The sequence below is a fragment of the Kogia breviceps genome, chromosome 2 (genome assembly GCF_026419965.1).
Source record: "Kogia breviceps isolate mKogBre1 chromosome 2, mKogBre1 haplotype 1, whole genome shotgun sequence".
In the NCBI taxonomy this organism is placed as follows: Eukaryota; Metazoa; Chordata; class Mammalia; order Artiodactyla; family Physeteridae; genus Kogia; species Kogia breviceps.
In genome coordinates, this window is record NC_081311.1 from 109905629 (window position 1) to 109977717 (window position 72089).

At 39.1% G+C, this 72089-nt stretch overlaps 1 protein-coding gene across 1 annotated transcript; it reads left to right on the forward strand.

Annotated features, from left to right (window-relative positions):
• The first annotated feature begins 6562 nt into the window (after nt 1–6562).
• HNMT (histamine N-methyltransferase) lies at nt 6563–43014 on the forward strand. Its single transcript, XM_059052339.2, has 6 exons — nt 6563–7201; nt 14335–14387; nt 30409–30516; nt 31563–31693; nt 34736–34829; nt 42293–43014. Exons 1-6 carry the CDS (start codon nt 7065–7067, stop codon nt 42646–42648), a joined length of 879 nt encoding a protein of 292 aa, XP_058908322.1. The 5' UTR covers nt 6563–7064; the 3' UTR covers nt 42649–43014.
• The last annotated feature ends 29075 nt before the right edge of the window (nt 43015–72089 follow it).

Consider the following 72089-nt stretch of genomic DNA (forward strand, 5'->3'; position numbering starts at 1 on the left):
TTAGAGAGGCCTGTCTCACACCAGAGAGAGTACTATGTGTTAGACACTATGCCGAACACTTTTACACAGTATTTCATTTAATCCTCACAAAAATATTATGAGGTAGATGTGATTATTTCTATTTCACAGACAAGAAAATAAGGCTCAGGGAACATAAATAACCTACCTAACATCATAATAGTTAGTGGCAGACCTAGGAGCTATGCTTATAACCAAGCATGACCCTATGGGGTCTGCCTGGGACAGACCCCCTCCCTCATATCCTCTGCTGTAGCTCCTCTCTGAAGTGCCCAAATAATAGTATCTCAGGCATATTTCCTGAGGTTTTCAGATGCTAAAAACCACCACCCAATGAAAGAAATTAACTACTTGATGATCACAAGCATGAAGTCCCCAGACCTACTGGTGCCTAAAGATTAATCATGTTAACTGCCCTGTTACCTCACCGTCAACCAATCAGAGAGCTGTGCACGAGCTGCTCACAAACCCTGAGACCCACCCCCCCTTTCCTCACCTGGCCTTTAAAAGTGCTTTGCTGAAACCCTTCAGGGAGTTCGGGGTCTTTAGTGCCCAAGCCACCCGTCTCCTTGCATGGCCCTGTAATAAAGCTTTCTCTGCTCCAAACTCTGACGTTTTGGTATTGTTTGGCCTCACTGTGCATAGGGCACACAAATTTGCATTTGGTAACATTCTAGACATTCTAGATGACAGTGAGGGTACAACCAATTAATTAAGAGATGCTGGAAGATGGTACCACCTCTTCCAGAGTTTGATTGGTCAAACTCTTCAGGAAGTGCATGCTAGAGATTGGAAAAGGAGGCCTCTGCTGCATTACCACAACTCAGGCAGTTTACCAGAAGGCTCTCCACAGTTGCTTTGCAAATAATCACAGGGATAAAAAGCAATTAATCACAGGGCTAAAAGCAGTGGGGTGCTGCTAATGGTTTAACAATCTGCCCTCCAGGAAAAAAAAGTCTTGATTCCTTTCTTTTGCCAATTTCCATGGTGTAAATATTCCCGCTATGGGTGATGTTAAGCTTCTAATGTGATATCAACCAGCTCATGAGATTCCTGAAACTCTAACAATCAGCTCCATCACACCAATGGCTAAAGGTATAAAAGGTATGAGGGTAGTTTTAGTTGACTTGGTTCTATTAAACACATATATTTCCAGATTAAGTTGGGATTTTAAAAGGATAAGCTGATGAATTTCTATTCTTCAAAAAACATCATCAAAAAATGAACAGCACATCACAGACTGGGAGAAGATATTTTATACATACACATACATTTACACATATATAACAGGATATCTAAAATATAAAAATTAATCTTACATAAATCAGTAAGAAAAGAGGAAAATGATACAGTTTTTAAAAAGGACAAAAGATTTTAACAGGCCCTTCATAAAACACTACATAACTTTTATGGTCCAAAAGTATTGGAAAAAATCATTACTCAAATGCAAACCACAAAGAGATACTGCTATATAACCCCAGAAGAGTTAAATCAAAGGTGACTGGCAATACCAGAATTGGTGAGGATATGGAGAAACTAATGTCCTTATATTTTGCTGGTGATTGTGGACATTTGCAAAGCATTTTTGCGATGCCTTCTACAGTTAAACATTTGCTTATCCTATGACATTTTACTTACGGTAACAAAAATAAGTGCCTATATCCACCGAAAGATATGTACAAAAATGTTTCTAGCAGCTTTATTCATAATAGCCCCAAACTGGAATAGCCCAAATATCCATTAAGAGAAAAGTGGTTTAAAAATTATGAAATATTTATAAAATATAATGTCTAGCAATAAAAAAGAATGAACTGCTGATGCCTCCCCCCAAAAAAATATGGGTGAATCTCAAAAATATGATGAGGAGCAAAAGTAGTCAGACACAAAAGAATGTATTCTGTGTGGAGCTTTCACATGAAGTTCAAGAACAGGAAAAACTAATCTATGGGGATAAAAGTCAGAACGGTGGCTCTCTGGAGTGGCGGGCAGGCAGTATTATTGACTACAGACATAAGTTAATCTTCTAGGATGTATACACGTGCAAGGTTTCCTCAACCTGTACATTTGAGACTTACGTATTTTATTGTATGTAAATTATGCTTTGATTTTTTTAATAAAAGTAATTTTGGGACCTCTTGGGCATGTGTAACCTTTCATTCTCTGCATCATTTACAGGCAAGGTCCCAGGTGGAAGGATGTTTTAGCCCAGCACATTCTTGTGCACATGCCCCTGTACCAAATGCCAGAGAAGTTTATTTACCATGATCACTCTCTTTATAAAAGTTTCTCTTACATGAACCCTTAACCTTCACCAGATCCCTAATTCAACATGAGACCTACTCCTTAGGGTCACTGAGTCAGTAACCGAGATGATCTGCATCACAGACTCAGGCAAAGGTTGTTTGATGAATTGTATTATTTTATGTTTTTCTTTTCTTTCTTTCTTCCTTCCTTCCTTCCTTTTTTCTTTCTTTCTTTCTTTTTTTGACAACTGTCCAGTTTCTGATAATTTACCAGGTTCTAAATACTTACCAACTTCTATCTTTGCAAGGGATTCTAGACTTTTGCAGGTGACTTTTTAAATTTTTGGCTTATTAAATAGGAACTAAGTTCTTAGACTATTTCCTCCTTGTCTTGTCTCATAATCACCCTTAAACATTTCATATAAGCTTTACATCTCTAGAATATCACTGTTTTCTACAGCTTTTAACATTATTCGTCTACCCATCCACCCCTCTCCCTCTTAACTATTGATTTTCCAAATATTTCTTCTGCATTATTTTGTTTGGTTTGTTTCCTCTCTGGGTATTTTGGGCCTTTTTTTTCTGTTATAAGTTAATTAAAACAAAACCATTATAAACTGCATGTCAATAACGTGCAAATGAAACAACTATGCCATTAAAAACACGACATATGGCATATCATCACCTATGTGAGCTTAAGCAATTTACATTGATAAAATATAGCCAATGACATTTCATATAAAGTCAAGGGGCTGCCTATCCAGAGACTATCTTTAGGTTATCAATTATCTACAGTCTTTGGATACAGTAGCTCTCCTATGTATGAATCTATCTATTTTCAGTTTCACAAGCTCACAGTAATTTTTTATTTTAAAAGATGAAGACTAATCAGAACTTCAAGGAACATTAAAGATCATCTAGTCTACCTTCTTCCCCCATAATTACATATAACATGGATGCAGGGGAAGGAAGCTTAGAGCACTTACGTTGTTTATCCAATGTTGTTTGGTTAGTAAGAAGCTAAGCTTGTATAGCACTCAGGTCTCTTGCTTCTTGGCTTGTTTCTACACTCATGAGAAACTTAGCCAATTATCCTGTTGAAACTAAGATTCCTGATATCTATTATATTTGCCTGAAATTGCCAGTCTAATTGAGCTCTAAAATCTTATGTACTATGATTTCAAACCTCCCTTCAAGACTACTGTGGTCACCTACTTGCTAAATTTCAAACAAACCAACACACCAAGTGAGCCAATCAATTTGTATAAAAACATCTTCTCTTTTCTTGTTGAGAGAAAATAAAATGAACTCTTCTATTTGATTATGAAAATTTAACAATATTACCATTGTCATATACATATATGCTATGCTATGGGGCATATTACTAAGGATAAGCCAGTCCAATAAGAACTGTATTCAGAAGACTATATACCAGGATGAATGAGAGAGCAAAAAAATCCTATGTACAATAAAAATGGGTCCTTAGAATTCTGCTAATGTATATTTTTTTCTTTGGTTCATTTGTTTGTTTTTTTGGAATAGCACATAAGCCTAATAAGAATAAAGCAATGGAATAACAATATAAGAGCAATAAGAATAAACAAGGGAAACCCTTTGCTTTTTGACCTAGCACAGATAGCATTATATTAATAGATGATTGGATCAATACAGAACTACTCCACTTTTGCTTTGTTCTAGTCTTCTCTACCATGGAAATAATCCTTATGTTGGAAAGCTACAAAGTGGTGAGAGGTAATAGGATGTAATTTTTAAAAAACGGTCCATGGAGTTCAACCACATGAATTTGGATCCAGACTCTTCACTCATGAGTTATATGATCTTGAACAACTTATTTGCTCTGAGTCTTGCTTGATGATATCAATAGTTTCATCCCCAGAGGGTTAGGAGTATTAAAGGAGATAATTCATGGAAGGCACTTTGACACAGTAACAGCCTAATAAGTGGTAGGTAACAGGGAACAGAAGCCCCAAGTAGGTAAGAGAATATCTAAGAATTCTAAACTTGACAATCTTTCAAGGCCTAGAAGAATCGTACCCCAATGTACTATAATAATTTATAAAAGCAATAATGATGCTATGTCCAGTAACCTTTAAGAAGTCATGGCAAATGATAGATGTGCTGGACTGTTTGCCCCAATTTTCAAAAAAGAGGGGAAAACTTCGTCATTCCAACCAGCCGCTAGATGTTTTAATCTCCAGGGACATTCCAGACGCATTATGGATTATGAAATGGATATTCTAAATGCAATTTTAAAAGGTAGTTGTGATTGCTAAAACCAACATTTAGTCAAGTGCAAGTCATGCTGAAAGTGTGACTCCTAATGCAGGAAAGTGGGTGAAAAGAAAAATAAGATAATCTCAGTATCATGGAAGCAACAAGAATGGAGAGGAAATCCTTACAAGTCACACATGAAGAGCAGATTGTTGAGAAAGACGTGCGAACAACTGAGGCAGGTGAGGGCCTCAGGTGAAGACTGAGTTTTAGTTAAAGGTAGTTTTTAGTAGGAAGATAGAGGTTAAGGTTATTTCTTCTCAGCAGAATGGCCCACAGTAGACCCTTACTAAATATTTGTTCAGTAGATGAATACATGAATGAATGATTTGGATTAAGTTCTAAAGAGAAGGGTGGAAAATGGTAATATAAGAATTAAAAGCTGGGATTCCCTGGTGGCATAGTGGTTGGAAATCTGGCTGACAATGCAGGGGACACGGGTTCAAGACCTGGTCTGGGAAGATCCCACATGCTGTGGAGCAACTAGGCCCGTGAGCCACAACTATTGAGCCTGCGCGTCTGGAGCCTGTGCTCTGCAACAAGAGAGGCCACGATAGTGAGAGGCCCGCACACCGCGATGAAGAGTGGCCCCTGCTCGCCACAGCTAGAGAAAGCCCCTCGCACAGAAACGAAGAACCAACACAGACAAAAATAAATAAATAAATAATAAAAATAAAGGAATTCCTTTAAAAAAAAGAATTGGGCTTCCCTGGTGGCGCAGTGGTTGAGAGTCTGCCTGCCGATGCAGGGCACACGGGTTCGTGCCCCGGTCCGGGAAGATCCCACGTGCCGCGGAGCAGCTGGGCCCGTGAGTCATGGCCGCTGAGCTTGCGCGTCCGGAGTCTGTGCTCCGCAATGGGAGAGGCCACAACAGTGAGAGGCCCAAGGACCGCAAAAAAAGAAAAGAAAAAAAAAGAGAGAATTAAAAGCTGTGAGAGTCAGTATGAAGAAGGTAAGGCTCTTTGCATAGAGATGGGAGTTAAGTAGCACATGTATAGAGGCCTAGGGGTCGACCAACCAGGGCCATTGGGCCAAATCCAGGCCAGCACTTGATTCTGTACAGCCCACGAGCTAAGAATAACTTTTACATTTTTAAGTGATTGAAAAAAATCCAAAGAAGAGTAATGTTTTGTGACATGTGAAAATAATATAGAATTCAATTTTCAGTGTCCATACATAAAACCACTGTTTTGTTGTTTTACTGTTGCAGAAGGAGCCACTTATTAAGCAGTAATAATGTGCTAAGCACTTTATAAATGGTATTTATATAATTCTCACTACAACCTGTGAGATATAATTCCCTGTTCCCATTTTACTGATGAGCAAACTGAAATTTATGTTTCAGCCAAGTTCACACAGTTTATTAGTGGCAGAGTCAGAAACTATCAGTACATCCACAGTAATCTGCCTTCCCAGAGTTTCCATTTCCTCCTAGGATGAAAGCACTGGCTCTAAGAGTAGTGAGACCATGAGATGTTTATTAAAGAGGGTTGAGGAGTGTGCTGAATGCTTAAAGGGCAGCTTTGGACCTGAATCAGAGGAAGAGAATGGTTTAGGCGGACACATTTCTAAGAGAGGTATATGAATTTAATTCTCATAACTCCTTCATGATTTGGATACTATTATTAACATCCCATGTTGGATAAGGGGTGGATTTCTTAAAGACCATTTCCCAGGTAAAAGGCCCAGCATGTGGATACTCAAACGCTTTGGCTCTTATGATGGGTGACACCACTGGGCCTCCAAAGGCTCATCCAATCCTACATTTCTAGGAATCCACGTTCAGAAGAACTTAAGGAAGGCTTCCTATGGATTGAAGGATTCCAGCGTTCTGAATTCTTCCCTGAGACTTCTTTCTCTGCCCCCTCCTCCTCTCCCCCATCTTCACCTCCCAACTAGGCTTCTCAGACCTTTCAGTTAATAGCTGTGTTCCTGAATCACAACAAATCAATCAGCATATGAAGAAATGCAGCAGAGTTTAAAGTTCAAGTGTTTAGGGATGTGAAGGCATGAAACTCTCCTAACAGAAAGCCTGGAGGCAGATGACAATCTTTTGTCAAAGATTCAGCAGCTGTGGATCTCTGGAAGCGGTTTGTAACCTCGGAGCTACCCTGTTTATTTCTGCCTTTGCCGCCTTTGGCCCTGAAAGCAGCCACTCTCCCACCGGGAACTTACTGGCTAGCCCCTGCTGCCAAAACAGGAAGTGATTTGAATGTCGTCTGTCTTTAGGACTTTCTGAACTTCAAGAGTTTTAAAACAAGTTTCAGCAGTGGATTTACTGCTTTGCTTTACTACTCATTTCTTCTAAAACGCCCCTGGTGGGGTTAAAGTCTCAGGGGCAAAGTCCTGTAGTCACTTAGTAACGAGCTTTGCAAACCCAGCCTCTGCAGCACGTTAAATTCAAAGCAGGGCTTTTTTGTGTGGTGGTTTTTTGTTGTTGTTTTGAAGAGAAGGAAGGAAAGAGGGAAGTTAGACCTCCCTTCCCTCCTTGTCTTTCTCAGAAAACCAAACATGGCATCTTCCATGAAGAGCTTGTTTTCTGACCACAGCAGATATAATGAATCTTTCCGGAGGTTTCTCGACAATTCCACGGAGCATCAGTGCATGCAACAATTCATGGACGAGAAGCTGCCGGGCATAATAGCAAGGTAACAAAAAAAAAAAAAAGGGCCGTTTTTGTCCCAGGGACAAGCCTCGGTCTCGTTCTGTGCAGTGATAGATGGGTCAAGGCCATCCCGGGAGGCTGGGCGCAGGGAGACGAACGAGGTACTGACGCCGCCTCGCTCGACCCTCCGCGCCGCCCTGTGCCCCTTCTCCTGCCGCGTTTCAGTTAGACGCTCCCTTGAAACGTTCAAAGGCTCTGATTTGTGCTGGATTTCCAGCTGCTCGGGAGATAAGCATTAACCATCTGAAGGCACAAATCCACATTCCTTTGGGAAAAGATAAGATCCCAATCTTTGAGCTCAGATTTTTCAGCCCTCCTCCAAATTTTACCTTCCCCCCCCCCAAAAAAAAATCCCCAACGGAGTCTAGTATTTTTGCATTAGAATCAAATAATTACCAAATACTATTTATCCCTGAGGATTCAGTGGGTGCGTCTCAATTCTCTTCATACCCATTTAAATTCATTTTCCTTATCCATTATTATAGTCACCACTCTCCAAAATAATAATAATAATAATTGTCTTTTACTTCCAACTTAATATTAGCAATGTGGCCCTAAATTAAAAGCATTTTCCCATTATCAGTGAAACTCACTAGTGCCTATCCTTCTCACAGTCTCTTTTTTTTTTTTTTGGTGATTAATGTGTTCAATTTGTGCCAGAGCTGATAAGCATTATGAGAGTAACAGATTTCACATGGCAATGATAATCAAATCACCTATCTGAGGGTGGATTGCTGGAACTTACTCTGCGCTTCAGGAAATAATGATGGAAAACTGGGAAAAATGGCTGGGGATCCAATTTGCAACTGGAAAGGAAAGTTTCCTATCAGCAAAGGAAACTGATATTTTTGTCTTTTGCTGGATTTTTCTATTGTAGGCCTGTAATTCTTTCACAAGGACAGTTAACTCCAACTGACCAGAGAAGGCATTGTTGGATGTATATGGAATTTTATTTCCCTTTCTATCTTCTATTTTTCATGGTTCAGTTTTTAAATGTGTTTTTTAAAATTGAGTATCATATATTAATAAGTAGTAAGTACTAGGATAACAATACAAAAATCAAAGCAGACAGCAAATACAATTTCTTATCTAGGAACTAATTGTAGTTTACTTCTTTGAGTCTTTTTGTTCATTTCTAAAATTAAAGGTAATCAGTTAATTTCTGAGTTCTTTTGCAATACTAAGCATCTGTGTTCATGTCTGTGGCTTATGCAGATCCTTGGTTTACTTCAGCCATCCGTTTGGTTTGAAGACATACTATGGATGCTGAGAGTAACAACAACAAAAATAGTGGTTCCTTGCCTTACCCACTTCCATTCCTGATTCGGGCTCTCCGGAGACAACCACTTTCAACACTCTGAAATCACTTAGTTGTTGCTTATGGAATTTTCTTTCCTAATTCTAAATAACATGTTATTCTCTTTCTTAATTTTGATGTATTAAAGTAGCTAAATAAACATGCACATCCCTCTCCCGATCATGTCAATACAACATATATATATATATATATATATATAGTGGGTATATATAATATATACGTGTATGTATATATATGAATATATACATATATATGTCTACATTTTGGTTAATTTGTTTATATCATATCATTTTGCCTGTGTAAATATTTTTCCTAATTGAACAATGCATTTATACTATCATTACTGCTATCCTTATATTTCCTTTCATGTACAGCCTTTTGTTTTTCCTAGAGTTAACTATTATCTTGATTTTAGTTTATTTACTTAGCTTCCTATGTACCTATCACTACTTATACCCCAAGCAGAAGTATTAAACTCCTTTCAATATATTCCAACAGATCAAGTAACCTGCTGATTTTTCCCCATGGGAACATCTTTTCTGGAGTTCTCTGTTCTTTTTTTCCAGTCTGGGTTGATTTGCTTTTGGCCTGCTATACAAGTATTGATGAGGAATTTATTTCATCTTCTAGAAATTCCCTCCTCTCTCCAGTACTGAATTTCCAGCTTCTGGATCTCATGCTGTTTTTTTCTTGGTTTCTTTAGTCTTTTTTTTTTTTCTTTTTTCTTCCCTGCTAATCCTTTAAGAGCTTTCTAAGAAACAGTGCATGGGAGGTAAATTTTTTGAGACTTTATGTGTTTAAAAATGCTTTCACTCCTTGCTCATTTTTGTTAGATAGTTAGATACTTTGGGTATAAAACTCTACAATGAAAATGATTTTATATCAGAAATTTAAAGATATTTTTCCATGGTCTTGTAGTTACTGTTGAGAAATCTAATGCCATTCAAATTCTTCATCTTTGGTTTGTGACCTTTTTGTTGTTTTTTGTTTTTTAGGATCTTCTCTTATATCTAGTATTCTGAAATTTTAAGATGATGAGTTATGGTGTGGGTCTTTCTCACCCATTTTTGTGAGTAGTCCCTGGGCCATTTCAATTAAGATTCAGATCCTTCCGTTTAGGGAAGACTTGGTATTATTTAATCATTCCTGCCCTCTGTTTTTTTTTTTTTTTTCTTTCTTTCTTTCTGGAACTTCTATTCATCAAACAGAAGACTTTCTCAGTTGAGTCTCTAATTTTCTTATATTTCCAGTTTTCACAATTTTATCTTTCAGCCCTCTATTGTTTGCTACTGTATTTTTAATTTCCAAGAATGTTCCTTTTTTTATAGCATCCTGTTCATCTTTCATAGATATAATACCATCTTTTATCAATTATAAAATTTTCCTCTGCTCTCTGCATGTTTCTTCTGAATTCTCCTTTTCTGTCTCTTTTGGTCTCTCTCATGTTAGGGGAGCTCCCCAACTACTGATGAGTCTTGGTTGTCCATCCAATCAAATAATGAAGCACTAAAAATTAGTTCAGGTCCTCTTTGTGTATGTACAGGAACAGTCTGTTGAGCAGTTGGCTCACTGCAGTAATTCGATGTAGATTTTGCACTTGATGGGAGATTCTCAGATGCCAATATAGATAAGTTTATTTAGTGAAATGGATTATTTTTTCACGGAGGAATTACTCAATCCCCTATCTGGAGGTGGTAAGCAGGGTGAGGATGGTTATAGCATACAGATGTAAATAGTAAAGTCTGTTGTTGTCACATATAATGCACTTAGATCCTTGCCTGGAAAATAGCAAGTTTTCAATAATTCTTAGTTATGAAATAGGATGATAATAGTATCTAACTCATAGAGGAGTTGTAAGAATTCAAATAGTTAATTCACTACAGATGACCAACAGGCACATAAAAAGATGCCCAACATTGCTAATTCTTAGAGAAATGCAAATCAAAACTACAATGAGGTACCACCTCACACTGGTCAGAATGACCATCATTAAAAAGTCTACAAATAACAAATGCTGGAGAAGGTGTGGAGAAAAGGGAACCCTCCTACACTGTTGGTGGAAATGTAAGTTGGTGCAGCCACTATGGAAAACAATATGGAGGTTTCTCAGAACACTAAAAATAGAATTACCATATGATCCAGCAGTCCCACTCCTGGGCATATATTCAGGCAAAACTATAATTCAAAAATATACATGCACCCCTATGTTCATAGCAGCACTATTCACAATAGCCAAGACATGGAAACAACCTAAATGTCCATCAACAAATGAATGGATAAAGAAGATGTGGTACATATACACAATGGAATACTACTCAGCCATGCCATTTGTGGGACTTCCCTGGTGGCGCAGTGGTTAAGAATCTGCCTGCCAATGCAGGGGACATGGGTGTGATCCCTGGTCCAGAAGATCCCACAAGCCACGGAGCAACCACGCCTGTGTGCCACAACTATTGAGCCTGTGCTCTAGAGCCCGCAAGCCACAACTGCTGAAGCCTACACACTCTAGGGCCCACGTGCCACAACTACCGAGCCCGCGTGCTGCGGCTACTGAACCTTGTGCTCCTAGAGCCCATGCTCAGCAACAAGAGAAGCCACTGAAGTGAGAAGCTGTGCACTGCAACAAACAGTAGTTAGAGAAAACATGCATGTAGCAACGGAGACCCAATGCAGCCAAAAAACAAAAAGAGAAAAGAAAAAAAGAAATAATGCCATTTGCAGCAACATGGATGCATCTAGAGATTATCACACTAAGTGAAATAAATCAGAAAGAGAAAGACAAATGCCATATGATATCACTTATATGTGGAATCTACAATGTGACACAAATGAACCTACCTAGGAAACAGAAACAGAATCACGGACACAGAGAACAGACTAGTAGTGGTTGCCAAGGAGGAGGGGGTTGGGGAGGGATGGAGTGGGAGGTTGGGTTAGCAGATGTGAGCTTTTTTTTTTTTAATAAATTTACTTATTTATCTATTTATTTATTTTTGGCTGCCGTGGGTCTTCGTTGCTGTGTGCAGGCTTTCTCTAGTTGAGGCAAGCAGGGGCTACTCTTCATTGCGGTGGCCTCTCCCGCTGTGGAGCACAGGCTCTAGGTATGCAGGCTCAGCAGTTGTGGCAGGAGGGCTCAGTACTTGTGGCTCGTGGGCTCTAGAGTGCAGGCTCAGTAGTTGTGGTTCACGGGCCCAGCCACTCTGCCACACGTGGGATCCTCCCAGACCAGGGATCAAACCTGTGTCCTCTGCATTGGCAGGCGGACCCCCAACCAATGCGCCACCAGGGAAGTCCCAGATGTGAGCTTTTATATACAGAGTGAATAAACAACAAGGTCCTACTGTATAGTACAGAGAACTATGTTCAATATCCTATGATAAACCATAATGGAAAAGAATATTAAAAAATAATGTCTATATATGTATAATTGAGTTACTTTGCTGTACAGCAGTAATTAACACAACATTGTAAATCAACTACACTTCAATAAAAATTTTTTTTAAAAAAAGAGTGAAGTCATATAAATCACTTAACTGTGCCTGGAATAATAATAATAAGTTGAGTGCTTGTCATGTGCAGACACATTTCTAAAAGATTCACATCAATTATATCATTTAATCCTCACAACTCCTCCATAAGGCAGATACTATAATTATAACCCTATAAGGTAGGTGGTATTATTATCCTATTTCTGAGAATCAACAATAAAGGCACAGAGAAGTTAAATAACTTGCTCAAGGTTACATATTAGTAAGCTAGGATTTCCACCTAGGTGCTCTGCTCCATAACCTCACTATGCTAGCTAATGATAGAAGCATTTTTAAGAATTAACCAAGAGGGCTTCCCTTCCCTGGTGGCGCAGTGGTTGAGAATCCGCCTGCCGATGCAGGGGACACGGGTTCGTGCCCCGGTCCGGGAAGATCCCACGTCCCGCGGAGCGGCTGGGCCCATGAGCCATGGCAGCTGAGCCTGCGCGTCCGGAGCCTGTGCTCCACAACGGGAGAGGCCACAACAGTGAGAGGCCCACGTACCGCAAAAAATACCAAAAAACAAACAAACAAAAAGAATTAACCAAGAGCACAGACAGGGATGGGTGTATTAGGACTCATGATTATGAATTGGAAGGTAATTAGAACTGAGAAAGGCAACTCATTCATAGGTGTCCTTGACTCTGTGTTTCCCAGTGTCCTTAAGAACTCCACTTCAATCTGTCTTCTTCCTATTACTCTGGGCAGGCTCTTCACTTTAGCCAAAAACTAGGCTTGTTTACCATCCTGAAGCACAAACAAACAAGCACCATTCTTTCAGTTCACATTTCCTCTCTAGCAGTCTCCCTTTCTCGTTCTCTTTCATCCTTTTTCAAAGATCTCTAGATTGTCTTCTTCTTTATTGAGTTCACTTTTAATCCTACTGCCATCTGACTCCTGCCCTCAACCACCTTTGAAAGCTGCTATTATCAAAGATATTCATAATGCCAAATTCAATGGACAGTTGTCCTTTTTTTTATGTTTTAGTAGTACAGTCTGCCATGTACAATGGCCTTTTCCTTCTCTAATTCTCTTAATCATCTCTCTGAGCTTTACTGCTTTCCTCTCTGTCTTCTTTGTGTGTTCCCCATTATCCCATGCTTTTTTTTTTTTTTTTTTGCGGTACGCGGGCCTCTCACTGCTGTGGCCTCTCCCGTTGCGGAGCACAGGCTCCAGACGCGCAGGCTCAGCGGCCATGGCTCACGGGCCCAGCCGCTCTGCGGCATGTGGTATCTTCCCGGACCGGGGCACGAACCCATGTTCCCTGCATCGGCAGGCGGACTCTCAACCACTGCGCCACCAGGGAAGCCCTCTCCTATGACTTTTAAAAGTTAGTATCTTGTCATAGTCCCACTGCTCTTCTCTTTACAATACCCTTGGGTGATAGAATCTATTCTCCTAGTTTCGACCATTACTATATGATAATTCTCCGGAATACATCATCAATCCTGATCTCTCTCCTACCCAGCTTCAATCTTGCATATCCAAATGTCTGCTGAATTCAGATTTATCAAAAACCAAAAAAACCCAAAAAACACAAAAAACTGACAAAACATAAACTTGCCATAAAATCATATTGTCCAGCTTCCTTTTCGATACCACACTTCACCCAGTCATCCAAATTCTCAATGTGGCAGTCACTGTGTACCTCGTCCTTTTTCTGACCCCTTATTATTATTATTTTTTTACATCAGTTTAAAGAAAGTCCTACTGTTGTATCCCAGTCCATCAATTCCACTCTATTTCTGTATAGAGCCATAATACTGGGCTTTATTGTCTCACATTTCAACTTGAGAGCAAAGTGGTCTTTTCATTTTTATGTATCAGCGCTTAGGATAGGCACATAATAAATGTTTAATAAACATTTGTTTATTGAAAGGAAGTTAGCAAGAAGAAGGAAAGAAGGCAAATATCAGAGATAGTATGAATCACCTTAGCCTTTCTCCCATCTACAATGAATGGCTTATTATATTACCAGACCCAAAGGCCCACTTTTTCTGTTTTTGTTCTCCAATCTTCAAACAAATGCTATTTCCTACCTCTGAGATGTTTATAGTGCTGTTTCTAAAAGTCTCCCAGTTCAAGATTGGTAATAAGTGGAACCTTCACTTGAAGACAGCAGTATAACCACTGAAATGATCGAGGCCTTTCTTGTTGGCCTAGTTTTTGTTCACTGTAATTTTAGTCTGTTCTCTTCAACTAGACTTGATAATCAGATTTTACAAACCACCTGGCACATTTTTCTTAAACTACGTTAATTTTTTTTTTCAGGATTGGAGACACAAAATCTGAAATTAAGATTCTAAGCATTGGTGGAGGTGCAGGTATGAATAACACATTTTAAAATTTGTATTTCGCTCCAAACATCATGCTGTCTGACAGCAATATTGTTCATTCTTTAGGAAAGCCATTTTCCTTTGCTTTTGGCAGAGATTAGTTTATTAAAACTAGTAAGAGACATACCACTTCAACTAAGATTAATGTCTGCATAGATTTATAGGGTTTAGGACATCGGCCTTCATTATTATCTGTTATATGGATACATGTGGCTTTCTTATTTTTTTTATATAAATGGAAAAAATATAGGATAACTTTGAGGATAACTTTGATCCAAAATGATTTAACTGTTCACAGAAAAGGGAAATTTCATAAGACATTCCTTAAGCTTGTGCCACTTAAAGCAAGGTCCATAGACTGGTTAATGGTTTGCAAACTATTATTCGTGCATGAGAAGATAACTGTACACTGGAATGTAAATCAATGCACAGCTCCTTTCATTGAGAAAGCATTGCTGTGGGGAAAAATATGCTTAATGACATAGTTAATTTACACTCTTGTGATCCCACTATTTTGAGTTGCACTGGCCTAAACCATTCCCTTCCTCTGGCTCAGTTCTAAAGCTGCCCTCTAAGAATTCAGCACACTCCCAACTCCCTTTCGTAAGCAGTTCATGTTCTCATTACTTAGAGCCAGTGCTTTTATCCTAGGGGAAATGGGAAGTCTGGAAAGACAGGTTAATGTGGGTGTAGTTTCTGACTCTGCCACTAATGAACTGTGTGAACTTGGCTGAAACATAAGCTTCAGTTTGCTCATCAGTAAAATGGGAACAGTGAATTATGTCTCATAGGTTTGTAGTGAGGTTTATAAAGTGCTTCTATAAGGTGGAGGTAGGTCCTTTCTGCAAAAAATAAAACAAGAAAATTCATCTCCAGACTTTGCCTCATATCAAACTCCTGAGTAGTGTTTGCTTTACTTTTAAGTTGCTAGTCATCTGGAGGTCCAAGTTAACATGAGAATAATATATATATTATATATATTATATAATATATATGATATATTAATACTATAATAATATAGTCATATATTATATATCCATATATAATAATATATAGTCATATATAATATTTAAACATATTAATCATATGTTTATATCCTTATTATTGTTTTCATTTGAAATAACCATGGAGTGATGGTTAGTATAGGTTACAACTTGGTAACAAGTGGACACTACATTACCACTTGTCACATAATGCCAAATGGTAATCTCTTGAGTCTTCTAAGTGTAAGTGTTCTAATCCTACATGAATGAGTTGAATTGTGCCCATCTTAACACAGAGATAACCAAGAGCCCTCTAATGGAATAGGACAGCTAGTTTTTGATGTCATCATTTGCTCATTTTTCATAAAACACACTGTAATATAATGTAATAAGCACTGGCTCTTAAAATAATTTTACATTATTATCATCTTTCACCAAGAAAACAGAAACCAACAAGGACAGGTAATGAAAGATACTGTCATGAATGATCTAATACAGTGTGTTTAACCTAAAATACTCTATTATTGCTTGTGATATTTTATGTCCTAAGGTTTATAAGAGTGATGAATTGCCCAAAGAGTGTCCTATTAATTCATTTAACCAAGACAGTCATTTCCAGTGTGTTTTGCAAATGAATTTCAGGCAACCACAGGCAATGAGACTATCATTTGGTAGTGTCACTTGTGCTTGGACAAGAAAAGTAATTAAAAACAATCTCTACCGTGGCCAAGTTAATTGACCTTTTAATATAAAGTTAATTGAATTTCTAATGTAAATTTATCAAGATGCTTATAAGCTATCTAGAGAAAGGAACATTTGCCCCACACAGTGATTCCTTACATAAAGGTGCACATAGGGGCTAATATAGAGAACTTTTCCAAACAGAGGGAGCAGCACTTGGGGTTCTTCTGACTGAGCCCTAACACTGTATTAATAACAAGCTCTGCCTTGGGAAGAATATGGGTGCCCTTTAAGCTCATTCTTCATAAGAAACTGATCAGAAACATAAGAACTGCAAGAGAAATTCAAGCTGTAAATACTTAGTCTTCACTGCTCAAGTAAGTTACATGAAATCAAAAGCAAGGCACTTAAAACCCCTAGGTCTAGAGGTCCTTGGCATGAAAAAGTAGTGTTTTGGGGGAAAGGACACCTCACTCAGTTAGTCTGAGTGCTTATATACCAACTGGGAGATGCTTATCTAATAATCTGTATTGCCTAACTGCAAGGGCTGCGTGCGCAGAAGAAACACATATTATTATATCGTGAGGAACTTCCTGTACTTGCCTTAGAGAAATGGGTTCACCGCATGTTTCACAATCTACAGTGTGCCTGAGACTTTTGCATTATCCTGTGGCTTAGGTATCCTTCCATGTCAGTGTCTGAACTCCAGTCCCTGGCAAGTGAGGCCACTGGTCCCGTCTGACACCTTGTGCTCGGCTCCCATAATGCATCTTACAGGGTTCTACTCTGGTCTTAGCTTATGGGCCTCTCTGGTTTCACTTCCTAGATGTTTTCTTTCGGATGTCCATATACCTACAGATCCTACTCTGCACATCTTTGGTGCAAATACTCTCTCTGTATTTGTAATGGTGATACCATCATGATGAAAAAACACATCAAAAGCAAACAAACTAAAAACTTCCCTAAATCAAGTCGCTGCATTTATATCACTTAATGTTCATATTCTTTGGGGGCCTGTTTGATTTTCTTCTCAGAAGCATGAGCAGGGGCTGCTATGTACCCTATCTATCTTCTGTCTCTTCTATAGAGGTTGGTATTTGGGTGGAGAGGGATTTCATAATTTAAGAGAGAATGTAAGGTTTTAGAAAAAGGTGTTTGGCAATTCAGATCAGAAGCCAAGCAATTATTAGGGCTCTGAGCAGTTAAAAAGAAAGGAAATTGATGGAAAGCTTTTCCATGTCTTCTGTAAGTAATCTACTACATCAGTGAAATACAATTGATAAGCAGCATTGTTATTCATAGATTATATATTTAATGTTAGGAGAATGTTTGAAATAAATATTATGTGTATCCACAAAAGAAAGAGAGGAAATCAGGAAAAAAACAAATCATGTACAGAAATATAGACCATATAGTTTTTACAAAGGCCAAATAGAGAAGTGTAAAGCTGTATGTGTACATGCATAGGTTTGTATGCGTTCATGAAACAAAGTGAGCAACGGGAATGCTTTATTCGCGGTCTCAGAGAATTCATATCATGCTTATTTCAACAATTTTTTTTTTTTTTTTTTTTTGGCTGCACGGGTTGCAGGATCTTAGTTCCCTGACCAGGGATCGAACCCAGGCCCTCGGCAGTAAAAGCACTGGACCGCCGGGGAATTCCCAATTGTTTTTAGCTATTGAGAGCAACTGCACTGTATTCTAAGTCTCATAGAACATGCTTTTTTGGTCCATCTTCAACACTGATGCTTCCTAAAATTAAACCACCCAATGGAGCTTCTTCATTATTCAACTTGTAATGAGTGTTGTCTTTATGTCTGATGGTACATGAAAAGAAACCCATACTGTTTTTGGCAAAGGAGAATGTTGTTAATTTACAGTGCACATTTATACATGGTAAAAGGTTCCAGAAGGCAGTAATGGGCAATGTTTTCTCCTTGCTCTGGGCTTTGCTTCAAGGAGAATCATTTTATCCGCTGCGTTGTTCAGTTCTTACGTTCAAATGCCAGAAAATTTTATAAGGTTTAGACAGGACTCAAATAATCTCATTTTATCCAGCTCTCCACTTTTATTTTTATTAACCTATTATGTACCAACTCAGGTGTCATAACTTATATAATAGTTTATATATTTATAGATAAATTTTTAATCCACTAAAGCAATTCACATATGAAACACAGGTGGTATAAACCCTTTTATAACATTTTTTGGAAAATAATTATGCTGACATATGTTGAGTTAAGTTGTTTTCTTATTCTGTAACATATAGACCCCAACATTACTACAGAGATTAAAAAATAGAAGAGAATTTAGAGACCATCAATACCCTCACTCTACAAACAAAAAGCCTGAGAACCATCAAGGCAGAATAAAACCCAGCTCTTTTGATTGTAGTCCAGTCCAACAAACTGTACTAAACAGATATAAAAGTTAATTATCGACTTGGCAAAAGAGAGATTCGGTATTTAGTAATGACCAGCTATTTGAAAATCTAATTTTATCAGATTATTAATCTTGTTTCCTTTCATAAATGACATGTTAAGGTGACCCTGAAGTTTAAGCTAGGTGGATAGAAGTAGAAAAATGTAATTAAGGCAAGAACTGGAAGAGCCAGTGTATCCAGTTTAGAAGCAGGAGCTGGTAGGAAGCAAAGGTTAATGTTTCCAATGGTCTAGAGTAAGCCAACAGTCTATATCAGCAACTAAGGAATGACTGGGGAAATATAGGGAATTGGGGGATTTTTTTTGCCTAGAAAAAAAATAATTTGAATGTGCTTATTGCCATCTGCAGGTATTTCCTATTGAGCAAACCACAGAATATTTGCCCCTAAAGGGCCAGTGGTTAAAAGAGAGAGATTTCTTTGTTCGGTATTAGAATTTACTAATGATCAAACCTGTTCAGAAATGAAAGCACACATCTTGGGATGTAAAGAGCAGTCACTCTAGGAGTACTAGCTTAGGCTGGAAAAACACTTTGTACATATGCTATGGAAAGGAATCAGGCACTGATTTCTTGGGTGTTTGGGCCATTAAAGGTGCTTTCAGTCCAGAAAATCTATGATCTCATGAGTACCCTTCTAGAAAGAGGTAGGCATTTCTTCAGAGTGGTGTGGCTAACACCATGTTTGGTTATATTGAAGAAGTCGAGTTTAGACATGCAGACGATTTTTGTCTGGACTCTAATTGCTTTATAACTTGACATGAGTAAGAACGGTTTTACTTATGTGCAGCATGCTGGCACTTATTCCATAACCGGAAGGATATGGACTCTAGTCAATTATTCATCTGTAGGATTTAGGACTGTCTACTTCAGATAATTTGGGGCCTCAGATATAAAGTATTGTTAAAGGCATTCATAATTATGTTATTTTGAAAAAAACTATTCTACATATATAAATTTACCAAAATAGTTTACCTCATTGTATTGTATTTAAAACTTTCAGGGAACATGAAAGTACTGTTAAAGACAGATACAGTACAGAATGGAGAGACGTGAACATAATGCTACAAGACTGGAGCCACCGTCATTAAAATGAAAATAAACAAGATTGTTCTGGCTAATTCAATAAGGCCTGAAACAGGAAAATGGGGATAATGAGCAGAGTGAAGACAAAACCATCATTATCTGCAGATTAAATGACTGTATACTTAGAAAAGCAAATAAACTCAGCTGTATAGCCTTAAAATTAATAAGAATGCAGTAATGGCCTGATAAAGGTAAAACAGGAAGAAAGCAATATGGTAGATCCACATTTCTTTTTTTGTCAACATCTGAGTGTTTTTCATTTACAGTTTTGATTATTTTACAATGTACTAGAAAGTCTGTGGCATGTGGTTGTGTGTAATTTTGCTGAAGGACAAGTGTGTATCTTCCCAGTTCTTGTGCCAGTTTGGGACACAGTCTCTTAGTCGGTGAATATGCTTCTACTTGACATACACTATTGAAGACACCTTTGCGATTTAATACACACAGCCACATAACCCTGGTGTAGGGGGTCTGCTGTCATCTTCATTTTATACATGGTGAACCTAATCATATATGCCACAAGGGGATTGGGGGTCCTAGAGATTGGGGTCACTGCCCAGGGTCCTCTGAGGCTTTGTCTCTATTAACAATAACAAACTGATAGAAATGATTACAAAAAATACTTGATTGCTGAGCTACTAATATATTCAGTACAAAATATAAGAAACCTATTTGAAGAAAAGTTCAAATTTTTACTGAGAACAATTTGAGAAGATTTAAAAAGCAATTATGCAATAGTGATGAGGTTACAGTGACATGAAAGCTTTCATGTACAAAAGGTAGGAGTCTGAAATGAAACGAAGTTTTCCTGAAAGTAGCATAGCAGTATACATCAAGAACAGTTCTGATATTCATCTATCACACAAAGGCCCTTGTGATGCTCGTTATTAAAATACTGACATACTTGGTAAACAGCCAATCCCTGATGTCCCCACACAGCCCCTGCTGCTGCTTCAGCCTCTCCTCATAGATTCTGTACATCCTCCCCACCCACCCTGTACCTCAGGCCCCCACCTCCAAGGGTTCCAACAATTGGACTGGTCTTGCCTACCCAGAGGGCCTCTGAGAATGTTCTTTAGTTCTTTAGCCTGCATCCTTTCACAGCAGCTAGCGTCTGACACCTGTTTTTTGGTTTTGTTTTATATCACCAAAGATCAAGGATCTCATTCTAATCATTAATTCTGGTTCTTGGAATTAATCTGCAAAAAGATTTTTGCACAAAAATTCACGGTTCATTGTCAGATGCCTCAGAATAGCAAAAAAACCTTAAAACTAAGTATAACTATACATATAAAACTATATATAAAAATGTATTTCTATGTATAAATACATATTCATATATATTTCCACAGATAAATGCACACATTTATATATTTTTTAGGTATAGACTTTTATTTATATTATATATAAAAGGTTAATAATGAAATTGATTATTCCACATATCCGTTTTTGAGAATACGAATAGCACTTTCAAATAAATTCTGATATATTCATGGTTTAACTCTCAAGTGGGAAAGTCAAAATAATTCATATATATAATAATCTCTCCTGGGTAAACTAAAGAAAATTATTTGCTCAAAGGGGAAGAAAACAACTTAGGAGAAAATAAGCCAAAACATTAACCTTTGCTTTCTCCGGTAGTGAGATATTTATTTTATTTTTACTTTACACTTCTATGTCTTGAGTTTCCTATAGTATTAATTTTACAGCCAGGGACAGGAAAAATAAACCCAATTTAAATTATTCTTTTATAGTTGATGAGAGATGATGGTAAAGAATAGACTCACTGACTTCTGACAGTTCCTTCAGCTGTTTGGCTGATGCCCAAAGCACTGTTCTGACACACTTTTTCATGACAATTTTCCTTTGGCTATTTCTGACTCACCAGTAATAGTACTGCACCCATACGAATACTTTAAGAACAATCTCGCTTGTGTTGTAGCTTAGCAGAGCTTTTCTTCAGAGTCCATCTGTTCTCCCATGGCTGCTGCAAGGACATGGTGGCCATGGTGATGAGAGTGAGGGTGATGTGATCGAGAGGATGGTGGTTGTCGGCTCTCTGGTCCTTCAGGTCCTTGATGTTTTCTGTTGATTATTTCTTGCTTTTTTTTCTACAAGGGCAACAGGCTCTCAGACTCTACGCACACTAGGGCTGAAAATTTTCCTTGGCAACATTTGTGTTTAACCACTATTAATGTGGCGGGCCAATGGTGTAAGGGTCAAATGAGAGATCGTGAAGGTTAAGAGCGCGTAAGAACACGCATGCACGCTGATATTGATGAAATCACACCAACTACGTGATTATCTTGGACTACCTTTGCCAGCTCAAGTAGTTTCATCTTATAAATCCTGTCTTTGGGCATGAAGAAGGTAGAAGAAAGTTGGTACTTTATTAAGGGTAATTCAATATAACTTATAAACATCATAATATGGTAGGTATAGAATTTACCTCTCTACGTATGTGCTGAAGTAGCAAATATCTTTATGTTTAAAATGTATACATTGAAAGGTCAGGCAAAACACAGTCTTTTTTGAGTTGTTTATGAAATATCTCTACACTTCAGTGTTCAGCACCCTTTGGGACATTTTCTCTATGTTTGTGTTTCATAGAACATTTTGGTAGCGTGGCTTTTCTTCTGAAGTTGCAAAGCAATCAGGCAATATTGTTCCTGGGCCAACAGCCAGAAGACACACGAGAGTAAATGGCAATGCCCTTTTGGCTGAGAATTTATATTTATAATCCCCTTCCTGAGACTCTCCAGCTATTTTAATATTCTACTCTTGTCTTTCCATACTGACAGACCTACCTCCATACTGAGGCTCCCAGGGGGGAAAAGAGACAGAGACAGAGACAGAGACAGAGAGAGAGAGAAAGAAAAGAGAAGGGATCTCGTCAAGAATCTTTTATCTTTTACACCGCAGCTCAGAATCAGATTGTTCTTGTTCTGGTTGCAAACCCATAGCTGAAATTATTTTTCATCACTAAGCAGAGAGTTATCTGGGCAATTTTTCTCCCTATAAACAATTTTTTTTGTGCCTGATACTCTAGTAGAGGGAAAAAGGAAGATCATAATCTTAATGCAACTGTAATAGAATAAATTTTTTCCTGCTGATAATCTAAAGAATTCACATATATTTTGACATTAGAAATGAAGCAAGAATAGACTGAAATCAAATGGCTGGAGATAACTTGACCAGTCTTCAATCCTCCATTTTCTTGGCATGGAGGATGTTCTTATTTGGGGCAGACCCAGGGTTCTCAAGCTGGGCTTTGTGTTTCATTGAATGTAGCTCAGTCAGAAAGACAAGCCATCACGAATACATGATGAGTGCTCTTTCACAGTGTCATTTTATTATGGAGCTGCCCATTTAGAAAGGCAAATCTTCATTTCCTTCTTTTCCAGTCTCCTTCAGCCTTCTCTTAATTGTCACCTTTTCCTGAAGGCTTACATGACCACCCAACTGAAAATCACAGAGCTTCCCCTCATGGCTTCCCCTCGCTATTTTTTGCCTTGGTTTTCTCCATGGGACTTATCATCATCCATAACAGTTGGATGTTTTTGTCTATTTTATTCATTGCTGTATCTCCAGTGATTAGAACCTAGCATTTAGTAGGTGCTTAAAAATATTTTTGAATTAATGCATAATAACTTCAGTTTATTGAATTATTACTATGTATCATGAACTGTGGTAAATAATCTCCATATAATGCCTTTAACATTCAGAGTGACCCTGCAGAGTAGACCATATTATCCCTAATTTACAGATATGCAATTTAAAGAGCAGAGATATTAACAAATTTGCATAAGATATTTCTAGTGAATATTAAATTTGAGTTCAATTTTCTCTATAGCCTCTAACTTTTCCTTTTCATATTCTTTTTTTCCTTTTTAATCAAATGATCTCAGATTTCAAGCAAAAAGGCAACATTCCTCTGCTATCTCATGAAATATATCATTGAAGTTCAGGGAGTGGAGAAAAGTTGTCTGGAAGATAATATCCCCACCTTTTCCCTGTTTTTGAACTTTTTAAGTTCCACTGTCAGGTTTCAATTATATGTCGCTCTTCAAATGTAGGTATGATGGATTTAAAATATGGCCCATATGAAAGCAAGATATTATAACCAAAAAAATATCTGACTGTGAAATTAAGTAAAACACTCAACTTAGGTCAGAAAGGAGACATGGGAAGTCATACTATAGTTGTAGCTGATTTGAGGTACGGAGTAGTACAAAGGAAAGAGATTTGCAAGGAAAGAGATTTTTTTAATTTAGTTTTCATTTAGCTTCCCAAATCAAAAAGTCAGGATAGAAAATAACACAGGAGTGAACAGAACAGAAAAAAAACCCAAACCACCCACAACCCAGCCTAATAGAAAATAATTTTTGATTCATGCTGACACATGTTTGGATTTTCCTAACTTTGCTCAAGCTCCACATATTGATCAACTGAGAAAATCAGTTACATCATCATAAAATGCCCAGACTCCAAAATCATTAATTTGCTTTGCTAGTCACAAAAGGGGGTGTGGGAGGGAAGGAAAGAAAAGAAAGAAAAAAAAAAGAAGGATGGTATACTGGAAAGAGTTTGCTTAATCCCTATAATTTTTCCATTTGTCACAGGAAACTTTTCAGATTTTGTTCCAAAGCTTTAGGGGGAAACATGTAATAATAAGGCTTTAGTTAACTCAAACAACTGCTGGCCTAAAGGCTTAGGATGTCATCAATAAGTGGTCTATAATTGCCAGAATTATGATCAAGCAATGCCTAATGAGAGATCATATATGAAAGGAGACTGACTATAAAATAAGTACTGCCTTATTCCTCTTAAATGTTGTTTTCTGGACCTGAAAGTTAAGATTTCCAGAAGGCTCTGCGATGCACAATAAAAGCAGCAGACTGCTGGCTTCCACATTTCTTTTGTTTACCCCTGAATCTGTGGAGAATTTCTGAATTATTTGACTGATTCATTTCTAGTTTACTTTCTCCCATTCTTTTGGCATATTAGTTTGGCTTGGGTGCTCTTTAAAAGCCTTTATAGGGCACTTAATGTCTGATACTGGAACACATTCATAATGTTATGGCTCCTATTCAGAAGGATTCAGCCGAGAAAGAACGATTGATCTTCTTTCTTTCTCTTTTTTTTTTCATTGTTTGAATCTCTTTACTGCTGGCTCATGGTACTATAGGGTCTGATAACCCCTCACATGCTTTTCAGTGATTAATGATCAACCTGCTCAGTTGCTTAATCTAGCATTTTAGAGTCCTTGATACTTTTTTAACAAACTCATTGGAATCAAGCCTTTGCTAGTGAATAAAATAAGCGAATTAAAGCAATAATTCAGATCAGGGAGCACAAGGTTTTATCTGTGTTGCCAACTCCAGTCAAATAACTGGCAGCTTCTGTCTGAAGGATTCTGATGCTACTGCTAGCCTCTGTGAGAAAGACTCCCAAGGTAGCTAGTGATGTGTGGAAGAGTTCATGCCTAAGAGTCAGTCAGATGAAGTGAGGCAGTGAGGGGAGAGTCTTCCTGGCAGAGGAGACAGCACAGGCAAAATGTATGGAAGAGTCATGATGTCGATGGGGGGGCGAGGGGGAGAGCGAAGCGTAAAAATACAAGAAATTCAGGGTTCCTGGAGACAAGAGTTTCAAAATATAAAGTTGTGAGAGATGAGAATAAGAAAGCAGGCAAGGTGGTCTGTGCTCAGTTGAGGAGTTTGGACTTAATCCAGTTGATTGGTCATTAGAAGGTTTTAACCTCAGAAATATTGGGTTTGCTTATTAGCTCAGGGTTTTAAATGGTTGTTGTAGTGATGGCTTTGAGGGAGACAAAGTTCAGCAGAGACAGGCTGAATTTGGGGGTTATTATTTTAGTATTCCAAGAGATAGGTAATTTGGGCCTAAACAAGGACATTGCTAGTATGGATGGAAAAAGTGAAAGTAAAGAAACATTTAGCAGGAAAACTTACAGGTGGCCAGGGAGGGAAGATGAAGAAAAGAGCAAAGCTTGGATGTCTGGATGGAAAGTAAACAGTATAGGTGATGTATCAAGAAAATATTTGTAACTAAATTTATTTAGAACTGAATGCTAAATGTTTAGACTGTAATACTACAGAACATCTGAACTACCTCTCTACTCTCTTTTCTGGGGGAAAGAGGGTCATATAAATAATTTTTTAAAATGCATTTCTCTTATTTCTGAGTGATACAAGAATGCAAACTACATATGGTATGAGATCAAGGAATATATTGTCTTATGGGAGATCTCTCTCTCTCTCTCTCTCTCTCTCTCTCTCTCTATATATATATATATATATATATATATATAATAACCTCACAATATGAAATAATAGAGTCTGTTATAAGTAACAAACATAACACAGAAAATAAGTGCTTTATGAGCATGGTGACATTGTTTATTGTCAAACCCAGAATACTTTTAAGAGTGAGAGTGGGAGGGACTAAAAGGAGTAAAATTATTACAGTTTTTTGAAATATTTATTTATTGAACAAATTGTTTTTATTATATTGGTCAATTTATAAAATAGTTCTTTTATGTCATCAAAAAGTTTACAAATAACAAATGTTGGCAAGGATGTGGAGAGAAGGGAACCCTAGTACACTGCTGACAGGAATGTAAATTGGTGCAGCCGCTATGGAAAACAGTATGGAGATTCCTCAAAAAACTAAACCTAGAACTATCAAATGATCCAGAAATTCCACTCCTAGGTATATAGCCAAAGAAAACAAAAACACTAATTCGAAAAGATACATGCACCCCAATGTTCACAGCAGTACTATTTACAATAGCCAAGATATGGAAACAACCTAAGTGTTCATCAACAGTTGAATGGATAAATAAGATGTAATACATATATCACCATGGAATATTACTCAGCCATAAAAAAGAATGAACTTCTGCCATTTGCAACAACATGGATGGACCTAGAGGATATTTGTGCTAAGTGAAAAAAGTCAGACAGAGAGAGACAAATACTTGGTTATCACCTATATGTGCAATCTAAAAAATAAAATGAAAGAATGACTATAACAAAACAGAAACAGACTCAAAGAGAACAAACTAGTGGTTACCAGTGGGGAGAGGAAAGGGGGGAGGAGCAAGATAGGCATAGGGGATTAAGAAGTACAAACTACTATGTATGAAGTAAATAAGCTATATTGTACAACAGCACAGGGAATATAGCCAATATTTTATAATAACTACATATGAAGTATAATCTATAAAAATTTTGTATCATTCTGTTGTACACCTGAAAACTAATATAATATTGTAAATCAACTATATCTCAATACAAAAAACTTTAAAATATAGTTATTTTTTTTTTAAGTATTTTCAAAAATAAAATTGCAGGGCTTCCCTGGTGGTGCAGTGGTTGAGAATCCGCCTGCCGATGCAGGGGACACGGGTTCATGCCCCGGTCTGGGAAGATCCCACATGCTGCGGAGCGGCTGGGCCCGTGAGCCATGGCCACTGAGCCTGCGCGTCTGGAGCCTGCGCTCCGCAATGGGAGAGGCCACAACAGTGAGAGGCCCGCGTACCGCAAAAAAAAAAATAATAATAAAATAAATAAATAAATAAAATTGCAGTGATAATATTTTGTTAAAAATTAAAGAAACTTGGGAAACAAAACCAGATGGGACATTAGCACCAGGAGCAAGTGCAACTGTCCCTGGTAAACAAGAAGTGTGGTTACCTGACTTATGAAGTCAGAACTGCATTTTATGTGCTACCCCTGAGGAAGTAATTTCATTATCTCCTCTTGTTGTTCATTCATTTCTGCTAGGGACCCAGCAGTGAATGCACAGAAGGTTTGTGTCCACACGTGGGCTCACGCTCTATAGAGGTTGTTACATGAACCTATGGGTTCCGAGTCTCCATTGCAATTCTAGCATTGTGTCCTCTGTCATTGCCATAGGATGCGGGACTGGGTGGCTCTATGGTAGAACATTCTGCAGGTTGGGAAATGGACAAGATTGGTACGAGCCCTGGGGATGTGCTAGATACATTCTTCCATTTGGGTAGATCCCACTATCTAAATTTTCAAATGTTGGATTTGGGAGCCTCAGAATTAATGATTTTTTTAATCTAAAATATATGGCTAGGTGCCTAGCACAGGGAGATCGGCTCGGTGCTTTGTGACCACCTAGAGGGGTGGGATAGGGAGGGAGGGAGACGCAAGAGTGAAGAGATATGGGGATATATGTATATGAATAACTGATTCACTTTGATATAAAGCAGAAACTAACACACCATTATAAAGCAGTTATACTCAATAAAGATGTTAAAAAATAATAAAATCATTGCATGTTAATAGAAAAAATAAAATAAAATAAAAAATAAAATAAATAATGAAAAATAAAACAAAATATAAAATTAAATTAAAATAAAATAAAGTAAAGTAAAATAAAATATATGGCTAGGCTGATAGAGGCAAGAGCAGAACTTTTGCCCTCTGGGCCTTTGGGGCAAGCTGGAATCTCTCTATTTCTCATTAGCCCACAGATTTTCCTGTCAGCCTTTTGCCTTAGTTATCTCTTGTACCCTCCAAAAATAATTACTGTAGAGAAAAACTTCCTATGTCCTTTTAGTATTTGGCGTTTTCCTATTTCTTAGTATGAAGTTGTTAGAAAAACAAACACTTCGGAGTCAGACAAGTAATGCCTTAAACTTTAGGCACGTTAATGTTCCCTCAGTGTCAAATTACTCAAATCACCTTATCTAGTTGGGAATTATACTGTGGCGTTTGTGATAGCACTGTGGTCAGGATTAAGTGAGATGTTTCAAGTCAAGTGCCTAGCAGTGTTTGACAAATAATAGGTGGCCAATAAATGACGGCTAGAATAATGATTAAGGAAGGACTAAAAGGTGTCAGGTTGGTGGGGCTGGCTTTGGAGAAAACTGCCACATAGGCTTCTTCATCCTCTGTTTCATTTTCCTTCCCATATCTTCTCCCCGCTTATCCTCACTGTCTCCCATTACCAGTACTTGGGACTCTCATTATACCATTAGACGGCCCTCTTTCCCTAGTCTAACATCTTTTGTTCCTGATTTATCTTCCTCGTCTCCTTCTTTTCAGACTGCTCAGTCTTATGACCTATGCTTTTTTCGCCCGCCATATCTAACCTTGGAAAGGTTCTGTTAATGCCATATATGCCAAAATGTTAAAGACTAATGTCATTTTCATATGCTAGTCTTGCCAGCACATAAGTCTGTTTTAGTGAAGGTCAACATCATAACTAAGAGAATAAAAGTGCAAACTTAATTTGGAGGCATCAGTAATAGGGAAAGAAGAGAGATTTTTAAAGAGAAGGACTCAATGATAACAATAAAAGTAATGAACAGCTAACATTTATTAGGTGCCAACTCTATTTTGCACTGTGCTTTATATGCACTGCCTCATTTAATCCTCTCACCCAATAAATTATGTACTATTAATATTGCTGTTTTTCTCATGAGGAAAATGCACCTTGGAGAGATTAAGCAAATTTCCAAAGGTCATAATGCCAAGTAAGCGGATCAGACAGGTTTGGAACTCAAAGTCTATCCAACTTACCATCATCTATCTCTCTTACATAGTCACCTACAGGCTAAATTTTCATCAGGGCAGGTATCTATTTGCTCCTCTTATCATCATTTGCTAGAGCCTAGTGTAGTGCCTGGCACATAGTAAACAATCATTGGTACATGAATTAATGCATAAATATCTATTCTGCCATAACTTCCTCTCCATTTACCTCTCTGGGATCACCTCTTGCATGGAGGCGCTGCCTTGCCTAACATTCCAAAACTCTGAATTGCCAGTAGTCCCACATATACGATTCTGTTTCCTGACTTCCTGTCCTCTCTACCTGCAATTCCCATTTCCCCAGAAGTCCCTGGGCTAACTTCCACTTCCCCTGTAACAAAGAGCTCAGGAGTGATCTGCCATGAAGCTTTCCGTCTCTCTGGCCTCTTCTCCTATCCTCCCCCTCACTGTCTCCTTTCTCCTTCCCACCCTGGTCCAACCCAGCCAGGGTTCTTTCCATGTCTGTCTATACCAGTAGACCATGGTGTTTTTGAGGGCACATGTCTGATATACTTTTTTATTTATTTATTTTTTTTTTTGCGGTACACGGGCCTCTCACTGCTGTGGCCTCTCCCGTTGCGGAGCACAGGCTCCGGACGCACAGGCTCAGCGGCCATGGCTCACGGGCCCAGCCGCTCCGCAGCATGTGGGATCTTCCCGGACCAGGGCACGAACCCGTGTCCCCTGCATCGGCAGGCAGATCTCAACCACTGCGCCACCAGGGAAGTCCCTGATATACTTTTTTACCCTTTTTTATACCTGACATTTTGTATTTGACATATTTTTTGTATGCATCTGGCCTAGCCTAATTTATCAATTCTATGGCATGTTTTTTTCACTTAACATCTCTGAAATTGATATACATCTTCCGGTTGATGAAATCTTAAAATTATAATTGACGGTGTTTTTTCTGATTTAGTGATATAAAAAGAAGGGCTGTTTGCATCCTATAATGAAGGGCATCTTAGACTTACTGTAATATAATAAGAGATATTAAATAAAGGCTATATGAATGAATAAATGAATGAAGAGCAATCATAGCCCTCCTCAAATCACATTATTATTCCTACTTACAACTTAGCTGTTCTGCATCATAGACACTGTGGCAGGGCAACAGCTGAGTATTATTCTTTATTTATGCTGGGCTTTCCTAGAGATAATAAACTCGTTCAAATTATTCTTAATCATTTCTTTCTGGACTGAGGTGATCTGTTCCCTATGCTTTTCTTCCAGGTGAGATTGATCTTCACATCCTCTCCAAAGTGCAGGCTCAATACCCAGGAGTTAGTATCAACAATGAAGTTGTTGAACCAAGTGCTGAACAAATCACCAAGTACAAAGGTACCTGTAACCCATGGTGCTGTACATCAAATTCTATTCTGAAAGGCCTGTCATCCCAAATGCGTCCCTTCAATCATTAACAACATAGCTGCTGTGGTATATTTTTTGTAAGCTTTTTGAGAGAAGAACCTGATTAATTTGTTTTCTTGGCAGGAATGACTAAACATCTCAGAATATAAATAGTGATTAGAATTGCCCCCCCCCCTTTTTTTTTAATGACTCTCCACCCCTCCCCTGGTCATCAACTATTATTTTTGATATTTATTCTCAGAGAAGAGTCATTAATTCATTCAGAGGTATTTAAACAGAATCCCTGCCCTTAAAGAGCTTACGTTTCATTGCTTACAGCAGGAATCAGGAAACTTTTCTTTAAAAAAGGGCCAAATAGTAAGTATTTTAGACTTAGAAGGCCACATGGTCTCTGTCACAGCTAATCAGCTCTGCCACTGAAGCCCAAAAGCAGTCACAGACAATACATACACTAATGAGTGTGCGTATGTTGCAATAAAATTTTATAAACACTAAAATTTGAATTTTATATCATTTTTACCTATCATGAAGTATTATTCCTCTTTTGATTTTGTTCAACCATTTAAAAGTATAATGGTACAAGATAGGAAAGAAGCATGAAATCAGAAAGTAGTGCATATTTTTAGCTTGCAGTCTATTTTAAAATAGGTGGTGGGAAGATATGGCCCATGCCATGGTTTGCTGATTCCTGAGTTACAGAATCATATCACCTGTCTTACATCAATTTTCCATTGATAAAATTCACCAGTTGATTTCCCATTAACATTGAGATAGTAGTACCTATGTCTGATCAGGATTCTCATAATTATTTCTTATTGACTCCATTCTCTAATTTCATTTAACACTAGAGGAAAAACTAGGATGAACTCTTTGGTCTTCTGGAGATTTATAAAAAAGAAAAATGTACTTTATATCTATTATGTATATAACACTGATTGCATTAAAATTCTAAATGGAAATGGGTTCTGAATTTGCAGTTAAAATTGATGGTGTGCCACCTTTTCTCTGTATTTTAGAGCTTGTGGCCAAGACATCAAACCTCGAGAACATAAAGTTTACTTGGCATAAGGAGACATCATCTGAATATCAAAAGAGAATGATGGAGAAAAAAGAACTTCAGAAGTGGGACTTTATTCATATGATTCAGGTGAGAAATATTTATTGCTTTATACTCTCAGAAGAAAGATTTTTCAGAAATATTTCAGAGTACCTAATATTTTAACTTTAAAAAGAAAAATGAAAATCTGATTTCTGATTTTACAAGTGACCATTATCTGTCCAAATTGAAGTTAAAGATGTTGACAATACTAAGAGATTCTCTGTAACATTTAAAAAGCCAGTCTTCTCTATGCAAAATACCCCCATAGTTACTGATTTTTTTCCAATGCTGGCTTAACTTTTGTGGGATTGAAAGTTCATAGATAGTAGAGCGTACCATACCCTAACACAATTCTCCAGTAACTCTAATGGTCTGGATGGACCAACATCCCAGAGGTTTTCTGAATCCTCTTGCTTTTGCCTTCTTTTGATGACCTGGCTCGTGTGCACGTGACAGAAGGGCAGGCTAGATGATTTCTCAGGTCAACAAAGTGTTACTGACATTAGTCAGTCATTACATAGGAATTTATTTCCATGGTCCAGCACTGATAGGGTATTTCTTAGAAATACGATAGTGTATTTCTTGGAAAGGGGGAGACAATTCAGTAGGTGGTATGGGGACATACTTCCAGAGGTCACTGACGTATCTGGATAGCATACAGGTATATAGGCTTTGGGTGTTGGCTACCATTAGAAGATATGTTTATTTTAGAAATACCACAATGAACAACAAGATGCTTTTTTGCTTTCTATAGTCCACAAGCACAGTCATCCCAAAGGAATAAATTTTTTTTAATCACAGGAAGAAATGACTCCAAGATCAGCATTATCCAGGCAATCCTACATCTTTGCTTTCTTAGCAGACAAGATCTTTTGCCTATAAGGGAGTGCTTAACATTGCTCAGCAAACCTATGTTCCTCTACTAGACTTACTTTCCCACCTTCTCCTACAGCTGGCCCTTGAACAACACAGGTTCGAACTGCGTGGGTCCACTCATGTGTGGATTTTTTCAATAATAAATGCTACATGACTGGATGCAGAACCCCAGAAACAGAGAAACTGCATATAGGGAGGGCCAACTCTGTGTTATGTGTGAATACTTGTGCACAGAGTGTTGGCGCTCCTGACCCCTGCCTTGTTTAAGGGTCACACCTATATAACTATTTCATCCTCCCTCTCTCTCCTGGCACCTCCTGTAATTCCCTCCTCCACTGCTCATTTCCAACTGATGACCTCACGTCCTATTCTGTAGCAAAAGGAGAAACCGTCAGGTAGAAAATCATCTTTCACTCTCCAAATTTACAAACATAGCTACACCTGTACGCGCCGTGTCTTTCTTTCCTCTTATTACAGAAGCCTCCCTTTATCAAAAGCCAATTCCTCCACATATGCTCTGGGTCCCATTCTTATAAAACTCTTATATGATGTTGCAGCTTCAGAGATCATTCTCCAGTTTCTCTCAAAAGCTCCCCGTGGGTTCTCTCTTTCTTATAGCGACTCTGCCCCCTCTGCATTAGTACTCTGCTCCTCTCCATCTACTCTGCAGTTTTCTGTGCTATTTCTCTGTCTCTTCATTGCTCCCTGCATTCTCGTGACACCCTTCAACATAATATTCATAATCAACTGCAGAGATTCTGTGTCTGCATCTGCTATGTCCCACCTCCTCTCTTCAGCCAGGTCATGTCATGGATTGTTAGCGATCTTGTGGATTAGCTGCATCTGGGTGCCTGTCTATGGATGGTCCCTGTGATGAACAGCATGGAGTGACATGATACTAAATAGGGCCTGTGATGCTGCACAAGCCGTGTGCAGCTCCACTGTATTTCATTCATTTGTGTGAGAGGGGCATACCTTAGGTTGTTTTTCCTTTACGCAATAAATTCTATCATGGCATCTACATAAAACATTGAATTCTTGTTTAAGAGAGCTGAAGATGAGATGTAAGAAGTGTCTATGGGGTAGATTCCAGGGATGTAAGTCCTTAGGGAAAATTTTCTACTGCCAATGTTTAATTCCAAGCTCTATCTGTGTTGGGTGGAAAGACCTCTCCCTGCACTTCACCAGAGATGGTTTCAGTTATTAAAAATGGGTGGGTTTACTTCACTCTGGGTCAGAAAGAGAAAAACAAATACCGTATGCTAACACATATATATGGAATCAAAAAGAAAAAAGCTACCGATGAACCTAGTTGCAGGGCAGGAATAAAGAGGTAGACATAGAGAATGGACTTGAGGACACGGGGTGAGAGGGGGAAGCTGGGGCGAAGTGAGAATAGCATCGACATATACACACTACCAAGTGTAAAATAGTTGGCTGGTGGGAAGCAGTAGCATAGCACAGGGAGGTCGGCTGGGTGCTTTGAGACCACCTAGAGGGGTGGGATAGGGAGGGTGGGATGGAGGGGATATGGGGACATAGGTATGCGTATGGCTGATTTGCTTTGTTGTGCAACAGAAACTAATACGGTATTGTGAAGCGATTAGACTCCAATAAAGATTTTTAAAAAAAAAAAAAAAAAGGGTGGGCTGACTCCTAACACCCTGGGACCACGCATGTAACTTTAGGCTTTATCCAGTCCATTTCCCTAGAGAATCTGTCGACATCAAAGCCTGTCACATTTTCCATGATTTTAAAAAAAGCATCTGTGAGCTTACGGTGAAGCTAGTGCAAAGGGCTTAATTTTAAAGCAACGCTCCATGAAATGGAATGTTTTCACGGTGCCAGCACCATTTTTGCCCAGAACTACTAAAACTCAACAAATATAGAGTGAGCATTAGAATTCAGTGCCCCCATGTGGAATGCAAACTGTCTCGAGCTATAAATGTCTGTGTTAATGAAGCCAGAAAGAGTAAAGTTTAAGCTGTTTGACTCTAGTTGAGTAAATACCATAGTTTCCTCTCTCCCCAAATATTTACTCACACTATTATTCTATCTCTATATATAACATCTTTAATTTTTAAATTTCTTAAGTGTTTTGTTGAATAAAAATCCACTCAACTTGAACATCAAACCTTCTAGTGAGTATTTAGTCCAAGCAACAAAGACAATGACATAGAAAAGCATCTCGTTTCTCTCTTCCTTCATTTCTAGATGCTGTATTATGTAAAAGACATCCCAGACACCCTGAAATTCTTCCATAGTCTCTTAGCTACCAGTGCTAAGATTCTCATTACTCTTGTGTCCGGTAAGTTATTTTCCTTCAGCCTGAATTTTAAAACAGTGATAGAGCATGGATGCATGTGTTTGAAGGCAGCTGGTATATTTCATCTTCATTACGAAATTCTTGATTTGGCTTCTGATCAGAGTCAATTAATTAACACAGTATTAGGAAAGTCCTTCACAACAGCTTTCAATTTAGGAGTTCCAGGGGAATTAAATGTCTGTTTACTTCTTTCTCTCGGGAAAAATATATCCTTGTTGTCTCTCTATAAAAAATATTTATTTAACAAGCAAATACAACTGATAAGAATGTTTTTAACGAGACTAAAAATAATAAATATTTCTATTTACCTCCTTTTTGTCTCTTGAATGTCTTGCTCTTCTGTGATGTTTATTAATAAATATCAATAAAATAAAGGTTTAAATATTTGGGACACTATCATATTTGATTAATTTGCATTTCTAGAGCCAGTATCAATGTTGTTCATTTAGGTTTTCTCAAATAACTATCAAAAATGGTCCACTTGGGCTTCCCTGGTGGCGCAGTGGTTGAGAATCCGCCTGCCGATGCAGGGGACGCGGGTTCGTGCCCCGTTCTGGGAAGATCCCACATGCCGCGGAGCGGCTGGGCCCGTGAGCCATGGCCGCTGAGCCTGCGCGTCCGGAGCCTGTGCTCCGCAAAGGGAGAGACCACAACAGTGGGAGGCCCGCCTACCACAAAAAAAAAAAAAAAAAAAAAAATGGTCTACTTGTTTTGTTTTGTGTTGTCGTGTTATTTTCCAAAGAAGGCATTTGATCATGTCATGTTGTTTCCAATGATACAATAAGTACCACACAGAGAACGTAAGTAAATAGATTAGCAAATGAAACACTGACATTGTTGCATTCATTAATTCATTACTTCTTTCATTCAGCAGTCTTTGTGGGTTGTCCACACAGTGCTAGGCAGGTTCACTCCACGTACACAGCAGCCTCTATCTCCCTAAGATCATACCAGACCCCATACTCAGAAACCATTATGTCGCAAAATTCATTTATTCTTTTTTTTTCTTTATAAATTTATTTATTTATTTATTTTTGGCTGCACTGGGTGTTTGTTGCTGGCCGTGGGCTTTCTCTAATTGCATCCAGCGGGGGCTACTCTTCGCTGTGGTGCACGGGCTTCAGTAGTTGTGGCGCCAGAGCTCAGTAGCTGTGGCTCATGGGCTCTAGAGCGCAGGCTCAGTAGTTGTGGTGCGTGGGCTTAGCTGCTCCCCAGCATGTGGGATCTTCCCGGACCAGGGCTCGAACCCATGTCCCCTGCACTGGCAGGCGGATTCTCGACCACTGTGCCACCAGGGAAGTCCTCATGTATTCTTAAATATGAGGAATGGCTTTAAGGATGGCAAACATAGCTGTTGCCTATAATCCTGGGTTTGAACTCATGTGGGAGTTTGGCAAATGAGAGTTCCTGTACACAACCTCTTCTCTAAGGGAACATTTGATATACTATTTTTATCTCAGGTTAGTTAAAAATACTCATTTGTGTGGGAGAGTTCTATCTTACCATTTAGAAGGACTTCTGTAAACTGGATGTTTCCCACCAACCTCTCTCTAAATTAGGACACTTGGGTAAAGCACTTTGTACTGCATTTAGGAATACAGAAGTAAATTTAGTTATCAACACTGAGGGCAGTCTATTCTTGATAATCTGTATCAATAATAAAGAAACAGTGTTGCAGACAGAAATAGCAATTCATCCAGTAGTCATATATGTTTGATTTTAGGATATATTTCATATCAAATGCAGATCCACTGTTATATATATTTGGTTTATGTTTAAATATTTTCAGAAGGCAAGTATCTGAGTGTCAGAAGGCAGCTCTCTATGAGTATATGCCTACCAATAAGCAAAAGCCAGCCTAAGGTTTAGAAAGTGGCATGAGCAGTCTACACGCAACTGAGAATAGACTAAGTGCCCTTATGGATACAGTATTCTGCTGGCTACATCATGAATACGTTAATAGAATCCATGGTTTATTGGCATCAGGATATGTGCAAACCAAAACAGGCCCAGTGAAATGCACGATGATACATAAAATCAAGAATGCTGAGGCACTTCCTAGCTGTGTGAACTTGGTCTGTGAGTCTTAGTTCATGCAAGGACTATTTCCAGATAATCATACCTACATAATATGGCATCTATGCATACATGTAGTTCACATGTACTATGTCTATATACATTCATGGGGAAAAAAAAATCAAAGAAAGGGAGTAAAAGAGCAAAAACCAGTTAGCTTTCATAAAAAAAGGTATTTTGAGTCAAAACTTATTCATTCTGTAGTTTGACGGTGGAGATGTTTTACTAACTTTTTCAGCACACAGCTTACAATTTTTCATTACTGCACACAGCGTGGGAGGCAGGCATCCCAAAGAGGAAAACACTGGTAACACACAACCGTCTTAACTCCCGTGCTCTTCCTAAGATACCAGCTGCTCACTTCCCCCTTCTACCCCTCTTATTTGTTACCTAGAGCAGTTTAACTCCCTTTGGCTCTGCCTCTCTGACCTAGATAAACCTGTGCACCTATAAACCCATCTTAACAACAGTATATTTCTCTGAGATAAATTCTGTTGGCGCCTCGGTGTATGGAAGTGCCTATGGTCTTGTTTTTTAAAAATAGCAAGAACTGCTTTGTCGCATTAATAAAGCCGATACAAATATATGGGTCAACTTTCACGAAAATAGAGCATAGTCAATTTCCAACAGTGAAAACAAAGTTAATCACAAGAACTTTCTAATCAGATTTGTTTTACATCATTGTCAATTAACATGTATAGAATTGATCCACATTTTTATTAGTCACTTTTTCATTTGATGATATCACTGCAAATCCATATCTGCCAGACCAGTCTGTGGATAGCAGACAAGTTTGGGAAAGCTCCCCAGGTCATCTGGGGTGCCTGATCAACTTCCTCCCTTACCGCTGTAGAAAAACCATTACCCTAAACTACCTTCTCAGCCCCAACTATAATTCTTGAAACCCCATTCTTCATACTTGCCCAATGAAAATATTCCTTAAACTTGAATATTACCCTAAAACTTGAAACAAACTACACCAAAATGGTTCACACTAGGCTCTGTTTATATCACCTTTGTTACAGTCACTTTCTAAATGGAATTTGTTTCATAATTACCCAGAAGTGAAGAAGCCTGTTTGTGTATTTCCTCTCTTTCGGGGCAATACTGTCATCCATATAGCCTCAATGCAATACAGCAAACTGAGTACTCGATGCCAACAGAGTCAGACAAGCCTAGAACTAGTCACTAAATTAAATTTCTAAGGACACTCATCAAGCCAGTATCTCACCTAAGTACATAATGGTATGTTTGGATTAACGTCTTGCTCTAAAAAGTCATCTTAAATATGCCCCACAGCTAAGGCTTCTGCCTGTCCATCCGAGTCAGACACTGACCTGTTACTGAACTGATGCATCCTCTCTGAATAAACTGAATTACTCAGTTATTTGAGCACCATATGGACACCCATTTTTTTTTGCAATATATTAGATTCTAAGATAATGAAATATGAGGTCAGTTTCTAGATTTAATTATGCAGGGCACCTAGCCTGGTTAAGGTGACAGGTGTATTCAGCATATTCAAACACAGCCTACACTCTTGGTCCCAAGCTGACTGTATAGGACAGTCATGTAGATTTGGTTCATTCAGCTTTTACTGAGCTCCTCTAGTTGGTCACTGCTAGGCTCTGGGATTGCAAAGATGACTGTTACTCCTCTGCCTTTGAAAGGCTCCTAATCTAATGGAGGATTCAGACATGTACATAGTTTCAAAAAGGTGCTAATTTCTGATCAGAGGCAGATAGGGAGTTTAAGGAGAGTTCCTGGAGAGCAGGAGGCTCTGCCTCTTATCTCTAGTCCCAGATCTTTGCAAAACCCTTGGCACCTAGAAAAAGACACCCAGTGAATGTGTTTGAATTGAACTGAATAATTGTTTATTATTTCTTCCTTTATACTATCCCAACTACAACTAGTTCTGAATATCCATTCAAAAAAAGATACCATGTTTTAGCTAACATGATAGACATGGAATAAGAGAATACAGAAAGTTCTGGAGATTTGAAGATGGATTTAATAAACAGGAATAAAAGGCTCAATAAAGAAGATACACGTATTCACACGCACACAGTGCATACCGAAATAGGCAGAACAGAGGCTTTCCTCTGGTTCCTAAGTATTCATTAAAGAATTAGCCCAGCTCAGTAAATATTTATTTATTTATAACAAACAGAAGTTCCTGATTATAATGATAGAAGATTTGATTTGGGGATGAAAAAGAAGAGAAATAAGAAGAGGTGGATTTTTAAAATGAGGAGTATCCCACACCAGAATAACATTAGTGGCATGTTTTTCTGCAAATGTAGTAGCCAGGCATTCGTTGTGAGCATTGCTAATTAAAATGCAACTTATCTGGTTACAGGAGATTAGCCAGGAGATCAGTGACATTTCCTGTCTTGCCCTCTCCTTATCTAAGGAAAGAGGCAAATCATGGTGTGTTATTTTTAATACGGGGGCGGGGTGGGGGGGGGGGCGCGGCCCGCGGGGGCGGGGTGGGGGGGGGGTGAAGGACCTGGTTTATATCATGTTGAAAACAAAAGTAACACCATATGTTGTACCCACCAAGAGCCATTATGATAATGTATCAGTCAGAAAGTTTCTAATTGCTTAGCTCAGAAATGGCACTGAGTCACAGAACACTGACACCAGCAAATTCTCTGCAATTAGTGTTTGGTTCTTTTTTCTCTGCCAGGGTGAAAAAATAATAATAATAATGATAACAGAGCCTTTCCTCAACCACTGAAATATTTATTTTCTTGTAGTCTTGTTTGCAGGCAAATTCTTATTTAGGCAGTCACTGTCTTTGGAATGAAAGATTTTTGTAGTACATGCTCATGACCCTCATTTTTTTTTTTCACTGAACTGAAGTTTTATTTTTTTCTGCTTCATTCCAATTCCACCTTCTTCTAGAGCTTATCCTGTAGTTATAGTTCCCTCTTCTGAAATATTAGTAGAACATCAATTATCTAGGCTATTTATTATTTACCATTTTCTGCCTTGGTTATTCTCTTTTGTTGAGTTAAATCAGGAGACTTTAGCCAAGCCCATGGATGAGGCCAACGTCCTATAATTATATGCAGAATTGTGTGGCTATATAGTGCTTGTATACTTTTCTGGAGAGTCCGATTACTTCCATTACATCATAAAGGAGCTTTCGGAACCAAAAAAATTCATGCCTTTGAAACCTGAACTTTTAATCCTGGAAACTCATAGAGTTGTAAGTTCTCTCTTATATTGCTTTGGCCAAGTCCAACTTAATTTCCTAACACTTCAGCAGTGTTTACTATGTGCCAGTCATGGTTCTAAGTGCCTTACTTTATTAACTTGGTGAATCCTTGGAACAATCCTATGAAGACATTCTATTATTATCCCTGATTTATAGATGACAAAACTGAGGCACAGGTTCATAAAGCTAGTAAGAGGAAAAGCCAGGCTTCACACTCAGAAAGTCAGGCTTTAGAGACCACTCTTAATTGCTGCACATATCCACTATCTCTGTAACAGCCCACTATTAGATGCGTATATTAGAAATTCCATAAATAGCTGTTCTTTTGTTTTGATTTATTAGTATTATTACAGATTTCTGAAAAGCAAATTTGTTTTTTTCACATTCTCAAGATTACAACCAGTGGAAATACATTATCAAAGTAATTCCATATAATATTCATTTATTTTGTAAGTACTTATTACACATCTGCCATGTGCTTACCATTGAGCAATGATTCACTTCGATTATCTCATTTAATACTTGCAGCTGCATTTGAGGTAAGTATGGTTATCTCTATCTTATAGATGAGAAAACTGAGGTTCTGAGAGACTAAATACCAAACCTCATCTCATTCATGAAGTGTCAGAACAGTCCAACCTATCTCTCCCACAGATGCTGTATCTCTTAGCTTCTACACTGGGCCAGGTTTTCAATTAAATACAACATACACTGCTAATATATCTTCTAAAGCTGGGGACAAAATTTTTAGGACTCACCCTAGTTGTTGCAGTCCAAGGCAGCACCCTGTAATTGTATAGACATGAGAGGCTACCCCATCTTTGGTTTGGGTAAACTATCATTGTATTTGCTGTGCTCTTTCTTTCTATTTCAATTTTTACTCGTAGACCCTTTCCTCTGAACCAGACTAACATAAACAACTGCCTTCCTCCTATCACCACCTGAATGTCCAACGGTTATTTCAACCTTATGTTTCCAAAACCAGATGCCTGATAACACATTTAAAAATGTTCCTCCCTTGTTCTTCCCATTTCCAATAATGGCAATTTTTTCTTTTCAGATGCTTGGGCCAAAATGACTGGGGTCATCACTGATTCTTTTCTTTCTTTCACTATCCAAATTATTATTGTTAACAATATCCAAATCATTAGCAAATGGCATTGGATCTAGGAGTGTAATATATAAAAAATTCAACCACTTCTCATCACCTCCAATCTTGCTGGTGCAACGTAACATCATCCAGCACCCAGATTATTGCAGTAGCTTTCTTACTGTTCTTCCTTCTCTGTCCTTACACCCCTATAGTCTATTCTCAATAGAGAATAGTCCATCTGTGTGGCCAGAGTGAACTTATGAAAATGCAAATCAGGTTAAATCACTCTAATATTGTGTTGTCCAATATGGAAGCCACAGTTGGCTACTGAAAGTGAAATGAATTAAGACGAACACTTAAAATTCACTTCCTTAGTCACACTAGCCACAGTTTACATGTTCCATAACCATAAAGTGGTTAGTGGCTACGATACTGGACAATGCAAATATGGAACATGTCCAAGAGTCCAGAAAGTTCTATTAGACCACACTACAATGGCTTCTCATCTTTTTCCATATGATTTAGCACCCAATCTACTCCTCACCATCACCCATACAACCACCTCTCCTTCCATGCTCCCCTCTGTTCACTCAATTCCAATCTCACTGGCTTCCTGGCTAGTTCTTAACATGCCAAGCCTGTTCCTGCTTCAGGTCCTTTGCAATTGCTCTTCTCTCTACCTGGAGTAATCTTCTCTCTGATATCTGTGTGGATTGCTGTCATGTCTCTGCTCAAATGTCATATTACTAGAGAGACTATCTACGACCACCCTATATAAAACAGCAACCCATCCAACTCTTTGATTCCCCCTTATTCCTTGCTCTGATTTGTTTTTCATTAGCACTCTGCACCATCTAATATATGATTTATTTACTTATTTATTTAACTTTCTCTCCTCCCACCCCCTTCACTCCTTGAACTGAGCTACACAAAGGCAAGAATTTCTTTGTTTTAAATTGACTGCTCTATTCCAAGCATCTAGTGTACTGGTTGGCAGAGTAGGTAAAGGAAAAGAATAATAACTGAAAGCATGAATTTTGTTCTGTTGCACAGGAACCAGTGGCTGGGACAAGCTATGGAAAAAGTACGGATCTCACTTATCCCGGGATGACCTCTGCCAGTATGTCACGTCATCTGACCTCATGCAGATGCTGGACAAGTTGGGGATTAAGTATGAGTGTTATGACCTTCTGTCCACCATGGACATATCTGACTGTTTTATTGACGGCAATGAAAATGGAGACCTACTTTGGGATTTTTTGACAGAAACCTGCAACTTTAGTACAACAGCACCACCTGATCTCAAAGCAGAAATTATGAAAGATCTGCAAGAGCCTGAATTCAGTGTAAAGAAAGAGGGAAAGGTTCTTTTCAATAACAGTCTGAGTTTCATAGTGGTTGAGGCATAAATATCCACCATGAGAATGTATTCAAAAACTATAGTTTGAACAATTTTGATCATTCACTTATTTGTGTATTAAAATTATAAATATATCTCATAACATAAACAGAGCATTTTCTCTGATATGTAAAATCTAGAAAATCCCAAGATATTCTTGGACTTCCATGTGGAAGTCACATGGGATAAGACATTGCTGGTCTTATCCCATCCCTTCTATCGGTAAAGAGACTACATGCTGTCTACATACCACATAATCTGGAAAAATGAGACAACTAAGTTTCACGGACTTATTGACAATAAAATCCTTTCCATTTGTTGATTATAATGGAATTTCCTGGAATACTAATAAAATATGTGCTATGGATTTTTAAAATACTAGTAAAGTATACGCTTACTGATACCTTGGACATTAAGAAAGCATATATATGTTTATTGATTTTTCCCCTCTGTGAAGAAGTATTTCTCTATGTGTATTTCTTTATTGTAGTTTCTTACTTTTATAGGTTACTCTAATTAACTTTGTCATGTGTTGTCATTTCCCCCCACTTTGTTTTCTCTTTTAATTTTGTCTATGATTTTGTAGTGTTTTGTTTGTTTTCTGCTATACTGAAGTTTTTCAACTTTATTCAGTCAAATTTAGTTGTTTTCCTTTTTTTAATTTCTGGACTTCTGACACATTTTAAAAGGCCTCCTAAAACCAAGGTTTTAGAATATTAACATATTTAATCATAATAATTTCATAATTTCACTGTAAAAAAAAAATCTTTGATATGTTTGAAGTTTACGTAAGTATCAAGAGTGAGTTGAGAACAAGCTGATTTTCCTCAAAAAAGAAAAACCATCTATATCAACACAATTGAAAAAAAAAAAAACCCACTGACTTAAAATATACCTTTTATCATTCACTAAATTTCTTGAAAACACTTGAGTCTATTTCAATACTCCATCACCCCTATGCCCCTGTGTCTAATATCTCCTCTAAGATCAAGAATCATGTTTAGGGCTTCCCTGTGGGCACAGTGGTTAAGAATCCACCTGCCAATGCAGGGGACATGGGTTTGAGCCCTGGTCTGGGAGGATCCCGCATGCCACGGAGCAGCTGGGCCCGTGTGCTACAGCTGCTGAGCCTGCGCTCTGGAGCCTGCGAGCCACAACTACTGAAGCCCGTGTGCCTGGAGCCTGTGCTCCACAGCAGGAGAAGCTACCGCAACGAAGAGTAGCCCCCGCTCGCCACAACTAGAGAAAGCCCACTCGCAGCAACAAAGACCCAACGCAACCGAAAAATAAAATAAAATAAATATAGTTTTAAAAAAATCATCTTTAACAGTAGTATTTCAGAGGATTTTTGAAAAGTTTTTGATAATCTTTATATTATCTTTAATAATAAACATCTATCATTCTTTTAAAAAAGCACACCTCTTAAGTAATTAAGTAATTTTATAATTAATAAATACATATATTTTTATAAGTAAATAATTACTACTCCCTGTTAGAAACAGAACAAAAGTAAGGTTTTACTAAAGAGGTCACGGACCCTGATTCACCAGTGATGAAACATTCAATGTAGTATGATATTCATTTTTTCACATCACAGAGCTACACTTAATAAAAAGGGTTACTGCCTTCCCTCAGGTCCAGGAAATACACTGGAGTATAGAGCCTATTTATACCAACAAATTACCAAGCTTTATTGTTCATAATAAGTAAAACTGACTTGCATTACTCTCTTTTCTTGGACAACTTTATCAATATTTTTTGAATTGTCAGTTCCAACGAATGAAATGACAGTTATCCAATCAGATTCCTGAATATGAACCCTGAACCATTAATCATACTGATATGTACTACTGACAAAGGAAATCTGTGAAGCAGGCGTGATTGATGGATATGGACCATGACGACCTTGAACAACTTCACCAAAAAAATGGAAATCAAGACTACAGAGCAAATTATGGTCTTTTCTAAAAAGCACATGTGCAAAACAAGAATAGAACTAACATGCTGCTTAAAGATGAAGAAGACTAGCAGTCTATAGAGGGATGTTTGTAAATATGGCCTTTTTCTCATACAGCCCTTACTATAAAATATGAGAATAAATAAATTCTCACCTGCTTCAATTTAATGTAATGTGAACAGTCAAGTTTTTTTTAAGAGAAAATCCTTAGGAGTTACCTACCAGTCAGTGGTGGAAAGATACAAGGTTACAACAGGTAAGAGGGATGGAACTATTGGCTTCTGCCTGCACTGCATGATATTACAAAGGACTTGAGGCAGTCACATATCGACTATTCAAGTCTGTTTTTGTGGTTCAGAAAAAAAACCCACAACATGAATTTGGAATGTTGTTTTATACATCATTGTACATCTCCCAGTGCTTAACATGGGGCCATGCATATAGAAGATGCTAAGTAATGGATTACTTTCTTTCTCAAGCACCTATCTTATACCTATGTGTTTATATTCTTGTTGTTACCACAGCTCAAGAAACCCAACAAAATTGTCTGTTGCCCTTGGTATAAACCTTAACTTATTTAAAGTGTTTCTGACACTTTTCTGCATTTGTTAGAGAGTCCTGCCAAATCCAAAGTGTTAAGTGGAACAAGTATTTTAGGGCCTTGATCCTTGCTTATTGTAAAAACTAGCAACTTTCTTAATTGAAAACTCTGCCAAGAATATAAAATGGAGAAAAGACAGTCTCTTCAGAGAGTGGTGTTGAGAAAGCTGGACTGCCTCATGTAAATCAATGAAGTTAGAACACTCCCTCACACCATACACAAAAGTAAATTCAACATGGCTTAAAGACAAATATAAGACATGACACATAAAACTCCTAGAAGAGAACATAGGCAAAACATTCTCTGACATAATTCATAGATAGCAATGTTTTCTTAGGTCAGTCTCCCAAGGCAATAGAAATAAAAGCAAAAATAAACAAATGAGACCTAATCAAACTTACAAGCTTTTGCACAGCAAAGGAAACCATAAACAGAATGAAAAGACAACCTATGGAATGGGAGCAAATATTTGCAAACAAAGCGACCGACAATGGCTTAATTTCCAAAATATACAAACAGCTCATATAACTCAATAACAACAACAACCAAAAACCCAATCAAGAAATGGGCAGTAGACCTAAATAGACATTTCTCCAAAGATAACACAAAGATTGCCAACAGGCACATGAAAAGATGCTCAACATTGCTAATTATTAGAGAAATGCAAATCAAAACTACAATGAGGTACCAACCTCACAACAGTCAGAATGGTCACCATTAAAAGTCTACAAATAACAAATGCTAGGGAGGGTGTGGAGAAAAGGGAACCCTCCTACACTGTTGGTGGGAATGTAAGTTGGTGCAGCCACTATGGAAGACAATATGGAGGTTCCTCAGAAAAATAAAAACAGAACTACCATATGGTCCAGCAATCCCACTCCTGGGCATATATCTGGACCCAACTATTATTCAAAAAGATACGTGCACCACTATGTTCATAGCAGCAACATTTACAATAGCCAAGACAGGGAAGCAACCAAAACATCCACTGACAGATAAATGGATAAAGAAGACATGGTACATATATACAATGGAATACTACGCAGCCATAAAAAAAGAATGAAATAATGCCATTTGCAGCTACATGGATGGACCTAGAGATTATCATACTAAGTGACATCATAAAGAAAATAACAAATACCGTATGAGATCACTTATTTGTGGAACCATAATATGACACAAATGAACTTATCTAAGAAACAGAAACAGACTCACAGACATAGAGAACAGACTTGTGGTTGTGAAGGGGGAGAGGGATGGGGGAGAGGGATGGGGGAGGGGTGGATTGGGAGTTTGGGATTAGCAAATACAAACTACTATGTATATAATAGGTAAACAACAAGGTCCTACTGTATAGCACAGGTAACTATATTCAATATCCTGTAATAAACCATAATGGAAAAGAATATGAAAAATTAAAAAATATATATAACTGAATCACTTTCCTGTTCACCAAGAACTACCACAGCATTATAAATCAACTATACTTCAATAAAAAATTAAAACAAAATAAAAAAGAAAACTCTGCCAATCTGGGCAAAAGAAAAAATTTAAACTTCTGGTGTGCATCCATAAAAAACAGATGCAAAGGTCACAGAAAATACTAGCTCTTAAGTCTGTGACATTGCACAGACCCAAATGTATATTTAATGTATTTTAAATGTTTGCTTAATAAAAATAGCTTACACAGAGTATTTTGTCATTTTAAAAGCATATTTACATATATTTACCCCATCAGAATGTTATTTCTAAGAAAATAAGGACTTCTTGATAAGCCCCACAAGGGACTGATTACCTAAAATGGTCTTGTTAGATGGACAGCTTGAACCAGATTTCCTGGTTTCAAATCCTGGTTCTATTAATTACTCACTGAGAGATCTCAGGCAATTCATTTTCTCTATTATCAGATTTCTTCATCTTCAAAATGAAGATGATAATCACAGTACCGACCTTAGAGGATAGTCATGAGGATTCTAGGAGTTAAGGTACAGAAATATGCTCATAAAGTGACAGGCTCATAGGGAATTTCAAAAATATTAACTATAATTATTATTAACTGCTCATAAAAAATCAGTATAAAATGCAGAACACATTTTTTAAAAATTAAAATTAAGGAAAATTATGACTGAGGCCAGAGAGAGAGATAGTACCTGGAAGAAGCAACCTATTTCCTGACCTTGACATTTCTAGCCAAAGGTAGATGGCCTCTCTGTTATTGCTGAACTGGTGCTTCACGAAGCCCAAGTGCCACCAGGGCTGAGCCACTCAAATCCCCACCTGAGGGCATCTGCTTGCCTGATGCTATAAGTACCAGCGCTCCATCCTATGAAAAGTGGCCCCATCTCAACCCTGTTTGAGTAGACCAAAGAAAGGGTAGGCAGCTGACACAAGGATGGCAATACATAGGCTGGCCAGAGATTGACTGGAGTGGTTTCTCTTCACAAATATAAAAGGGATCCTTTTAATTCTCTTACTAATTTAGAATTCCAAACCTGGGGAAATTAGGCATTCATCTTTTCATTCATTCATGAAATATACATTCCACCACTACTGATTGTGTGAGACATTGTTCTAAGCAAAAGTGATAATGTAGTAAAGAAAACAAAGTTCCCAACGTCAGTGACCTGATTTCTAGTGGGAGGGTGGACCGAAAAATCAATATTTGTCAGATAATGATAGGCATGATTAAGAAAACAAAAGTAGATAAGGAGAACAGAGTACTGGAGGGGATAATAAGAGTAGTTGGAATGGTCAAAGAAGGCTTTTATTTAAAAAAAAAAAAAAAAAAGGGTGAAATTCAAACAGAGATTTAAATGAAGTGAAGGGGCAGCCATGCAAAGAGTTGGGAGAAGAACATTTCGGAAAGAAGGAAGTGCAAGTACAAAGTCCCTGATGTGGGAATGAGCTTGACACACTTGAAGGACAGTCAGGAGGTTAGGTGGCTTTCTACAGTAGGTGGGCTGAAAAGTCATGAAATGAATTCTAGTCCAGAGTAGCCACCACAGTGGCCATAAGTGGGAGGACCTCACTAGGATGCCACAGTTAGAAAGGGAGGAAGGGAGCAGACCTACAGAGAGAATAAGACCATATGGTCTTAGAACAGGAGGTGTGCTTTGGTTGTCTTGAGTGACGCTCCTTACCATTTCCAATTCCAGTCTATGTTTACCTGGAAAACAAGTACCCCTTTCCCCAAGGAGTCTGTGTGGGTGTCTGCCTCTTGCCTCCCAAATGTCATTGTTAGAATAGCGTATAAGATCTCACTTGATTCTTACCTAATGAATTTGAAAGACTGATTATTATTATCCCATTTTGGAGGTGATGAAGCTGAGATACTAAGTTAAATGACTTGCTCCACTCTCAAAATAAGTTTGTAAAAGAAGGTAAACTAGCCCTTACACATTCTGACTTCACACTGTGCCTCTATACATTGGGAAAATTAAGTTTATGATCCTCTGTCATCATAGATGTAAGTTATCTTAAAGAGTAACACTTCATCTGACTAAATTGCCTTTGCCCCCAAATGTCCATCTGCAAATTGAAGGGATCTGATTGCAGAAAAGAAAAAGCAATAGGATGGTCAAAGGGTAGTATTAAAAAAAAAAATCACCTCACTGAATGGTGAAATGGCACTCTTTCTGAACACTATGCTTCAATAATAAGGTAGTTTTAATCTATTGCCAAATACCTGGGTTATCTCATCCATTTGCCTTGACTTTTGCTTTTATTTCTCTACCTCTATTCCTACCAGGTCCCAAGCATCACCTATTTCATGTTTAAATTATCTGTCACCCCCTATCCTAGCTCCCCCGTGATTCATACACTGTGCAATATGCATTCATAGTATGCGATCAACAGATGCAGGGTAAAGCTATGGATCATGTAATCCATTTCTCAACGTGATATACACCGTAAAAAGGCAACTGCAGTAAAAGGGGGGTTGATTTAAGAGGCTCCCTGGGCAACAACAGTCACAATTTCCAAATGTGCCAAAAATTCATTAAGACTCCATGTCAGATTGCTGTAATCTCTGCAGCGATGGTTTAATAAATACAGTGATGTGCTGTTCTGGAGGCTATCTTATATAAGCAGTGTCTTCCCATGATCATATTCTTCTCCTGAAGAATTATCTGTGTTTCCTGATTCGTCTTAATGATACTTGAAGGACTTTGCAAACAACCTGCCTATGGTAGAAAATGTTGAAATAAATCACAGGGGCTATCAACTACAGTCCAAGCTTCGTGAATTCTCCAAAGACATCTGATACAGAAGAGGCAGGAAAATGTCAGTACCTCTATTTATGTCCTACAGCTAACTAATTTTATGCTAATTTCATCTCTATACTGTGATTCCTTATTCTACATGTTGATGGATGGATTTCATGAGTTAATTCTCTAGTCCCCGATGCAGGCGGACTGGACATAAATCCCAGGGTTTTGTAGAAGAGGCAGTTGTTCCATGCTACCTATTATCAGCACAAGCACATTGCAACCGTGGCTTATTTATCAAGAGATTGCTACCATTCTGCACATTTTCCAAGTGGCTTCATCTACCCCACAATAGCTTTTAATGGGAGAAGTGTAACAGTCTTTGTGGTTTGTTTATTATTATCTATTAGGTTTTTTATTTCCCCAGGTCTGACTGGGAGAAGAGTTTGGACTTCCTTCTCATTTTATAAAAGACACGTAGAAAATGGGACAAGGAAATTAGCTAGGGCTTACTGCTTCAGGAGACACCTCATGGGATGGATTTATTGGGGCAAGGTTGGCGACCCCTGGGTTTCCCATCTGTGTGTCCTCAGAATGGGGGAGTAAATATTAGCTTCCAGGCTTAGCTGTTTTCCCTGTGTTTTCTTTGGTCTCTCTAGTTTATAGATTTCCAGCCTGAAAAATAGTTGATCATGGAGATTCTTTGCTAAATAACAGACATTAAGGAATTTTAAGGACTCAACTTTAATAATAGTTCATATTTACTGAGTGTTTATGATGTGTTAGGTTTTGTGTCACATTATTTAATCTAATCCTTGTAACAAGCTTATGGGATAGTTATTATTTTTATCCCAATTTCACAAAGAAGGAAATTGAGGTTTAAGTTGCTTATGTAACTTTCCCCACATTCTCACAGTGAATGCCAAGCCATAGCGATAAACCACAGACACCATTTTCTTAACCACCACATCTTGCTGCCTAAGGGTGATCCCTGTTGATTCTATTCCTTTCTATCCTAACTATCCAAGCTTCCTTATAGGAATTATCTCCTAGCTTCGAATTTTCATTCTATTTCCTGGGGAATGATCTCAACTGCTGACTCTGGTACAAAGAGAACACCTGTTTGACTTAACCAACTTTGATCCAACAATGTATTATCCTCAAACAGCAGCTCCTGTATGACTGGCCTGCCCTCTTGGGCAGAGAAGGACAATCCCAGTGAATTGATTTATTATTTTAATCTTGTGTACACATATTTTCACTTAGTGAGTATCCGTAACACAAGAGACTTTGAAATGGCAAATCATAAGGTCTGTGTAGTTCTAGCTGGCCAGAGAGTTGAAGGTAATATGGCAGAGACTGTTTCCTAGTAGCAATTCTCCCCTTCTTCTGTAACAACATAATATCTAATTTTTAATTAGGTATATGGCTGCCCAGATGAAGACTACATTTTCCATACTCCCTTTGTGCCAGATATAGTCACATGACTAAGTTCTAGCCAATGGGATGTGAAAAGTAACATTGTGGGATATGCCAACAAAGGAAGACATATGTTCTCTTCATCTGCTTTTCTTCCTTCTAGATGGCTGGAATGTGGATGTGACAGTGAGCTAATCTCAGACCAGGCAGACAAGAGTGTCAATGCCCTAGGAAATGCAGAGCAACAGGAGTTGGGTCTCTAGACCTGGTGAAGCAGAGTTGCCACATTAGGGGTGGACTGTTTACCTACAGACTGTTACAAGAGACAGAAATAACTTTCTACCTTCCATGTACAATGTTGACTTATTTGAAGTAGCAGTGGCTGAATCCATACCCTACCTACCACAAGTAGGTTAATCTTAACCAAGTCCTTCCCATCTTTTTCAGAATCTTTTATTTTTCTTCTAATCTATAAAGCAGGCCAAAAGGAACTCTGAGAAAATAAGAAAAAACTTTGAAAAATACAACACATGTTATACTGGGTCTAGGAGACTAGGTGACTATTTTTTTTTTTTTTTTTTTTTTTTTGCGGTATGCTATGCGGGCCTCTCACTGTTGTGGCCTCTCCCATTGCGGAGCACAGGCTCCGGACGCGCAGGCCTGGCGGCCATGGCTCACGGGCTTAGTTGCTCCGCGGCATGTGGGATCTTCCCGGACCAGGGCACGAACCCGTGTCTCCTGCATCGGCAGGCGGATTCTCAACCACTGCGCCACCAGGGAAGCCCCTAGGTGACTATTTTTGAGAAAAAAAACTTTTTTTCCCCAAATAGTGCTAAAAAATCAAGATAAATGTACCTATTTTATCAATCACCTGAATTCTAGATGTTTAAACTGCATGATGTCAAATATCTACCTAGCAGCTTAGTCATTCATCATAGTATTTAATTCTGTTTCAACAAGTTATGGAGACATGAACCTCAACAAATTCTGTAAATCATAGTCACTCACTACTTTTAAAATTTCAATGGGCAGACGAATCACCTGGGAACCTTATTAGACATGCAAATTTCTTGGTTCCACCCTAGATCTGAACCATGTGTGAGGCCCAGGAATCTCTCTTTGTATGAATCAACCAGGTGATCCTCTGGCTCACCAGATATGGAAACTTGTATGGACTACTGGTAATAATAACAGGAATAATTATAGAAATATTACATCATTCACTGACATATCTGAACCAGTATCCTCTGAACGTGGCATTTGCATTATTATTTAATAATATCTAAATGAAGTGAGAACTAATTATGTATTAGGAACTATATACAATTTTTGACATGTTATTTCATTTAATCAAACTAAAAAGGAGCTTTTTTACTAATTTTTCTCATTTTATAGATGAAGACAATGATGTTTGATAAGTTTAGATAGACTTGCACAGTATCTAAGCTAAGACATGGCAGAGCTGGGTCTCTGCTCCAAAGTCCAAGAGTGTAACTCTGAGATGCTAAGGCCTTTCCTCATTCTTAGCACTATCATCGATCGGGGAGAAAAAACCATGTTTCAAAGGTTATTCAAGTAAGGACAGTAGTAAGTTCATCGGTGTTCATTAGTCTACAATGCTATTTGCAAGATATCATATAGGACTCATGAAAAAAATGAATTCAAGAATTAAAAGAAAAGGAGCATTAAACATTAAAAAAGAAAAGAAAAGGAGCATTAAAACATTTTTTGCTAATTTTAAACACCAAGCTTTTTATAAACCATCTTAGCTGTTAACACACTTACACGCACATTTGATAGATATAAAAATGCTTTCAGTGATTTCCCAAGATTGTGCCTGCTCTATTTTCATAATTTTAAATTCACTATCATTTAATTCAAAATCTTTTAGTGAATTTTTTGTAATTTAATTATATATATATATATTTTTGGTCTATACTTGACTAAGCTGTGGTTAGCATTTTTCAGTTTTGTCAGTTTTTGCCACCATGTATACACATGTATATAAACTGTATGTGTGTGTGTTTGTGTGTATGCCACCCCGCCCATATACACACAAACATAAATCATTTATATATGCACCTCTACATACTACAGCTATCAATCTCTGTAGAAAGAGGAATCATGATGTGGATTACAAATTCATGTTAATTTAACATGTATGCTTGTGGGTTTTCTTAATTTAAAATAATACTTATATAAGATACCAGAATACATCAAATCTTAAGTGAGTCTCTAATTACAGCAGGAAGTTAAAAAAGAAATTAACATACAAAATGTTACATTTAACTCAAAGACATCAATAAATCTCATGCTTCTGTTTTATATGAAGAATTTTTAACCAACAGTACTTCTCAGGAAAGAAAAAAGTCTCCATTTTCAACAAAAATAAAAATGCTAAAATTAAATAGATTAACATCTAATTTTATACCTTCATTTATATTATGTCCAAAATTATCTTAAATATTTGTTATGGGGCTTCCCTGTTGGCGCAGTGGTTGAGAGTCCGCCTGCCGATGCAGGGAACACGGGTTCGTGCCCCGGTCCGGGAATATCCCACGTGCCGCGGAGCGGCTGGGCCCGTGAGCCATGGCCGCTGAGCCTGCGCGTCCGGAGCCTGTGCTCCGCAATGGGAGAGGCCACAAACAGTGAGAGGCCCGCATACCGAAAAAAAAAAAAAAAATTGTTATGGATGAAGTGGCTTTCTACCAAATTGGGCCTTTTCATAGTAGAAAATGTTAACATAAATTGTTGCATAAATCATTGCCTTGTAGCATACCAGAAGGCGCACATAAAAACCCATATCTTTACTGCACATATTTCCCATTAACCATAATCTATTAGTAATTGAAGTTCATTACAAATTCTTGTAGACTTTATTGCTATCACGCTGCATGACATACCGAACCTGGCTTGCATAACAAGAAGTCCTTGCTGGGAAATATCCTATTAACAATGACAGTGCATTTGTCATTGTAATAATAAACCTGTAGATTATAAATTATCAAGGTGCCATTTGTGCTGCCCTGGCTTGAAGGTTTGTCAGTGCCTCCATTTTAAAACCCTGATTTTCAGTGAATTGTAACTCAACTATCAGAATCTGCAGTGAGCTGCAACTCTGCATCCAAGGACTCAGCTCAAGAGTCTCTTTGGAACAATTCTTAAGGATGATTTACATTTTCCAATCAAAAAGAACAGTGGTCTGCTGGCCTGTGTACAACAGTATTGAAGGGACCTGAGAGACATAATCATTTCCCACCAAGAAAAATATGTTTAGACCTGGCCCAGATACCTAAGGCTATTTAAGATCAGACTTTATAGCAGTCCCAATTTTGTGCCTTAAAAAGACATTATTTAATTTTTAGAGGGTAACAACTGAACTCAAATGTCAGGCGTCCACGTTAACGACATATACCGAGTGATTTTTCCTTTCATGCCAGAGCCGCCACTCCTGCCCCATTCATATTAATAACTTGAAAAATAGAAGAATTTATATGGAGCAGTGAGAAAACATTACTGAGAAGGGAGAGGAGCATGGGAGAAGCAAATGTAATATTGAAACAGAAATAGCTACAACTGTGTAAACAGATGTGCCTTTGGCTTGGAGGTGAACTTTACCAGTCTGTGATATTTCTCAGCCAAGGAGATGGAAGCCCGCAGGACCAGAATAGGGCTTTCTGCATTACAAGGGCAACTGGTTCCACAAACTTCGATCTTTCTTACCTTAAAATGGGGTTATTAGATAATTACGGTTACTTGAAAAATCTCCCCAATTCCCAAATTAAGAACATGCATTTCCATAACTACGATCTCAGTAACCAAGAAACTCACGTCTTGGGGTTCTGCAGAGAGGGAGTGATTGATAGGGGCTGACTTTGGACACTTGTGCGCAAGACCGGAAGTTAGGTAGGATGGGAAAGTGACGGCGAAGGAAAAGCTCAGCCTGGCCCTGACAGCTGTTACTGACTGCACCAGTGAACTGACAAGTAAGAAAAATATAATACATGATAAAGTGAGACAGAAATGCAAAATTGAGCTGTAGAAACTCTCAGTACTTGGGGGAATGTAACACAATTAATTCTCACTAGAGGATTAAAGAAACAGATTTCATGGACAGGACCCTTTTGAGCAGGATCTTAAAGAATTACATCTTTGTTTTTTTCTCCTTTTCTTTAGAGACTCCTCCCCCACCCCATCCCCCAGTGCAATGTCCTTTTCTGGGGTAAGTCACAACAAGAGGAGAATAACAGATTCCTATTTCAGGAATGACCATTAGCTTGGGGTGGGGCAGGCTAACTCATGCTTGTCCAACTCGGAGCCAGAATGTACCAATTGCTGGGGGAGGGTGGGCAGGGGAGCAACTAAACTGTAGCCAGAAGGAATAAATCTTTTTCATTTCGAGGAAACGCTAATATCTAGGTCCTTCTAGCCTCTTTCAATGGGACATTGGGCCTTCAGTTTTAGTCAGTCATTAAGTGGGAAAAAGCAGAGCAAATGGGATCCTTTATTGAATTTATTCCCAAATGTCTTTGAAAGAAAAGTCAAATAGTTCAGACGGTATCAGTGCAGTCTTCTGCATAGCAAATTCACTAAGAAGGACTAAATGCAAAATCCTAAACCCATGTCCCAGATACTATGCTAAGCAATGTATTTCACTGTGTCCCTGCAAATCATGAAGTAGGTTTTAATGTCTCCATTTTACAGAGGGAAAAACTCGACACTTTGGCAAGTTGTGGAAACTAAGGCAGGTTAAGATTTGCCTAATGTCAAACAGCTATTAAGTGGTACAGTGGGAATTCAGATTCAGGCCTATCTGATGGCATAAACTGTGCCACATGCCAGCTCTATACCACCCATATTGTTGTTTTTAAAATTAATCTCATGGAATAAACTAGAGAGAGCTCAATAGAGAGCCAGTTTCCACCTGCCAAACCTTAATTCATGTTACTTAATAACTATGCTTTTCTCTCCCTTCCTTCCTTCCTTTCTCTCTCCCTCTCTCTCTCTTTCTTTCCCTCCTTCCTCCCTCTCTCTTAATTTGACTGATGTCCTCAGTCATGGTATCATTTTGCTCTACTTTTATTCTCAAGAGCTATTCCAATATATAGTGATTTCATTTTCTTTTTTTTTTTTTTTTTTTTTTTTTTTTGGTTTTTGTGGTACACGGACCTCTCACTGTTGTGGCCTCTTCCATTGCGGAGCACAGGCTCCGGACGCACAAGCTCAGCGGCCATGGCTCACGGGCCCAGCCGCTCCGCAGCACGTGGGATCTTCCCGGACCGGGGCACGAACCCGTGTCCCCTGCATCGGCAGGCGGATTCTCAACCACTGCGCCACCAGGGAAGCCCATATAGTGATTTCATGCTTAACTAAAGGCAATAAATAAATAAATACTGTTATTTCCTCAATAAAAGTTATTGGTTCTACCAAAATTACACAATATTGTCTTTGACTTTTTTAGAACAAAATCCACAATTCAAGATCTACTTTTCATTTGAAAATACTTTTGGTCTCTATAACAGTGAAGCACATAGAGTTTGCCCACCTCTAGAGAAAAGTTCTGCCATCTTAACTTCAAATTTCTCAATGTGCTCAGACTCTTTACTTCCTCTGTTAGCATCTTTGTCATTTGGTGATAAATACCTGTTCTTTCACTTGCTTCCTTTTCAAACTCCATCCTAGTGTTCTAATAAATCACATTTTTTTCCCTAGCAAGTTTTATGTCCTCTTATAATGGTGAGCATGACTTGCATAGTACACAGAGTACTGAAATATTCTGAACAAATGGAGTAGGGTCATTTCGATTCCAAATATTTGCCCAGGCAATAGTTTGCCATTTGGGACCAACCTGGAAGCCAATGAAAGCATGATGAGCCACCTGTGCATCCTCTCTTTGCCATCCCCAAGAATTTGCAACAATTATTCCATTCCTATAGCACCTTTCTTGCAAACAGTTTGCCAGTTTCTAGGTATATTATTTCATTTATCAACCTAAACTTCTCACTAAAATAAAAATGGATATTTCAGGAGAATGTAAAAACCTACTATGTGTCCTATCCAATGATATGCCCCCAGTTTTCTCTTCATGGGGAACCAGAGAACAAGGACATCAAATGTCTTACTCCAAGGATAAAGCATATGACTTCAGGAAGGAATGATTTCCTCTCTGCCCTGACCAAATTCCCATGTCTTCAATAAGCTAAAGATGGTTTAAACCCAGAATAGCAAATATGGTTATTGGGAAAAAAAGGAATGTTAGACATAAGAGAGAATTCTTGTTACTGGGGGATGGAGAAGAAACACATATGCCCGACTCTACGTCAAATATGTGAGGTAACATAAAAAATACATTTTAAATTTGGAGATCTGATAGTATAGTGTATCTGGGTCTTCCATCCTGGGTCACAGCACGGGAGACAGCAAACCGCATAGAGAAATCTTTCTCTAATCATGAGGAGCTACTGCAAAGTAAAACTGTCACTTCTAGCAAAGCATGGCTAAACCTGTAAGGGCAAGAGAGGGAAACAGAGGACACCATACCCCAGGATGTGTTCTCATAAGCTCCAAAGTGGCACAAAAAAGCATTCCTGAGATCCCTATTCACTCCGCCCTCTAATACCCAAATGAGTGTGCAAAGGTCAAGAAATGGCCACTGGTCCTCATCAGATATTTTATACATGATATGGAGATGCAATCAGAGAGGGTTTCTTGGGCAAGGGGGCTGGAAGACACTGAGAGCACAGCGGATGCCAGTGGTGACGTAGCGTTCATTGCTGACAGGCCATGGCACCATGTCTGTTCACTTTACTCTCACTATACAGACCAAATGTAACTGCTGGCTCTCCCTTAGAGTGACAGCCAAACTCTCCCTACCTGAAACTTATAATAGAGAAGGATGGGTAGAGAAAGACTATCTGAATTTGAACTTTTACTCAAAATGGCTAAGTAATCCATTATTTGTCTGAATTTACCTAAAAGTAATTTGATTATATTTTCCACCACTGGGTGGAAATGAAATTGAAGTCAACAAAAACGAAGTCCAATTTGTGAAAAAATAAATTAAAATTCTGCTTTTGTAACTTTCGAAATATGTAATCTATCACTCACGTGAGGACTCAAAATCTATGTAAGTCAGTTTCTTCCTCCTTCCACCTTTGAAATCTATATTACCGATACCAGGGCATGACATACTGTTGACGGTGGAAGGAACATTCCCGTAACAATAAGATAGGCTTGATTTCAGATATGTTTTTTTACACTCTAATAACCCCTTCGTCTTCCCACTGCCATGCAAATTTCTCCTAATCTGTAGAGATCTTGCTATGCTGAGCCAAACTCTGCTTTCCGCCCAATTTCCATATGTTATCTCTTAGGCACAGTGCATCACAGCACAGGGAAAATTATCTCTTAAACACAGCCCAGTACATATGTATTCACTCCTGTGCACCTTGCCCCATGAGAAGAAATTAGCCCCTCCATAATTAGACAAAACTATCAGTCAGTAGTTAAAGAAAACTCAAAGTTTCAACAAAAGAAAGCCACCCCAGAAGTCCTGGTCTCCGTTCTTAAAGAGATCACATAGAACTTTTCATTCTCTATACTCCATATGCTAAAACCCATGAAATCGTTTTCTGATCACATCTTCTAACTGTACCCAATTCCTAAAACTTTTCCGCTATGAGTTATAGGACTCCTGGTCTATTATAATTAAAGACCCCTTATGTTTCAGACCCTGACTCTCTCTTGAGAAAGCCCTTTCAGATGATATCTGTTAGCCCTTCTGCAGTCTCCTACACTGGTCTTGCAGGAGGGATGGGTGTCCTCTTACCCCCTCGTTGCTCCTTCCTTTGTATTTTCTCTTTCTTCTCCACAAAAACACTTTGAATCTCAGAGGATCAGGTGCTTCCACACACCAGTCCTCCTTGTACTAGTCGTCAACTCAGACTCAGGCTACTTCTGAATTTTGGAAGATTTCTGATCCTGGCTCATTGTCACTTTCTTTTGCACCACCCCTGCTTCTTGGTAATATCAACGCCCTTCTAGTCCAACACGATCCTTCTAATACCCGGCTTCTCAGTCCCAGAGCTCCTCTCTTCCTAGGATCTGCTCCTCTGTGTTCCTCAGCCATTTGCTCTCGTGAATATATCACAGACCTTGTCATTATCTGAACTACGTCCCCTCCATATTCTCTGTCTCCAGCATCGCACTCTCTGATGACCACCTGCTATCTTTCCAGCCCACTCCTTCCAGTATCTTCTCTCCAACCTCCCCGTGAACCCATCAGAACCTAAAATCTATCAATGATAGCAATGTTTCACTTTTCCTGACCATTCTGGATTCACTCCCTTTCTCATCCAGCCTTAATTCTGTGACCAAGAATTATAAGCCTTCCCTTGCAGGTATTCATGATTTCTTTGCCCCTCTCTAGCGTCATCATAGGAAAAAAGCACAGCCCTAGTTAAATTCAGTTGTCTACTCCATGCCTGCAACTATGCAACTCAACATGATTAAAGAAAAGCATAAACTATGATAAATGGCCTCACTTTCAATTCATGACCACTCATCTCAAATGGGCTCTTTATGCTAACTGGAAATATATTTCCATACCTGTTTCTCTCCCACTCTAACAGTGGACTATTTAATACTTGAAATCTCCAACTACCTCTTCCCCTATCCTCCTTTCTTAGTTGATGACTTGGTTCATCGTCCTCAACTTCATATTTTACTGAAAAAGTACAAGCGACCAAAAGAACTTCTGCAAACTCCCCCCACATCTGCTGACCTACCTGCATCTGTCCCTGTACACTCTGCCTTCTCTCCTGGTACTTTGGAGGCACTGTCCATGCTCTTAGCTAACGCCAATGTCTCTCATTGTGCCCTGGGTGCCAATTCCTCCAGTCTGCTCAAAGATATTGCAATTATCCCCTCTTTTTCCTGATTCATTATTTTCCTTTCTCTGTTAGATCTTTCTCATCAACATCATAATTTACTGTTTATTCTCCTACATAAAAAATTTAACTAATTCTACTTCCTCCTCCAGCTACCAGTTATTTCTGTCTTTCCCTTTACAGAAACTCTCCTCAAAAGTGTTCTCTATACTCACTGTCATTCATTTTCATGTTATTTCATTCTCCCTTGAGCCCATTCTGTTTACTTCATACTACTCCACTGATCCTGCTCTTTTCAGCATCTCCAGTGATCTCCAGATGACTGGATCAAATGGTACATCCTTAGCCCTCACCTTATTCCATCTCTTAGCAGCATTTGTCACATTCTATCTTGAAACACAGTCCTGTGACTTTCAGGACACCCCCTCTCAGGTTTTGCCTCACACCTCATTTGTGACCACTTCTAAGGCTTTTTTTTTTAATAGGAAGTATAAGCCTTTTTAAATATTTATTTGTTTGTCTGTTTATTTATGGCTGTGTTGGGTCTTGTTGCTGCGCACAGGCTTTCTCTAGTTGCGGCGAGCAGGGGCTACTCTTCACTGCGGTGCGCCGGCTTCTCATTGCAGTGGCTTCTCTTGTTGCGGAGCACGGGCTCTAGACAAGCAGGCTTCAGTAGTTGTGGCTCACAGGCTCTAGAGTGCAGGCTCAGTAGTTGTGGCGCCTCAGCTTAGATGCTCCATGGCATGTGGGATCTTCCTGGACCAGAGCTCAGACCTGTGTCCCTTGCACTGGCAGGTGGATTCTTAACCACTGCGCCACCAAGGAAGTCTTTCTAAGGCCTTTGTGATGGTTAGTTTTACGTGTCAACTGACTGAGGGATTCACAGATAACTGGGCTAAGGGATTCACAGACAGATGGCAAAGCTTTATTTCTATGAGGCTGTTTTTGGAAGAGATTAGCATTTCAGTTGGTAGACTGAGTAAAGAAGATCATCACCTCACCAATGTAGGTGGATATCATCCAATCTGTTGAGTGCCTGAATAGAACAAAAAGGCAAATGAAGGGCAAATTTGCTCTCTGCTTGAGCGGGGACATCCATCTTTTCTCCTGCCCTGAGACATCCATGCTCTTAGTCTTCAGACTCAGACTAGGACTTGCACCATTGGCTCCCCTGGTTTCTCAGGCCTTTGGGTTTGGACTGGAACTACACCACCAGCTTTTCTGGGCCTCCAGCTTACAGATGGCAGATCATGGGACTTCTTAGCCACACTATGTGAGCCAGTTCCTCATAATATATCTCTTTCTATATATCTCTATATTGCTACATAAATCCTGTTGGTTTTGTTTCTCTGGGGAACCCTGACTAATACAGCTTCTTTTTGAGGTCCTCCTCATCTCCCTGACCTCTTAATTTTGGAGTGGCAAAGACTCAATCTTGGGTCTTTTATTTTTTTAATCTATGCTTACTCTTATTACCTTGGGGCTTTTCATTTAATTTATTTAAGTACTCTTGATAGGCTGACAGCTCTTAGATTTCTCTCTCTCTGAGTTCTAGATTTATAGACACAACTGCCTTTGTGGAATCTCTTCTTAAACGTGTAATAGGCTTTACACAAATTTAGTACACCTAAACATTAAGCTCCTAATCTCCCCAAACTCACCCCCAAGCAAACCTTCTCCATCTCAACCTTCTCCATCTCATCTTTACTGCTTTTCAATGAAAAAGAATGCCATCCTTCTAGAAGCTCTGTCCAGAAACTTTATGTTCCTTCTTGAGTCCCTCTCTAATCACTCCTCACCCCAATGTAATGCTATTAGTCCTTTATATCTCTCTGCCTGAATGTTCGTTACTCAGAAGACCCATGACTCTTTTACCTCCTTCAGGTCTTTACTTAAAGTCCATTCTACATTAGGCCTTCCCTGACTTTCCTGTTTAAAATTGCAACCCTCTGCTCTCAACACTTACCAGTCACTTTCACGGCATTTTCACCTGCACTGACCCAGCAAAATCATTACCTGACACACAAGGAGCCCCTTAGGGAGCTAGATGCCCTCTCATTAGACAATTGACCTTCCAGGGTGGAATCCTCAGGTCTCCTTGACAGCCACCCCTTCCTTTTGAACATTTTTTTTGCAGAATTTATTGCTCACTCTGACCATGAAAATGCACACTGGTTTGCTTAATTAGCTGCAGAAACAATACATGCTGACACAGGAAAGTGGTGATGAAAGGAAGTTCATTACTTTCACTACATAAAAGACTGGCAGGATGGCTTACTAACATATCTTGATAATAATGATGTGATAATTATTACAATAACTGTGAGTTGTTGATCACCCAATGATAGAGAAAATTTTCCAGGTAACTCTCTTTCCTGCCTCACATAAAGACAGAGGGCTCTCACTCTGGATCTCTGAACTCTTGGGAAGGAGGCAGGAGCAGCTAAAGTGGGACAGGGTTGGTGAGACTGATGCCTCCGTGGCAGGAGAGAAGGCCTCTTACCATGCAAAACTACACAGACTAACTGTTGTTGAAGAGCTCTTCTAGGGAGACCAGGTGTGGAGATGAGTGATGCGAAGAATCTACCAAGAACTAGGGTAGGAAAACAGTAGTAAACAGTTTAAATACTACATTTTAAACAAAAGACCCCTGGGGAATCCATCGGGGGTTGTAAATCCCTGATACTGACTTCTGAGACCCTTCAAATACTAAATAAAGTTTATAATCTGAACATCAGTGCCCTACTTTTTCTCTGTGTGCTGCATAATTTTTTCTCTTTTCTCTTTTTTTTTCCTGACAGTTAAGTTTTAAACAGATTTTACAGATAAAGGAACTAAGAAAAAAAAGGTTTATATATACAGCCCTGTTAGTTTACTCACCGAATATTTACTGGGCACAAACTATGTGCCAGGAACCGGGCTAGGTGGTAAGGAATCATCAGAGTACCAGATGGACAGGATACCAGCTTTCATAGTATATATATTCTAGTGAAGTTACAGACAAAAGGGAAAAAAATAACAGGGTGTTAAATGGGGCTTTCCCTATCTTGGAGTTTTAACTGAGGCCTTAAAGCTGAGAATAGCAAGTGTAATGTACTCCAAACTCTAAACGTAGGGTTAGATCTTCTATGTTGCCTATACAAGAAGATTGGATAGAATCACTTCTGCCAACTGTTTTAACACTCACCTCCTGGCTATAAAGAACAGGAAATAAGAGAAGCCTGGGAGTAAGGAGTGATGAACAGGGTGTTGTCAGAGTACAGCCCAGGGTAGGGGAGCAGATTCCTTCATCCTCAGAAACTTTAATCCTCAGAAAGCAGAAGTCTGGGAGATATAGATTCTGATATCTTACTACTCATAGCTGAATGCCTCTAGGCAACCCTGTGTAACCTTTGGCAGCAGGTTTCATTGCAAAGTCTTTGCTATGAACTCAACGTGTCCCTGCAAAATTCATATGTTGAAACCTAATCCTCAGTGTGGTGGTATTTGGAAAGGGAACCTTTACGAGGTGACTAGGTCATGAGGGTGGAGCCCTCATCAATGGGATTAGTGCCCTCATAAAAGAGTTCTCAGAGAGATTCCTCACCCCTTCTGCCATATAAGGTTACAGTGAGAAGATGGCCATCAGTGAGGAAGTGGGCTCTCATCAGACACAGCATCTGCCAGCCCCATGATCTTGGACTTCCCAGCTTCTAAAACTGAGAAATAAATGTTCGTTGTTCATAAGATACCCAGTTTATGGTATTTTTGTTGTAGCAGCCTGAATGAACTGAGACAGTCTTGCATGCCCTGAGGTGGGCAGCACAAAGCTGAATTATTTCCTCTGCTCCGGATATGGTCTCTGCAAAAGGGAACTGTACTTGGGTTATCTCAAAAGTGGATTGGTCAAAGGAGTGAGGAGACACCAACATGGCTGTTTGGGGGAATAGGCCACAGGAAGCCAGGAGTTGAAGGAGGTGTAATCAGCCAGCACCTAAGGCATTTACTATATCAGAAAATTGCAGAGGGGGAGTCCCAGCTGGAGAATCAGCAGTCAGGCCTATAACTCATAGACAGCCCTGATGCCAGGTTACAATTATCCAAGTGAAGTAAGTCCTTTTACGCCCCACCTGGCTCTGCCCTTGCTTCAATCCTGAAGAAGACACAGGAAGCCTACACCCTTCAGTAGGGGCGGGAGGGGGATGTAAACTAAGGTAAGTAGTAAAAAGGCTGATCTTGCCCTCTTTGTCCAATGCAGTCTCTCCAGCCTGAGGCAGGCCCAAGCCGGGGAAGCTAAAAAGCTTTAAATAGTATAAGTCTGAGGAATTAAAGTGTAGATGTCTCCCTCGATTAGAATTTTAATACCTGAGAGGAATAGGAGACGCTATGGGATTATCTATTGTGGAGGATAATGAGTTAAGAGATCAAGGGTAATAGAAAGTTTGTTTTCTGCTTCCATACACCAGTCTGGCTCATTCAATAGTCAGGTTTGTAGAGAACAAATAAAGAACCCCGTAGACTGAGATTAGTGCTGTGAATGAGCTAACAGGTCAGGAGAGGCCTCTCTCAGACAAGTGTGCTCGAACACTTGCGAGACCTGAATGATGAGAAGCCAAGCAAACAAAGAGATGAGGAAAGAGCTTTCTCACTGGAGGAAACAACAAAAGGGAAGGCCACAAGGCAAAAGAAGCTTTTAATGATCGAGGAGTTGACCAAAGGGCGGCATCAGAAGCAGCAGAGGGAGAGAGGCCGCTGCTGACGTTGGTACTGGGGGCAGAGGCCTGACTCTCTGGTTTGACCCTGAGTTCAAGATTAATTACAAAGGCAATAAGAATCCATTAAAGGATTTGAAGGTGATCAGACTGGTGTTTTAAACAAACACACAAGCAAAGAAAACAACTCTGGCTTCTATGAGGACAATGTATTGCTGCTGAGTAAGAGTAGACCCAGTGGGCTTCCCTGGTGGCGCAGTGGTTGAGAGTCCGCCTGCCGATGCAGGGGACACGGGTGCGTGCCCCGGTCCGGGAAGATCCCACATGCCGCCGAGCGGCTGGGCCCGTGAGCCATGGCCGCTGAGCCTGCACGTCCAGAGCCTGTGCTCTGCAACGGGAGAGGCCATAGCAGTGAGAGGCCCGCGTACCGCAAAAAAAAAAAAAAAAAAAAAAAAAAGTAGACCCAGTGGTGCCAGATATGTGAGACATGATAGTAGCATGGCCTAGGTATTAGACGTAGAGTTGAAGAGAAGTGGGTGGATTTCAGATAAAAGTTGTAGGTAGAATTTGAGCCACATATTGAGGGGTCCATTAAGAATCTTTAGTGGATGCTACTGCTACCCTGTTCTTCCCCTCTCCATTGGCAGATACACCCATTCCCCAGCTGCCATGAGTGCTGGATGCGAATTGCTCACAGCTGCCACCTTCTCTGGAGAATTTTCCCAGTAAAACGGTGCTTTGGAACTTATGTCCTCCAACCTCCCACTCCTAGGGAGCCAGAAACCTGACACGTGGTTATAAAAGGCCAGCTTCCTTGCCTCAAGGTGAGACCAACGTAGTGCACACTTTGCACTCCAGAGCTTCCCTGTGGGATGATACTGAAGCTAGTCTCACTTAGCTCTTTTCTCCAGCCCTCTCCTATTCCCCCTGCCCCCGCCCCGTTCTCCTGAGAGCACTGACCAAATAAATCACCTGAATATCACTAAATCGATATCAATATAATAAATCACTTGAGAATTCCTGCCTGAGGCTCTGCTTCTAAGGAACCCAACCTGAGACAGAATTTAATTTTGAACATGTTACATCTGACATGACTATGAGGCATCCAAGTGGTGATGTTAAATAGGCAGGTTGATATATGACTCAACCTCAGAGACATGGAGTATCTGGGCATCAGTAGCATACGAATGGTATTCATAGCCAGAGGAATGGATGAAATCTTCAAGCAGGTATGTAATTAGATAACAGGGTCTGGAACTGAGCCCTGAGATCGCCAACATTTAGAGGTAGAAGGTAAGGATTCCACAAAAGAAAGACTATGGTATCTTGGAATCTGAAGAAACCCTATCTTTAGGCCTAGATTTGGGGACATAATAGGGCTCTACTATATAATATTATGGAGAGTATTAGACTCTCGAGTGACCAGTGATTGTCTCTTTCAATATATAACACAGAGAAAATTCAGGAAATGCCATTTCCCGTTAAAGAATCTTTTAATCATTGATACCTGCAAACTGATGCTTTTAAAATCTTTGTAATGCTAGGTAAGGTTATTTCATGTTAACTGCACAATTAACTCATGTAATCAGTGAAGCTTTTTTCATTTGAATGAAGTCCCCAGTCCCTATAAAATTAGAATTTTCCTCATTTGCTGAAGTCTTCCAATTACTAAGTTGAATTAGTAGTGCACTAAACTTTTATCTCCAGAGAAATGAATTCAAGAAGAGGTCATCCATGCAAATGAGCTGAGTGATCTCAAACTAGCATTTAAATGTACCAGAAAGTTCTATCTATATTAGTTTTTTTAAAATAAATAAATTTATTTATTTTTGGTTGGGTCTTTGTTGCTGTGCGCGGGCTTTCTCTAGTTGTGGCGAGCAGGGGCTACTCTTTGTTGCAGTGTGAGGGCTTTCCATTGCGGTGGCTTCTCTTGTTGCAGAGCACAGGTTCTTCGCATGTGGGCTCACTAGTTGTGGCTCACAGGCGCTAGAGCACAGGCTCAGTAGTTGTGGCGCACGGGCTTAGTTGCTCTGCAGCACGTGGGATCTTCCCAGACCAGGGCTCAAACCTGCATCCCCTGCAATGGCAGGCAGATTCTTGAGCACTGCGCCACCAGGGAAGTCCCTATATTAGTTTATTTTTAAAGGCAAATGAAAGATAAGAATATGAATTTCATGTATTTATTCAAGGAGAGATTTCTGAAAATGACAGTACTTTCATCTAAATCTTCATCACCCATCAGTTAACTTATCAGGGAGCAAAGTTTATGGCAGGGCTGAGAATCTGAAGATGAAAAGATAACAAGCCAAAGAGATAGGTCCAGAAGCAAAGATGCTCTGAGTTAAAGGTACCATGGACAGTTAATCTGTAAATTACTAAAGCTTATACAAATTATAAAGTTATGCATTCTTGTGATGACAAAGCTCAAAGCTCTCAATTCTCATTTAATCTCCCCTGCAATGCTTTAAGTTAGGTGGTATTTTCTTCGACTTAATAATGGTACAAATGAGTAAAAGAGCTAAACAACTTGTTTGAGAAAGCAAAGCTAGTAAGTGGTAGATTAGGATTCTTATCCGAGTTCCTCTGATTCCAAGGTTTGTAAGTTTCCCCTCGATACTAACAACAATCACAGATACCCAGCTTCTTCAGTATTGCAACAGAAAAGGTCTCCAGAAGGTAACATTTAGGGGAGAAGTGATGGCTGTATGCCTAGTCTCTGACACTCTCCCTGAGTACACCTCCCCACTGGCTCCTCACCCACTGATCCTGGTGCTTTTGTCCCTATAATGTAAAGAGTCCACCTTTCTTTGTCTTTAAGCATAGTTTGCTTAGACATATTTTTCTAAGGAATTTATAAAAGGGAGGGGGGGCGTGTGGTCGGGAGAATGACAGTAAATGAAGGTATAAAGCCCTTGCTCCAAAATTCAGGTGTAAAATCCTAATAACATGTCTGGGTCATGTCTGGAGCTTGGATAATACTGGTGGGTAGACATGGGCATTTAACTTTTCTATGTCTATTTGGATCCCCTTTTTGCATAAGGGGTGAAAAAGATTTGGTCAGGGGAATCAGATTGCCAGAGCTCTATATCGAGAGATATAACAGAGTGTCTGAGTACAGGAATTGTGTTTTAGCAATTTCCCCAAGGAACTATAATGGAGGCCAATATTTATGAACTTCAGCTGCTAGTTGCTTGTGACTATCTCTATGAAAATGAGTCTCAGGAGGGTCTGATTTCCTGCTTAACTAGCAGTTCTTTATTTATTTTTAAAATAAATTTCTCTGTCTCTTTTAAGATCCAAACAGTTTATTTATTTATTTATTTATTTATTTGGGCCACGCAGCATGTGGGATCTTAGTGACCCAACCAGGGATCAAACCCCTGATTCTGGCAGTGGAAGCGAGGAGTCTTAACCATCGGACCGCCAGGGAAATTCCCTAGCAGTTCTTTAAAAAGTGCAAGACTGAGTCACTGTGTTAGTTAACTCACTGCCATGGCCCTACTCCTACTCTGGGATTTCAGAAATATTTGAGCCAGGGAGATTCTAGAAAGACTGAGCTTACTGCAGATAAGTTAGAGAGTCGTTCAGAGTAACCAGACTTGGCTTTTCACAACTGGGACCGTCTCACCTAAATTCATTCTCTTCTGCCTTCCTGCCTAACTTTTCAGTATTATCATCTCGTCGCATCCATTACCTTTCACGGGTCCACTCAGGTTGTAGTTTACTTAAAGGCTTTGCTCCACCCTCTTATGCAACTAAGGGAGTTTACCTTTTAAGTTGCCTCACTGTAGTTTCATAGTATCCTAGTGTAGTGGGCTGAATGGTGGTCCCTACAAAGATACATCCATGCCTTAATCTCCAGAACCTATGAATGGGACCTTACTTTGAAAAAAGGTCTTTGCTTCTCAAGATGATGTTATCCTGGATTATCTGCGTACGCCTTAAATCCAAGGACAAGTGTCCTTATAGCAGTCAAAATAGGAGAAGACAAAGAGAAGAAGGCCATATGAAGACAGATGGAGACTGGAGTTATGCAGCCATAAGCCAAGGAACACACAGAGCTGGCGGAATTTGGAGAAGGCAAGGAAGGCTTTTCCCCTCGAGCCTTAAGAGAGCACAGCCCCGCCAACATCTTGATTTGACACTTCTGGACTCCAGAACTGTGAGACAATCATTTCTTGTTGTTATAAACCACCCAGTTTATTGTAGTCTGTCACAGTAACCATAGGAAACAAAAGCAACTGGTAATGGCACTGAAACTACACAATAGCTCTAACACAAGTACAGTAAAAGATGGAATACATACTCCAAGAATATGGTTATTGAGCAAGAGTAAGCTTACTGAACACCAACTAATATTTTTGGAGCTTTTCGTACTCAGAATTCTCCCATATTTCTTTGTCATTGAAAACTTATAGAACCATGCAGGTGGGCAAGACCAGCCCCATAATACAGCTGATGAAACAATTTCAAAAAGGTTAAGGAGTTTCCCTGAAGAGCCCTGCAAGTAGGTGAGAGAGTGGGGATTTGTGTCCAGGTCTGTCTAACGTCAAAACCTTTGTCTTTCCAATATGTCATTCAGCCTATTCCACAGGGGGCTCATTTCTTTTAAACTATTTCAAAATTACAGTAAACTGGTGGTGTAGCTGGGGATAGTCTAACATAAACACTGGCTGCCAGAGATGCAGTGTCATTAAAAGCGCTGTAGGGCTTCCCTGGTGGCGCAGTGGTTGCGAGTCCGCCTGCCGATGCAGGGGATACGGGTTCGTGCCCCGGTCCGGGAAGATCCCACATGCCGCGGAGCGGCTGGGCCCGTGAGCCATGGCCGCTGAGCCTGCGCGTCCGGAGCCTGTGCTCCGCAACGGGAGAGGCCACAACAGTGAGAGGCCCGCGTACCACAAAAAAAAAAAAAAAAAAAGCGCTGTAATTTTCATCTCTCTTCTCAAACATTTCTTCCGGAATCTTCTCTTCCTAGAAAAAAGGCTAAAAAGTAGCTATCAGTGAGTCAGATTTGCATCCTCCTTTGCTTAATGGCTTCAGAAAGATTTTTAGAAAAGTGAAAGTGACTCACGAAACAGATCATCTTAAGCAGTTATCAAAAAAACTGTAAAAATTGACAAAATTATATTTGTCAAAGATAAACAATGAGTGTAGACTGGTTAGTAAGTTTGGCAAAGTCTGACCTAAACTCTTGGCACATTCTGGGGAGAATTCCAAAAGTTTCCATGTCTATCATGGCCAGAAGAAGGTTGTACCTGGCATGAGAAATTATGCCCAAACAGAAACTTCTTGGAATAATAACATTAAGGAAAATAAAATCATTTGTAACTATACCCCAAAAGTTCTTCTCAAACTGTTAATATACTCCTGGTTCTTTCCTTAGACAAAGTGAAGAAACCGCTGAGACTGTGAGCATTTGTTCTTGTCAAAGCAGAAGGTAAACTATTTTCATAAATATGCAAATATCTCCTACTGGGCTTCTATAATATTTCCAGCAACCCTACTGCAGTGTATGTCTATTTCAAATCTGATGATATTAAAAAGGAGGAGAAAGTGCAGAGCACGCAGCTTGGAAATATTTCTGCCCAGGAAAGTTAGCAATTAGAAGAGGGGATAGGCAGGCAGGCAGGCAGGCAGGCAGGCCTGGGATAATGAACATTACCAAGATAACCTGCCTAATCTGATCTGCCTGTAAGTCCCAGGATGTTGTACAGAAATGGGCTTCATTTCTATACAGGGAAAGGATTGAAACGAGGTCCATCTCTTTATGATCTCACTGCTTATGTACTCAGAGTTTTATATTCTTTAGAAGAAAAGTACTACGTATATCCCAGACAAGAGCCCTTATCAAACAGGATTGTATTTGTCCATCTATTTGTTGCAGTTCTGGGGACTTTCTGCCATTCTATGAGCTCATGGAAGTCTGGGCCCTTGAGGATGAGGACAGCCTCTCAAGATATCCACATATCCAGCCACACTGTTGAAGCAAAGGGGGCTCTCCTGAAGTGTGAGTTAAATGAATGAATGAATGAATGATGAATGAGAGGGCGAGACAGATATAAGGATAAGAGCAAAGCTTTGGGAATCAAACAAGACCGGGGTTAAGTCACTCCTCCATCACTCCCGAGCTACTTGCTCTTGGACAAGTTCACATGTTTCCTCATCTGAAACTCACCAGGCACTGGGCCTGGCTTATTCAGCATTAGATTCACACTGGCTGTTATTAAGTTCTCAAGCTGGTGAACTCCATAGCTGACCTTGGGAGAACAAGCCTAGCAAGAAATTTATTTTTTTCACAGAAAAAATATTTTTGAGCACCTACGGTGTGACAGATGCTGTGCCCGGCTCTTGAGATACACAAATGAACCATATGGTCCCTACTCTTACCACATAATGAAGCGATGTATCCCCAAAATGACAGTAATAAATATAACATGTGCTTCTATTATTACCAAAAAAAAATGCTATTAGTGTTAAAATAACATGATGAATGTTATAACAGAGCCATGTACAAGAATCAATGGGAACATCGAAAAAGGAATATCAGGAAGACAGGGAGATAGGGAGCCATGTATAGTTTTATAAGGGAGATGGTAATTGAACTTATTGTAATTGAACTCAAAAAATAATAAGAATTTTTGGAAATGGGCTGAGTTGAAGATCACAGGGCATTTCAGGGATAATGACTAACCATTGCTAAGACACAGAAGCGGTTACCAGTGTTCCTAGGAGGGCTGTAAAATCTCCTTGTACCCAAATATTTCCTGGCAGGTGCTTGCCTTTCTGTTTAACACTGCCCTGTCCCCTGCAAATGTCCCTGGGAGGCAGGGCACAAGGTGTCTGAGGCCACAGCACACACGGGTGATTAGACAGTTTTCTTTGAAAGAGACCAAGTCCCTCCAGGCAATGCTGGGTGAGCACAGGACAAGGAGTGCCAGGTTCCATAACACATTTCCATTTTTCATAAATTTGTCAAGGAGTAGCTCTACTGAATTTGCAAGGTTTACAGCAATCCATGTTTGAGGGGAATATAAATCACTTCCTACACCATTTCCAGACACCAAAGGTTTGGATCTTTAGCTCTTTGAAAAGAAGCTGCTGCCTCTTCACTTCCGACATCCACATCTGGATTTGGGGCGAACTGGGACAGGACCTGGGACTTCCCAAGGCAGATCTTTATTACTGTGAACTCCCCAATCCCAGCTTTCCCCTCCAATTCTGTAAATATTCAAAAGGCCCTTTTTTTTATGTAGAGATTTTGAATAGCTCACCCTAAGACAGCACTGCAGGGATTATAGAAAATTTGAGCACAAACGGTAATGGGGCAGTACCCTAAAGTGATGAGAATTGGGGTGGATGTAACATAGCATCTCTCCAATCTTTCTCTGTCTGAACTGTGACTCATGGGGCCCTAGAGTTTCCTTGGAAATGTTCTCAAGTGCTGTCATGTGTCTTCAGGAACAAGCAGGTTTCTGGGCTCCTTGCCTCCACTTCAAGCAAAGTAAGTTGCCCTTAACAGTATTTATCAATATATTGAGCTCCCATGCAATAGTCTATTTTTTTAAATGTTTCTGCCATTTCAAAAATTTGGAAAACACTGATCCAAAGCGGTGGTTCTCAAACTTGGGCAGGCATCCGAGCCGCCTAAAGGAATTTGTTAGTCCAACCCCCAAAGTTTCTGATTCAGTAG

What these genes read in the sequence shown, in the direction of transcription:
- HNMT (XM_059052339.2), top strand. Translation starts at nt 7,065, where the DNA reads ATGGCATCTTCCATGAAGAGCTTGTTTTCTGACCACAGCAGATATAAT. An exon ending in ACAAATCACCAAGTACAAAG is followed by an intron (nt 30,517 to 31,562) that starts GTACCTGTAACC and finishes TCTGTATTTTAG; the next exon opens with AGCTTGTGGCCAAGACATCA. An exon ending in ACTTTATTCATATGATTCAG is followed by an intron (nt 31,694 to 34,735) that starts GTGAGAAATATT and finishes CTTCATTTCTAG; the next exon opens with ATGCTGTATTATGTAAAAGA.